We start from the raw sequence: 72,089 nt of genomic DNA on the forward strand, positions 1-72,089 counted from the left end.
TACAAATGATCTTCTAATTGCGTCGGACATAGGATTTGTCTCCATGGTTGTTTTGTTAGATCTTAGTGCTGCATTTGACACCGTTGACCATCACATCATATTACAGAGACTGGAACATTTAATTGGCATTAAAGGAACAACTCTAAGCTGGTTTAAGTCCTATATATCAGATCGATTTCAGTTTGTGCACATTAACGATAAATCCTCCATATACTCAAAAGTTAGTCACGGAGTTCCACAAGGCTTTGTGCTTGGACCAGTTCTATTCACTTTATATATGCTTCCTTTAGTTAATATTATTAGGAAACAATCCATAAATGTGACTCCATAAACTCGACAAAGACCCCAGAAACACATTATCTAATGTTATGGTTAGTTCAGATGGCATTGCCCTGGCCTCCGGCACCACGGTTGGGAATCTTGGACTTCGCTTTGATCAGATATGTCCTTTAACTCCCACATAAAACATACTTCAAGGACTGCCTTTTTTTCACCTATGCAACATTGTAAAAATGAGGCACATCCTGTCTAAAAATGATGCAGAAAAACTAGTCCATGCTTCTGTTACTTCTATGCTGGATTACTGCAATTCATTATTATCAAGGTGCCCCAACGAGTCTCTAAATACTCTCCAGCTGATCCAGAATGCTGCAGCGTGAGTACTGACAGGAACTAGGAAAAGAGATCATATTTCTACTGTGTTAGCTTCTCTGCATTGGCTCCCTGTAAAATCCAGAGCAGAATTTAAAATCTTCTTCCTCGCCTACAGAGCCCTTAATAGTCAGGCACCATCATATCTTAAAGAGCTCATAGTACCCTGTTACCCCAATAGAACACTGTGCCCCCTGAATGCAGGCTTACTTGTGGTTCCTAGAGTCTCCAAAGGTAGAATAGGACGCAGAGCCTTGGCTTATCAGGATCCTCTGCTCTGGAACCATCTTCCAGTTTGGGTCCTGGAGGCAGAAACCCTCTCTACGTGTAAGAATAGTCTTAAAACCTTCCTTTTTGATAAAGACTATAGTTATGTCTGGCTCAGTGTTGGCTTGAACCATCCCCTAGTCATGGTGCCTTAGGCCTAAACTGCCGGGGGATTTCCCATGATGCACCAAGCTCCTCTCTCCAACACTCTCCCTCTCCAACTGTGGACATTCATTGTGATCAATGCTCATTACTTGTGCTTTCTCGTCTCTCTCCTCTCTCCTCCTGTCGCTTTCTGCAGGTATTTCCGCCCCTGATGCTGCAGAGTCTGGATCTGACTGCAAACCACCCACCAGCCCCATGATCCTGCTCAACACCCACTGCCTCCATTATTATAATTATCATTATTATTGTTATATTTGGTCGTATTAGTATTATTATATTATTTTGATTAGTATTTTTATTATGTCTCATTATTATTATACATCTTTATGTGGTACCTGTATTGTGCTATGTTGTCTTTCCTCCCTCCTGCCCCCCCTTTCTCTTTCAATCCAGCTGGTCGAGGCAGATGGCCGCCAACCCTAAACCCAGGTTCTGTTCATGGTTTCTACCTGTTAGAAGGGAGTTTTTCTTTGCAACTGTAGCCAAGTGCCTGCTCATGGGTGAATGTTGGGTCTCTGTAAATGTAACTATAAAGAGTCCTGGTCTAGTCCTGCTCTACATGAAAAGTGCCCTGAGATAACCTCTGTTATGATTTGGCGCTATGTAAATAAAATTGAAGGAAATTGCGTTTGCAATGAGACATTTGCATTTTTTTCAGATGCTGGCCATATCAAAGTGCAACTGTAGAATTAATGGCCATATTTGAGTCTCTCTTCCCAAACTTTCCTTTCTCAATGAATTCCACAGACTTAGTACTGTTAATATTCAGTACAGCAGATATTACAGTGCATTTTATGTTTTGGCGGATGTCTTTGGTTGTTCCCTCTATCTTTGCTGTGTTCTCTCTTACCAGCTTATTTTCAACACAGGTTGAGGATTTTTCTTATGTTCAAATTTTCAAAACATTGGTCACTGCAACCCAAATGTAATGCAGGGCTGTTGTATTAGGGTAGTGACATGGAATATCTCTAAATAAACCTGGAACTATCTCAGCACGACTGGATAACGTAAGCGGGGGAAATTTGGGAATATAATTTCAGGTACCGTTAAAACATTAAGACAAATTAAAATGTAGAGATAAAGTCAATCTTTTCTGCCCACAGTACCCCTCCAAGCACACACACACACACACACACACACACACACACACACACACACACACACACAGACACACACAAACACAAAACCTGTTTCTCCAATCTCATCTCTCAGGGACTCATCTCCCTCCCCGTTTCAGCCTTTTATAGACTGGTTTTAAATTAACATCTGCTGCCACTCCATAGAAAAAATGAACCTGGAGGATTCATTTCAATTAGAATAGAAAAAAAGGGACAACTTAATTCATTTAGAGGGAGATGAACTCCGAAAACGAGGTTGCCCAGGCCACCTGTGACTAATCAGAGACAGAAGAACAACTCTGTTTAAAACATTTTTAAAAAAATCAAACATTAAGCATTAGTGTCATTTAATTTTATACTCTTCAACAATAGCATGAGATAATTTTACTCATTTATGGTGCTTGCTTGGAAAAAAAGAAGAAAAAGAAGGAGAAATCGAGATAACTCAATATATGGATACTCAAAAGCGCCTCCAGTCAGTAGAAATAACAATTAGACAAAAAAGAATTTTCCTCACTCGGCTGGCAGACATTTCCTTTCTGATGAAAAACCAGATAAAGACACAATGCAGACTGTCAATGCTGTTATACTGTAGGATTAAAAGATGAAAACCTCTTTTATCTCTTTCAGATGATATATTCATCTCTGTAGTGCTCAGATTTTATGCTTTGTGATAAAGCGTTGAATTCAGAGTTGTGCCACAAAATCACATTTGTACCTACCTCTCTCAAAACTTTAACAAAGACTACCTACACAGCTGCTCCGCATTTCTTTGCGGTAGACTTTTCTGGCAGTTTGATCGCAACACTTTGCGATTATTTGCGGCACACTGTGTAGCATCCCCTTCAGTAACGCCTGCTCTTGATCTCGGTGATTGATTGTGCTACTTTTGAAGTCACGTGGTACCTTGTTTTCGCTCCTTGTATCCAGAGGTAGTTTTTCTGGAACACCCTCTTTTATGCTGGTGGCGTTACACACATCGGCGAATGGAGGCGGCGGAGCGCAGCACGTTGCCCCTGAGCAGCTACACGGGAGCAGTCGGGAATTAAGAGCCTTGCCTAGAAGAGCCGGTTGATCATTTTTAATAACAGTATGTCAAATGACAACGTGAAAACGATGTGACAATATGAAAAGGATAACTTGCGGTGATTAAACCATGGATAATTATGGTTTGGTCACAGTAAGTGCTTCCATAAGGTTAGTGGACCTTCATCGTCACGGTTACCATAATAAACACGCGGTCGAGGCCGTGTGACAGTCCTGGCCGAGAGAAACCATGACGTCTATCGGTTTCCTGCGTTCTCCTGTGTCAAAGTCCTGTGTTCCGTCAACCCATCCATCCATCCACCCCAGCGTCACTCTTCACACATACTTCATGGGGAGCTACGCTAACTTCCACTATCACAGCGCAGATGGATGACCGAGACCACGTCTTCATCGCGGGTGTATTAATACAGTGTACATTCCCTTTCCTCTAATCTGCATAGGTGGGCGTCTACAAGCTCCATAAAGCCCCCAGGAAGACTTCGGCTCAGCTTTAAAGGGATGGCATTATATGCATTGCCTCTTCAGTACATACTATACATACACCAGCATAATCTGGATCTCTTGCGTGATACCTTCTCTGGCTCGGGCATTTCCGAAGCCTGTAAGCCCCATCACACCCTCACACATGCATACACATTCACAATTAGCCTCCCACGCGGTGCATTATTTGCTTATGTGTAACTCTTCTCAGATGTGTGTATTGACATACTTGGTGTAACATTAATCCTTTTGGCACACCTACGCTGTGCTCTTTGGGTGATTATTAGAGTGTCACATCGCATTTGGCTTCGGCGTCCAGGACTGATGAGGCGTTGAGGGATTACAAGCAGGAGCTGAAAATTCGGCACAAGCAAACATGATGTGATAGCAGGCACAAGCTCAGCCAGGTGAGTGAATACGAACAGAGATGCTGCACACACACACACACACACACACACTGTATATAGTATTAAGACAGTGACACATTTTTCATTGTGTTAGTTGTGTTGCGGCACAGTGGCATTTACCAGAGACAGTGACAACAAGGACAAATTGCTGACTTTCATCTTAAACCTTTGGTTCACCGTTGATGCATTTTGTGTCAAAAATCACATCCTTTTCCAAAACTCATGCATCAATCAGTGGGTGAAGGGAGCCAAGGAGTTGAGGTTTCATGTAAGCAACGTTAGCAAATTAACCGAGCTGCTTCTGTTCGCTTGTTTTTGTTTTCTTCCAAAATAAAGTTTGTTGTTAAATACGTTACCCAAATCGTTTTCAGTCATGTGAAGTCTTCAGTGTATCTATTGCCACACACACACACACACACATTTTGGCCCACCTCACTTCTGAAATGATTCTGGCGCCCTTGACTGTGATTCAGCATGTGACAGAACAAAACACACCATTGCTCCCTCATATCGTTACTTTTTAAACCCACTGCTGTTCTCAGAAGTACCACCGCTCCCTCTCGCACGTCAGGGGCCAAACGCCCCACAAGCATTGTGCCTCTTTCAGTGTTCCTGTCGGAATAAAGCGCAAACGAAAACATCTACGTAAAGACGACTAGAGTATGTCTGAGTGACAATAAGCCATTGTTTTAACAGATAGATGAACGCAGCAATGTTACATATTCTATATCTATAAAAAAGGGCTTCCATCATGTCTAGCACTATGCCGTATGCCTGTGAGTAAAGGGAGGGTAAAGGGAGAAATGCATCTGTATCTGATACGTTTACATCCACATCAGATGAACAATTTGGGTACTGTCGCCCTTTTCATACACCAGTCCTACAATTTTAGGGAACAAAGCAATTGGGCAAGTTGCAACACGCATGGTGTCAAATATCGGCAGACGCTTAGTATCTATGCTGGTATCGCTCTTAAGCATCTTTTTTTGGGCTTCCAGTCTGATTTGTTTTAAGCAGGTAACCACGGTGATTGTATTTTGGTCTCTGTGTGGTACTCTGTGCCGTAACAGATCCTGTGTAGACGCTGAAAGAGGACTGAAGCTGCCGGTGCTGCACCGACGACACGCTGCTTTCACTACAAAGCCTGCGTAGACACAGTGAAAGTCTTATCTTTTTTCCCCTAGAAATGACATTTTTTGTACAACTAAACTGCAAACAGCAAATACATTTTGTGGGGAACGTAATCCTTGGAGGGATTACGTTCGCAGGCATTGTGTTTTTGAATGAATGAGGCCGCACATTTATAAATGGCAGTAGATGTGCTAGGTGGTGGCTGGGGACGAATGGCAGGCGTACAGGGCACAGAACCTTCATATCATAGACCCGGGTTCACACCTATAGTTAGGCAGCAAAGGCACTTTGGTTAAGGTTAGGGAAAGATCATGGTTTTTGTTAAATGTTAGTAACATGTTTGGTCTTAAATCACTGTTGACCAATTTATTTGGGACTTGCCAAATACGACTATCGACGACATAATCCTCGTTACATTAACAGAAAAAAATAATCTGGTGTATTTGCTGTTGCAGTTTAGTCAACACGTCCTCCAACCTACATGACCGTAAAGGTCACTTGTCCCTTTTCTCAGATACAGTCCGTAGGAGTGCACCAGCAGCAAGGGGTATCGGAGGTCGCTGGAGGCCGCTTAACAATAAATCGTAACTACGGGTCGCTATAAGCCGCTTGAACAGGTGACCTATGGAGTCATGTTTTACAGGCGGGCAGTCTCGGTTTTGCTGTATATAAGCATCATTTCTCGGAGACAGGGTTGATTCAACATGCGGAACACATGAACAGTTGAACTAAGGTCCACTCTGACTTAAACAGTCAAGGAGGTGTACGCTCATTTGATTGCCATGTCCATGTCTGGGATTGCTGTCCCGCTGCTTGTCCTAACGTTGTAGTGACTGTGCATAAAAAGGGCTTCATGTTGTACACGGCTACCTTAATAATATGGACGTGAATAACTGCAAAGTTGAATGTTAGACCTTCGACCTCATTGTCACTGTAAGTAAACATACATAGTAGAACATGTACGTTAGGGTTCCCCAAAACAATTTAAAAACATAAATAAAAGTAAAAATAAAAGAACATATACATTTACACATAGACCCACACACGTACCAACAGACCAGACAGACCAAATGCCTCTATGGCCTTGATACTTCGAGGAGGAATGAAGGCATTTCCCCAAAAGTCTGTGAGATGTGTTTCGTCTTTGTCTTTTACACACACATACACACACACACACTCACACGCGGACTCCATTGAACTATAATTTTCTATTAAATCTTCCACACACACACATCCATTCCACACATGTATGACACACAAACACAAACACAAAGACAGCAGATGCCTGGAGACCTTTCATGGCCTTGTAATATCCGAGCAGGTTTCAGGGTGTTTGTGTGAAAGCTGTTACGATCTGTCTTCACCCAGGGCCTCTGGCAGGAACACCTTCCACACTATGTTCAGGTCCATCTGGAGGGTACGCACACATACGCTCATGGAGACACACACACACACACACACACACACACTCACACACTTCCCGTCAGACACGGTCACAATACTGATGTGAGTCTGAGTCACTCCTTTACCTTGAAGACTTTTAGCTGCCGTGCTGTTTCAGCGTAACTGAGCAGGTAGGAGTTCAGAGTGTGGCAATGAAACGAGGCTGCCGGGGGATACTGTGGGATCAAAAATAGGACAGGTTTTTTTTTTGTGGTTTTTTTTTAAGTCAAAACCAAGATTTAAAAGAGTGCAGTTGTCAGATCTTTTCATCTGACTTACATAATTAACCGTGTCTTGGAGCTGAAGGTGTTAGTTGGCAGTTATAACAACTGTCACTGGCAAATTTACTCAGCTGTAGCTAAGTCTGTATGTTGGCCAAACAACAAAAACAGAAAATCTTGGCTGATGAGTAACATTAGCTTCAGGCTGCTGAGGTGCAGTGCTGTTAAGTAATGCAAGTATAGACTACCATTAATCTGATATCATGATACATTTGGCCGTAAAGGGCACATTTTTTTTCCATAGAAAAACTCCCAATTCAAACCTGTGACTTGGCAACCCCCAAAACACACACATACCGTGAGCTTTGTGTTCAAATATACACCGATCGGGCATTACATTAAAACCACCTGCGTGATATTGTGTAGGGTCCCCCTCGTGCCGCCAAAACAGCTCTGCCATGTCGAGTCATGGACTCCACAAGACCTCTGAAGGAGTCCTTTGGCAGGCACCAAGACGGCGGCAGCAGATCTTTTAAGTCCTTTAAAGTGTGAGGTGGGGCCTCCACGGATCAGACTTGTTTTTCCAGCGCATCCCATGGATGCTTAGATCTGGGGAATTCGGAGGCCAAGTCAACACCTTGAACTCTTTTTCACGTTCCTAAAGCCATTCCTGAACACTCTTTGCAGTGTGGCAGGGCCAGGCCACCTTCTTCCAGTGCTCCATGGTCCAGTTCTGACGCTCACGTGGACAGGGGTCAGCTTAGGCACTCCGACCGTCCGTTTGCAGCTACACAGCCCGACACACAGCGAGCTGCGATGCACTGTGAGTTCTGACAGCTTTCTATCATAGACAGCATTGAACATTTGTGCTACAGTAGCTCTTCTGTAGCTTCTGTCAGCTCCCCAACTGCATCAATGAGCCTTGGGCGCCCTTGACCCCGTCACAAGTTGTCCTTCCTTGGACCACTCTTGGCAAGTACTGACCACTGCATTCTGAGAACACACAGCAAGAGTTGCCGTTTTGGAGAGGCTCTGAACCGGCTGTCTCGCCAGCACAATTTGGCCCTTGTCAAAGTAACTCAGATCCTTTCGCTTGTCCATTTTTCCTGCTTCCAGCACATCAACTTCAAGAACTGACTGTTCGCCTGCTGCCTAATATATCCCACCCCTTGACAGATGCCGCTGTAATGAGATAATCCATGTTATTCACTTCACCTGTCAGCGGTTTTAACATGGTGGCTGATCGGTGTTGATCATTTGGAAAGGAAAAAAGAACACTAAAGGGTGGGGAAGCAGGTTTGTGACCAGACATTCATGTTTGGACCTGCCGCGTTACTTTATATCGGCTCCAATTTTTTGCGAGAGTATGCTCTGTGTTGTCCAAAATGACAAACCAAGACCCAAACATTAATTCTGTTATGTGAAAATACAATTTAACTCAGCTTCAGTTTGGATTAATTGCTCAGCAATATCTGTCAACAAATATGAAAGATGTTCCCCACTGCTGTGTGTGTGTGTGTGTGTTCATTAGATATTAGACCTGGTTCAGAAGCCCTCTGCAGTTCAAAGAGGAAATTTAACGAATACAAAAAACGACAGGAGGGCTGTCAGTAATTGCGTGTTTATGTTTTATACAAAAGCACAGCATGTTGCAAATGTGTGTGAATGTGTTTGCCTGTGTAAATGGAACAGACTGCGTCAGAGGGACAATGACTTTTTGGTGTGTGTGTGTGCGTGTGTGTGGGAGAGAGACTGTGTGGGTTTGTGAAGTCGTAAAACAGCCCGACATGAAGCCAGCGTGTGTTCCCTCCCATATGTCAAAAGGTTTCATACAGCAATAATGGACACTGTTTGCCTTGTATTATCACCACTACCCTTAAGGCCTACACACACACAGACTCGGTGAATATAGTAATATGTTGCAGGCAGGCTGGTTGCCTACATGGTGTTTACCTCTTTGAGCAGAGGGGCCTGGAAGGCGACTGTTAGGGAGCAGAGGGGAGAGAAGTGCTGTAACGTAGTATGCGAAGAGAGAGACAAAAAGAAAAGCCCAAAAAAAGAGGGGGAAAATCAAAAAAGACAGGGAGACAAATACCATTTTCATCCGCTGATTAATTCTATTTGTGCATATCTTGTTGTTCGCTCAATCAGTGTTAAGGTGCTGTCAGAGATGTTCAACATATTCTGCACATGACAGAATCACAGGAATGACAGGGGTCACAGCCTTTGAGCTGATGGAAGGTTTTTTAATGTGAAATATCTGTGTAGTCAATGTTTGGTTTCATTGACTGTAGCTAAACAAAGTGAGTGAGTGTGTGAGACGGGTATTTCTGTTAAAAAAGAGACACATGGAACAAGAACTAAAATATGGTAAACTATTCTCATAACTCACGTTCATCCTGAAACTATAAAAGAGAGGGGGACTAAAATGGGATTTTGAAAAGAGACAGGGACATGAACAACCTACCCTCATATCTCCAGGGGAAAATGATGCCCCTGGCTGATATTAAATCAAGGTCTGGTTCTCTCTGCACTTGAGGTAAATAAAGGCCATTATCGGAGAATTTATGGTAAAAGGAAAATGGAGAAGAGGAGGATGGGAGGGGAGAAAGTAGAGAGAAGAAGGCAGAGATAGATAAAATTCTTATCTTTTTCTGCCATCACTAGTTCCGGGCAGTATCAGCTACATCTAATCACTATTCATACGAATATCATTGTTATCATCATCAAGCAGAGCTCAGAGTTTAATATGAAAGTTCTGACAGTGAAACGCATTTCAGAGCATGATGGCACACAGCTCCTAAAAGGACGAATGTGTTTTGTGGTGAGACTGTAAGATACACACCTGCCAGTCACAGCGGTAAATCTGCCTGGGAGAAACACTGAATACAGAAACCTGCTAGACTGATTTGTAGAGATACATTCTGAACTAGCATCTTTCTGAAAACGCGGCTGAATCAGTGCTCTTTGGTTATCAGGACCGACACACGGATTTCAACAGATTTATGCTCAGACACTTCGACTTATGCGGTACCTGCATTGTTCTATGTTCTCTTTCCTCCTGCTCTTTCTCTGTCTCTCCACCCCTCTGGTCTAGACCTGCTCTATATGAAAAGTGTCCTGAGATAACCTCTGTTATGATTTGATGCAATATAAATAAAACTGAACTGACTTGATTTGACTAGGAGATAAATCCGCCATTTACTGAGGCAGACTTCCTTTATCGGGATGTGGCATTGTTTTTGAGGTAGATTTTAATAGTTGTGCTCCAATATGAGATATCAGACACTTGGGAAAAAAAACTTTAGTATAATGACTGATAGGGGCAGCACTGCGATACTTTAAAATACTTTGTAAAAGGCCAGTTTTTCAACTGACAACACCTTTAGAGATGAGAGGGCAAAAGACAGTTAGAGATTTATATTGGTTCTGGCTATTCAGAGTTATAAACAAGCAGTAGTAATTTAAAATCAATTATATGACACAGAAGATGCTAATACAGAGACCTGAGAATATGTGTTCAGTTTTATTCATCCTTTTTAGGATGCTAGTGGCAGCGTTGTGATTGATTTTTTTTTAGAGACCTGAGAAGGGATTGTTACAGTAATCTAACGTGACAGCGAGTTGAGATTAGGACTGACTCTCAGACTTTCTTCATTTGCACCAAACACAGCTATTTCAGTTTTGTCTGTTTATCTGAAGCAAGTTCATCAACACATCCAATCCATAGAGAGTTTATGGGCATGTAGTCATTTAGTGACCTTTTTTGCATAATTTTATCTAATGGAAGCATGTAAGGGTTAAATAACAAAGGTCTGAGGATTGAGCCTTGAGGAACTCCACACATCACGTAGGCCCGCTTGGATGCATAGTTGCCATTTAAGACAAAATAATTCCTGTCCTGGAGCAAGGACTTTTGTAATTGTGTAACTGTGTCTCAAAGTCCAACCCAGTCTTCCAGTCTGTCTAGTAGTGCTGTATGGCATTAAGTATGCTTACACACAAAACACGCCAAAAAATCAAAGACATGACCCAACCTTAACCAGGGAAACGATCCTTTAAGAAAAACTTGTTGAAACACTTTAACCTATGCATACATTTTCCTGACAAAAGGTTCTCTTGTGGTCGTTCTGTGTCCCAGAATTAAAGGCAGAAGTAATGTAACATTTATATTGTTTTGCAAAACACATTAGAGAGCAGGTTAGGGTGGATAGTTTAGACTGTTTAGTTGCCTTAACCTAACCACACCAGAGCATAGAGATAACAAATCAGAAAACATACAAAAAAAAACTCCAAATGAAAATGCATGTGCACAGAAAATACATATGCAACATACACTGAGTCACTAACACACACACAAACACAAAAAAAGATAAAGATTCCCCTCATTGTATCAGAGAAATGACACGTTGGAGGAGACGGCGTGTTCACCGGTGTGTGTTTATGTTTGTCTTTCCTCATCCTTCCACCTATCCGTCTACGTATCTGTCCATCCTTTCATCCATCCTTCCATTTAATGATCTGTGAAGAACAGAAGTGTCAGGAGGAGCAGGAAGGAGGTAAAGAAGTAATGAAGGGTGTGTCATAAAATAAGGCTCCAGTTATATAAGGACCTGCTTCCTTACAGTATTTAAAAAATTTAACTCTGTGCTGAATTAATAAAACTACACTATGGTTAGAGAAAGTGGGATAAGAATGCAATTTAAAGTTCCATTCTTTTAAATTATATATTGGTGTTCACACTGTAAATAAAGTGCATTTTTTTACTGCGTCTTTCGTGTGAAATATATTTGCCCGATTGGTGTATACATTTTTGGCTTTAAGCACAAAAAATGTACCAAACTGATCAGTACAGCCACAACAGTCGTTTTATCTGAAGCACCTCAAGCTTTAAAATGACGATTGTTGAAAATAGAAAAAGAAAGAACAGTGAAACACAGACACACGCTTGGATCATTAACAGACATAGCATAGGTCATTACCTTCAGTGCTACAGAACGACATGGACAAACAGGCTCAGGGAAAAGGTTGATGGATGACATTAATGCAGAGCAGCTCTCACATCAAGCATTTGTAAATGCAAATGTTTGCTTTGTCCTGATGTGATCTCTGTCCTGGCAATATGCTAGTAAAATGTCTGCAGTGGGTTTGAGTCGGAAACAATTTAACAGTTTTTAACAGTTTAACAGTTCAAAATTCTGTTCAGCTATTATAAAATAAAACAAAGATATGTTAATATGGACAGTCGTATGCTAACTAAGACTAAATACTATTAAATATTTTTGTCAGAACATCTTTCATAACAAGTGGGTGGTGCTAGCATGAGATTATTCGTAGCATGAAGGAGTTATAAGTACTTTCGAGAACATTTTTTCCCTCGTTAATCTCTCAATGGAAAGTAGCTAAGGCCTGCTCGAAAAAGCCAAGCGGCCCATTAAGTCTACATGTTAACCAGCAGTTACTTCCAAGCATTCGGCTGGCCAATGGTGTAACTTCATCGCTCAGTTGGTCAGTCACAGAAATTTGTGTTTGTAAGAATAGTCTCGCTGTTGTGGTCCAGCCAAAAATATGGGGGAAAATATATGGGGTTAAAAGAAATTATGCCTCAGTCTTTGCAATGTCAAAGATGCAAAAAAGAGAGGACAAGGGTTCTGAGACCTTTTGGTAAAGCTGCTTTGTTGTATGGTTCGGTATTTATATGTAAGCACATTTAAAGCAGTAAAATAAAATTTAAAATTATTTATATCTTATTGACAAATATATTATACACGATGATTGTGATAAGCATAAATACATGATACATTTGGTTCCCAAATTTATGCTGAAGAATCTTCCTCTCTTTAAATATTGGAGATTAAAGTAATATCTCAGAAAATGCCGTTTCTACATTCATCCCACAAAAAACTACTCAGGAAAGAGCAGTTTTCTTACAGAAATTTTATCCATGTTAGGGTTGAATATCAGGAATCGGGTTCCCTGTATAACTGATGGATATTTTTGCTGAAATCTACTCCCATATTCCCAGGGAAAAATACATCTGGGAACCCAGAGTTTGTGTTTGTTTGTGTACCAGTTATCTGTAACAATGATGGCTTCACCAAATATCATTTAAACTGCTCTTCAACTGTGATGGATAGACACCAAAGTTTTTAGAGGCCTTTTTCCCCAAATACTTTTCTGTAAACGAAAACTATGCAGGCAGTTCAGCAGTGGCTTAATGGGAATATTTTTTGGTTTTTAAGCTCTGTCTGCCACTTTCCCTACTTTTCTGGATACTGGCAATGGTCACTGAAAACTGAGCACAAGATAGTGAGACAGAGACATGAAGTTGTGTGATTTTGCCATGGCTGCATAAGTATGAAGCTTGACATACATATATCCAAGTCATCAAATGTCACAATCTGCAAAAGTAACTTTAAATATTACTTTATTTATGTTATAATATTTAGTAATGTATCTGTCTATCATATTCTAGCTCAGAATTTATGTCTCCCGCTTTAAAGTTGACCTAATCAACAATTTTGTGCTAACAATGGGCTGAATCTCTAAATGTAAGTTGAAAGGGATCTCTCGCAGCCAGAAACCTAGACAGAATAATCGCCCGATATGTAGTTCTACTCAGCTAAGGAGCATTTTAGCAAATTTTCACTCATTGTTTTGGTTCAGTCCTAGCACTTTAATAAACCACATTTTCTGCCGCAGCAGCAGACATTTGGGAAAAGTCCGCATAAACCCCCTGTCAACCCTGTATCCTAGAAATTACATTTATATGCTCGGTAGTTTGCAACAAAAAATTGGTTTTGTAGGATGTTTCACTGTGAATATATTTCCTATTAATGTAATGAGGATATATTGCTCATTTCCATATTTGGCAAGTCACAAATACGTTTCCCCAACCTTAACCAAAGTGCTTCTGTTGCCTAAAACCAACCACAGACAGGACTGTGAATGTGAACTCTGGTCTCTGGTGGGACAGTCATGCATGTTGTACGCCTGCTATCCACTCCAATCCTGGTGACTCTTTTGCTGTTAATAAATGTAATGCTTCATTCATTAAAGTAATTAATTAATTAAATAAATAAATAAATAACTAAGACATTGTCTGTGAACATAATCTCGCCGGTGGCTACATTGCCACCACAACGTAACAGGGAAAGCAGTTTAGATGTGTATGAATATAATTTCTAGGAGACAGGACTGCCTCTGTACACTACCCACCCAGCACCTAATGACAGACAGCAGTTAGCAGCTAGATGAAGAAGAAAGTGGAATATTTAGCAGCTACAGTTTCCCATAATGAGTTGGTGGAGACCAAAACAGAGGTAGAAAGAGGGTGAATACTGGACTCACATTTGCCAGGTGGACACAAACAGGAGTCTAAATGAATGCCTATGTTGCTCCGTGCCTGTTCAATGCATAAATAGGCAACTGTTCGTTATATCATCTATGTTTACAACTTATTTTGCTGCCCTCAAGGCCAAAAAATAAACAAATAAATAAATCGACCCTGCTTTAACATTTTAGTATTATTTTAAGTTATTATTTTTAAGTATTATTGATTCAATTCAATTAAAAGACATGAAAGAGATGTGCCACTTACATGATGGCAAAGTTTTTTGTTTTTTTTCGGTGTCCTTTCAACAATCTAATAAAATAAGAGAAATAAATAAAAAGAAACAACAAATAATAACCTACAGTAAAACTACAAAAGTAAAAAAACTTTTGGAAAGATCTGATTACATCATTTAACAAATATGCAACACTTTCTAATTCATCGCAATTGCACACACAAAAAATGTCTCTTGCAGTCATTTAGTAGACAAATACAAGACCCTTCATGCGTCTCAACCCTGTTGAAATTGATAATGGGATGAGAAAATGGACAGAACTGAAGGAAATGGTTTAGGCATTCTGGCTGAATGCACCACTGATTCCTTCAGCTTGTCACTTTTCACTCCTTCCTCTTTAAGTCTTTTCTACACCCTCCTTCCTGCGTATGTTGTAAATCAATGTAGTCTCCACCTTTCCCCTGCTTTTAGCTTTGATTTCCACTCCATCTACCATTTCCATTTTCCTTTCTTCCCTCCTCTTTGCCATGTCGTCCTCCCCACCACATCCTGACTTATCCACACTGTTCGCTCCATTTCCTCTCTTCCATCTTCTTCCTATTTCAGCATATCCCTCCCTCTCCTCTCTTTTTACTTCCCCACAATCCCAATCCTGTGAGATGAATGAGTAACCTGGTTCCAATTCTCATCTTCAGGCCTCTTTCTGGGATGGCATTTAAACGAGTATGCAGACAGCAACTTTTGATTCCGCACAGCTATGACATATGATATCACACAGAAGTAGGTACCACACCTGCACAAAAACAAAAAATATTCCTTCAGAAAATGTTTCTGTGCAATCCCGCTGCGAAAAGAAACGATGAAAAAGAAAGTACTCCAACAGATTACTCGCCCTGCAACATTCAGGGCCTGGAAAAAGAGAGGCAGAGATTAAAAAAAAGCGGGGGGGCAGAATCGAAAATAAAAGAATAACATGTTGAATAACTTGTAAATATTAGAGTGTTCAGGCAATACATGGCATAATGCAAAGTCACTGTATGGACACCTACTGAAAGTGAGGGCTTAAACACAATAGAATCAATATAAAGTTTGATCTGGTAATATTCATGGGACCTCATAGATCATGTATGAAATGTGTTTAAATTTTTAGTAAATATTTATTTAAAGTCAGGCAAATTTTACTTTGATTATTTCACCAATGACTCAATTGTCATTTAATGTAAAACGGATGACATTATTAATTTAGAGACCCATTTCTGTCTTTTGATATACACTTACTGATTAGCAGCACAATACTTATACTAGGAAGGGCGTCTCTTTGCTCTGAAAACAGCCTCAAACTTTGGAGATTCTGGTCCATGTTGACTTGATCGCATCATCAAATCTGCAGATTTGTCAGCTGCACATTCAAGCTGCCAGTCTCCCATTCTACTACATCCCACAGTTGTTCTACTGGATCCAGATCTGGTGACCGGGGAGGCCACTGGAGTCCACTGAACTCATTGTTAAGTAAATGAAACCAGTTTGAGACGATTTTTGCTTTGTGACATGGAGCATTATCCTGCTGGAAGTAGCCATTAGATGATGGTAAACTGTGGCCATTAAGGGATGCACATAGTCAGCATCAACACTCAGACAGGCTGTGGCATTCAGACCATGATTGATTGGTATTAAGGGGGCCAAAAGTGGTCCAAGAAAACATTCCCCACACCATTACACCACCATGGAGGGCAGGATGGGTCCATGAATTCAAGCTGCTGACGCCAAATTCTGGCCATACCATCTACATGCCTCAGCAGAAATCCAGATTCTTCAGACCAGGCTACATTTTTCCAGTCTTCAACTGTCCAGTTTCTGTGAGTCTCTGCCCACTGCAGCCTCAGCTTTCTGTTCTTGGCTGACATGAGTGGAACCCGACGTGGTCTTCTGCTGCTGTAGCTCATCCGCCTCAAGGTTGGACGTCTTGTTCATTCTCAGATGCTTTTCTGCTCATCACAGTTGTAAAAAAAGTTGTGGCCTCTCTGTCAGCTTCAACCATCCCTGATCCCCTTCATGACCCGTATCTGCATGATTTTGTGCACTGCACCTCTGCCACATGATTGGCTGATTGGATAATTCCATGAATAGGCAGGTGTACAGATGTTCCTAGTAAAGTGCTCGTGAGTGTACAGTGGAGAAGGTCTTTTTAGCTACAGTAAAAGAAAGTATTTAATGAATTGAGCAGATACATCTGCAGTGAGACCAGGTTGTTGTTGACTGTCTTGCTAAAGGAAACACAGCTGTACACACATATGAGACAAATACACACTGAGAATCTTTTAGCAGTTGACATACATTTGAGGATCCCGCAGGAATTGCACTTGATATTCAGTTACTGTAGATTAAAATTCAGATCCATTTCATCCATTCGTGTCAGAAAGGCATGGTGGCCAAGTGGTAAGGCGTTGGTCTCGTAAACCAAAGATCATGGGTTCAATCCCCATCTATGCCTTTAAAATGTATTCGTCAGTAATGAAACTAAATGTGATCAAATTACCTCATTGGGTTTAAGGTATCAGTATGCTCTAGATATTCTGACCGTTCTCCTATGACTTCTCTCAGCAACAAGCTGTTGCTGCTCTCTGGTTTATTTTGGTTTTTCATCACCATTCTGAGTAAACTTTAGAGACTGTTGTGCATGGATAATTGATGCAAAAACTGATGCAAAAATAAGCAGGTGTACAGGTGTTCCTAATAAAGTGCTCATTGAGTGTATGTTCGAGAGGAGCGTCTTCTGGTCACCGTATAGTTACCTTATCTTCCCTTATTTCTGGTGAAAGGTGCAAAGAGCATTTAGTTTTTAAATGTGAATTGAACGTCAATGTTATATCACAGAGTTGACTTACCAGTGGTTTCCTTTGTTACTTTGGAAACCGTTTGAGTCATGTTAATTCCTTTCCCTTTTGAGTTGCATTTCTGCATTTTGAGTTTTTAAATTTTTAATTCATCATCTTCAATGGCCTTCATGGCTATTGCCCAGAACGAGATTTGCAAAATAATTAATAGTACAGTCCTGGACAAAATTATTTGAACCCCTGAATTTGAAATAGCTACAGAATAAGGAATACCTTCAGAAATAAATGCAAATGAACCGATCCTGTATAATCAGAATACTTTAATGAAATGTTGTTGAACGACAACAACAAATAAAAAGTGGAGACCATCTTGCGATGGTTTCACACCAGCTGACACCCGTCAACATATTGAAACCCAGGAGTAGTCAGTACTCATTAGACAAGAGAGCTGTCTGAGAGCATCAGAATTGCTATAATTCAAAAATATAACAGTTCCAAAGGCTGCAAGGCGACTGGCAAAGATTTTGAAATCACTTTTTCAACAGTTCCTGATTACACAGCAGTGGCATGGTGGCCAAGTGGTAAGGCATTGGTCTCGTAAACCAAAGATCATGGGTTCAATCCCCATCTATGCCTTTAAAATGTATTTGTCAGTAATGAGACTAAATGTGATCAAATTAGGTTTAAGGTATCAGTATGCTGTAGATAGTCTGACCTCCCTATGACTTCTCTCATCAACAAGCTGTTTCTGCTCTCTGGAAATTTTGGTTTTTGACACCATTCTGAGTAAACTTTACATACCGTTGTGCATGGATAATTGAACCCAAGGATAATTGAATTTCTTTAACTTTTCACAGCAGTGGCATGGTGGCCAAGTGGTAAGGCATTGGTCTCGTAAACCAAAGATCATGGGTTCAATCCCCATCCATGCCTTTATCTGTTTCCCTTAAATAATGACTGTAACAAAGTAAATATGATCAAATGACCTCATTTGGTTTAAGCTATCAGTATGCTTCAGATAAAATATTTGACACATCCTTGCATAGTCTTTAACATCTTGCTCGCACTGAAATTTGCTCTCTATTAAAAACTGTGGCCCTTTTTATTCAATTGAAAGCGGGGAGGGCATTTGTGCAGTGGGGGAGGGGGCACGGCAGGCTCCTCCAAAACCGTTTCATGCTAAAAAAGTTGGATCTGTTTCAACATTATCTGCACCTATGTCATCAGGCAAGGTGCTGTGTTGGCCAATCACGCAGGTGATTATAGGTGACGAAACAAAGCCCACAAGGAAAAGACCATTCTATCTACAGTAAAACTTGCTGGAGGGTCTCTCATGCCGTGGGGCTGCTATGCTGCCTCTGTTACTGGAGGCGCTGAGTGTATCCCAGGATTGATGATATCAGAAGTTTACCGAGGCATTTTAGAACGAAATGTGCTACCCAGTGTCAGAAAACTAGGTATGAGGAGAAGCAGAACAATGACCCAGAGCACACATCCACCAGCTCAAAAAAATGGTTGAAAAGGAAACGATGGACTGTTTTAAACTTGCCAACAGTGAGTCCTGACCTAAATCCCATTTAAAACCTATGGAGATGCAAAAAGGACTCCTGCAAATGTAAAAGAGATAGAACACATAGCAATGGAAGAGTGGCAGAAACTACCAGCAGCCAAGAAACTTTTTATATGTACTTGAAATTCAAGTACACAATTGGGGTGCCTGCATTTTTGACCAGGACTGTATTTGGATGGAAATCCTATAGTCAAACAAGCAGTATTCGTCTAAGGGATTGTTGAAGAGATATATACAGGGCAAAAAGAAGTAAAGGACAAGACAGCAAGACAAGGAGAGAAAAACTGAGAACATTCCTCTATGGCATTTTTCTTTTGTCAGCCCACGGTGAAGACAAATTGAGAAAGAGAGAGAGACAAATCATTCTCCCTAAGTGATGCTGCAGTGAAGCTTATTGAAGAGAGCTAGCAACAGTGAGAATGACACGCAGAGAGAATATTCTTCATAGTGTTTTTGCCACATAAACCCGCAGAGAGAGGAATTGAAAAGCAGGAGAGAGCTGTGGTAGGATTATCTCATTCCTCCTCCTCTCATCATCTTAGTGGGGCTGTTTGGACAGTCGGAAAGACCATACTGTGGCTGCAAGGTCATAGGTTAAACACACCAGTGTTTGAGTGCATCAGCAAACTCTTGTCCTGTAGAACTGTCCAAAGAGATTATTATTGTTATGTCTGGGTTCTAGGCATAAGCTTATCTTATTTTAGCTACAGGTTAAATTGTTGGATTAAGTCTGTACACAGGATCTATAGTTAGCTTCTTAATTTGTCATCAAGTCGCTGAGGGCCTCGGCATGGTAAAGGTACATGATGGAGATGCTGTCAGAGTTCATCAATGCCAAATGCAAATAAAATGGAGGGATTCCTCTGGGAACACTCCGAGGTTATCTTTGATTTCAACTCAAATAACCTTCAAAAATTCCTGAAATTACTTTCAAAAGAGCTATTTCGAGTTTTGGGGTTTTTTTTTTTGTAGTTTTGGTCATCATTTCTATCGTTCATGACAACAGTGGGGTTTTGGTTTTATTTAGGCCGAACTGCTTATAATAAATAAGTTGTCAATAAAATTTTGGCCGAGAAAAACAAGATGAAAACTCATAATATAGGTGTCGTAATATACAGAGTGAGGTGTCTGCATCAGGAGGAAGTTGGGGTGGATGGATGGGTCGACAAAACACAAGACTTTGACACCGGAGACCGTGTGAATCCGATGCTTACTAATTTTACTGGGACGACAAAGGTCCTCCAACCTTAGGGAAGCACTTATTTTAACCCAAACGACCATCTTTTCCTAAATCTAACCAAGTAGTTTTTGTGCCTGAACTTAACCACATACCTAACCTATCCACGACCGGGGCGCTGGTATGCTCCCACAGGTCGTATTATTGTTATTGTTGTTGTTATGTGCCAATGGGTCGTATCTCAGGGTAGAGACAACTTCATTGCCTCTAAACAGCGCTGTTTTACAAATAATGCTACACATTTGCCTGTTCCACTCAGAGTAAAGCCTTCTAGCGTGGAAGCGGGATTTATCCTCAATCAAATATTCAGAACGCAGGCAACCAGTGCCGTGTTAGTGCAGAGCGTTTTGTGCAAAATTTACATACCTGAAAGAGGGAGATAATTTAGAGTGATTGCAAAATGATGGTAGGAGGAGGAAGACAGAAAAATGCCCAGGCAAAGAGGAAGGAAGGAAGGTTACTAATACATGGAGGTCAAAACAGGAAGAGAAGTAGAGAAGTTATGTAGAGATAATGGGAGAGAAGGAGTAACTAACAGCAAGGGGCAAGAGAAAGCGAAGTAAAAAAAAAAAAAAAAGGACAAACTATGATTAGGCTATTAGAAGTGAGTCAGGTGGGGTAAGAGATACAGAAAAGGCTGCGGCAACGGCAGTAAGAAACAAATAGAAAGGAGTAGAGTTATTAGAGTGTGAGAGAGGGTGAAAAGTGAGTAAGAGAAGTGGAAATGGAGAAAAAGGAGGAATAAATAGATAGAGAGTAAAAGAAAGAGAGCGAGCGGCAGGAGAGCAGCTTCGCGTTAAGCTCCACGTTGATTTGACAGTTCTATTATGAAGAAGGATGAGTGGTGGAAAAGTGAAATTTGAGCAGATCACTCTTTTCTGTCTTCCTCTCCAGTTGTCCCTTGCACCTTTCTCTTTCCTCTTTGTCCTCTTACTCCATCTCCCCCCAGTCCTTCCCACCACTTAGCTCCCCTTTTCTCCCCATCTCCATCGCTCCCATGTGCCTGCCACCTAGATGAAAAAGGAGTGCTCTAATCTTTCACCCCTTCTGGATGATTACCATTTTATCTTTCAATTACCAATAATACCGCTCCTCTCTCTCTCCCCCTCTAGCTCTATTTTTATCTCACCCTTAGTTTCTCTCTGTCTTTTCTCTCCTTTACTCTTTCCTTCTTTCTCAGATCTGGTCCGTATGCTATTAAAACATTTTTTAGCATTTTATTTGACTTCTTTGCCGTTTTTTTAGGTGACAAAGAGATGAAAATGTCCGTGTGAAATTTGTGAAACCGAAGGAAACAAAACTGCCTTTCTTAATTTAGTTATTTTCGGAGTTCCATGCTGCACAATCAGCAAGGATTTGGTTTAAAAATGTGTAATTGTGGGCTAAATGTGGCTGAAAAGGTGAAGTTTTAGTTTAAGTTTAGGACTGTTCAGCGGGTCAACCCCCACTTGTTGCCCTTAAGTGTCGTCCCACAAAAAACCTTGAGCCAGACTACCACAATCTGTAACCTTCCATTTAACACCTACTGCTCATTTCTTCTCCTCTTCTCATCTCTAAAGACCAAATTCTCTCCTGTCTTCACCTCCTCTACTACCTCTGTCTCAATAACTCTTAAACCTTCTAAATCTCTGCTTTCTTTGTTCTGTCTCAGTAACTCTAAAGCTACCTCCCTTTTTTGGAAATCTTTTCTCTTTTCTGTCTCCAAGTAAGCCCAAAATCATGCCTCCTGCTTGATGTGTCTCACTGTTTGCGGTTTTTGGAACAGCACCTCAGACTTTACTTTTTGACCTCAGAATACAAGTTTTTACTTGAAGAAACTGCAAAGCTGTTTTATAACCTAACTCCTTATTCACAGCGAGAGCAGCTTGGTATATGGGTCATCCTGTTCTTCCCAGTAGCCCTGATTTCATAGTGGTCTGCGGTGTCAAACCTGCTAATTATGTATCTTTTCGTTTTTTTTGATATTGCCTTTGGACATAAAACAACTAAACACTTCAGACCACACCATCAACCCCAGTGATGCTTGCAACTATTCTCCAGACGTCATTTTGGGGATGTTTACTCCTGCAGTTTTAAACTTCCCATAACCAAGAAGCATTGAATGGTATGTAATCAAATCAGAATTGAACAGGTGCAGCATTGCTCACCAAACCAGGGGAGAACACATTTATTTTTGTCTTTCAGGTACTTTGTCAACTCACGCTGAGCTACCGTTTGTGGTCCAGTGCATTTTAGAGTTAAACGAACACTGACATCTACAGTACTTGGCAGATGTTCTTATGTTCTGAATTTCAACTGGAAATTTGTGCTCAGTATTTATGATAAAGGCAACAGATCAGGTGAAGACAGACGTTTCGTCAAATCACGTCATTGGTTCGGTGACCAGAAGTGCAAGAGGGGCAACAGGGAGTAAACCTGGATGACAGACTGAGCTCTAGCTTAAATATAGACAAAGAAATAATCATGCTGGCATTGACTTGGCTTTTTCTTTCTCTGCACTCCAGCAGAAAGTAATTTTCATTTGATTGAAGGTGCAACAGCTGGGGAGCTGCCTTTATGGTTTAAACATCATGAGTCATGTCACTGTGTCAAACAGTAAAACATCACCTCTTTAAACAGCCTGTTTGTTCAAATAACTTCAGTCCGTCAGACGCCTGACATTGATTCGCGCCTTCAGCAGGAACTGCCAGAAAATGCCTGTCCCGTTTTTCCCCTGACAAAATCTGACACTTCGCCTCCAAAGTGTGCCTCAGCGCAGGGATTTGTGAGAACATCTATGAAAGGAGACGCACCAGGTAGAGAAACGCAAGTATGGCCGCAGCATGAGCAGCTTGGTGCTCACAATGTAACGTGAGCAATGCGGGCCGGGTCACAGTTGCATTTCTGAGGCAAGTTTTTCGGACCAAAATCTATTTATTTCAGAAGCTTAAAATCCGAATCTAGATCCTTGATTCTTGTTTACCAGCCCACGTCGAACTGAAAAAAGAGGAAGACGAGATTGAAGGATTTTCATGCGGGTGGATAGAAAACCCTTGACATGTAATCATCTTTCATTTTGTCAGTATCAGTGTGGGCGTGGCTTCAATTTATGTGTCACTCCCTAGTTGAAAATGTAATATCGCCCAGAAGATTTTCCAAGAAAAATTTTTTTCTTTTTTTTTCCCCTTTAAAAAGTTTGTTTCCTAATTCTGTTTTCAACCCCGTCTCCTAAAAACTACATTTCTATACAACTTAACTGCAACGGCAAATGCGTTCTGTACAAAATGTAATTGCGACCCGATTGCGTTTTCTATTAACGTAATGAGGGTACGTGGTTCATTTACGTATTTGGTAAGTCGCAAATATATCGATATTTAACGTGTCAGTAAAATGTTCGTAGGCAACATATTTGTTTTCCACCCGAATATCCAATCTTGCACTGCAATATCCAGTGGTAGTGACTACAGCATTATTAGAGTTTTTATGGTTCTGTTCAGGCCCTCGCAGCACTTGGTTCAGGTTTCCTGTCTTTTATCCCCCTCCCCCTCTCACTCTCCTCACTCAGTCTTCCATCTTTCAGTCCCTCTTCCCTCCCTCCCTTTCTCTCTCCAAAGGCCTTTGGTTTCTCCAGTTGGTCTATTTTACCTCTAGGTGTCAGTCAGGTTCATAGATTAAACTGATTTATAGGCCGGCTTTTTCGCTCTCAGTCTACCACGCAACACACACACACACACACACACACACACACTTACTTCCCTCGACCTATGCCTCACCTCTCTTCACAGGCAAGTCGAGCTCCAATTACCTCCCAAACTATCTCGTCTCATCCAGACTTAGGGCCTGGATGAACAGGATCCCTGGTGTGTGTGTGTGTGTGTGTGTGTGTGTGTGTGCGCTACAGCACAGGCAGTCTGGGTGTGTATATTTATGTTGTGTTCTTGTGCTTCTACACTTATTAGGACCAAAAGTATTAAAATAAGAAAATGAAACACAGCTGGGCAGGGAGCACCGGGCCTACGCCGCAGAACAAAAGAGGAACACTTACAAGAACAATTTGAGGGAAATCTCTCAAAGTGATGGGAGTTTGGTGCATTTTACATCTGAAGCAGCCCCGTAACTCCACTGTTTTTCTCATTGGTCAAAGCTGAAGCATAGAATATAAAACATATCCAGGGAAGCCGTACTTTACTAGCTTTACTGCACTTTACTAACGTCTTCTAAAGAAAATGGATTAGTCACTGAACACTGACTCTGCTTGTTCTGTTCCTGCACAGTGCTCAATACACTGTCTCCTCCTCTAACGAAAAAGTCCCCAGGTTCTACAGAAACTCTTTAGTGGGCTTTTTTTTTTGAAGTCTAACACTGAGTTGCTTTTTTACCTATCATCTTGTTTGGCTTTTGAATTAAACATGACTCGTCCCTATCTCAATAATTAATGAGGGTTACATAAACCAGGGCACTCGGGGAAGAAGACTCAGTAGACAGTGGTTCAGCTGCTTGTCCACTGTTCAGGGTTTGGCACAGTTGTTCGGGCCCAGTGACACCCTCCCGTTCACTTGTTAGGTACCCTCTGTCACGTAATGCGTGATGCGTGTTTTTTTCTGACTTAGGGGCCAGAAACTTCTGAAAATATAAAGTTAACTGAAGAATAGGCCAAGGAGAGAGAGCAGGGTGCATACATATATCTCAGTTCATCCTTATTTAAGGAAAGCAGCAGGGGGAAGCAGCAAAAGTCTGGCTGAAACACTGAGGCGTTAAAGTAGGTTAACATACACTGTCTGTCAATTTAGGGGCCAGGTAAAGGTTTAGCCTTGAATTTCCAAGATTGCTGCCAGGCGAAGAGGGGGCACAACGGGCGGACTTGAAGTCACGAGGTGCCACCCCACCCAAAATCTATTTTGGGGATATTAAACACTCGCTATGCTTAAAATCTGGCTGTAAAAAATATTGTTTGCTTTTTCACAGTCCAGATAGGACACCGAATCGAAGTGCTGCTTGATCCTAGCGTCCTGATGAACATCAGTTTTCCAGTGTATATTAGTTTGGTTTACTTGTTCCACATCTTTGATTCTGCACACCTGAGGCAACATTCCTCTCCTAATCGTTACGGTCTGTGATTTCCGACGTGCCGAAAAAAAACGTGCAGAAAAAGGACGACGACAAACTTTTTCCCTCCGTGTATAAAACTTGAACGTGCTTCTCTGTGGTTTGGTGTGTGAAGGAAGTGGCAGCAGTTCTGAGAGCGCCATCGCCAACAACGCCCCGCGAACACACTTTATTACCATCATTTTAAGACACAGACGTGATGATGTATAATGATGTGGACGGTGTATAACACAGGCTGAGTTGCACTAATGATATGTTACGTGGATACTGATGGGGTGGGAAGGCACATTGCGGATCAGCACTGCACTATATGCTGCAGGTGCCTCCGTGCAGGAGGTGGAGTGTGTATGTCGGTGTGATTGTCTGCTTGTGCATACAGGTGGGTGTGATTCGCATGAGCGATGCGCTCGTACACACATTGCAGGTGTGTATTTTGGTTTGATTGCACACGCAACTGCGCGTGCGCGCGGATGATCCTGACATCCTTGTCTCTCGCCTAATGAGGTGTGAAGACGAATGCTGTTTCTCAAACGCTGCCAGGAAGATGACGATCACGATGATGATGATGACAGGAACTACTCCGTGTGTGAGATAGTGTGTGTGTGTGTGTGTGTGTGTATGTATGAGGATGGCTGAAGGGAGATGTGGCGAGCGTGTGTTGTGGATTCAAGAGGTAAGGTTCCACAGTTACCCATAAAGCATGTCTGATGAAGATTACCCTGCTGATAGCACCATCACAACCAACAACACTCAATCATTTAATAAATGGCAAATATTCTTGGATCCCATGTGTCCTTGTGCCTCAATAATGTAGAGGAAATTGAGTTATTTGATGAATTGATGAGAGGAAACCTCTGTGTAATTAATGGGTCTCAGGGAACAAATATGAAACTGGTTGCAATCCTTACTCTGATCCACAATTTAATGAAAAAAAAAAAAAAACCCACCGAGCATCATTCATCAAATACCATAATATTACATTTGTGTGAAACACATGTTTAATAGATACAACAGCACAGGGTGCTAAGCCTCAAATTAGACCTTGCAGTGTGGACCCAAACGCAGACTTTGGAGTTAGATGAAGGAAGATGATTTATTGAAAGGGCACCAGGGAATGGCGTCGGAACGAGCGGGGAGGTAGCTGGCTGAGGCAGAGGGCAGGAGGGCATTGAGGAATGGCACGACCAGCTGAGCAGGGCGGATGAGTCAAGAACGGCGTTGGCCGGCTGGAGGTAGCAGGTGGTGGCGGTGGGTTCGAGAGCAGGCAGGCAGGCAGACAGGCGAGTAACAATGCTGCAGGAGCGCAGGACAGAGAGATAACAGCTAGCTAAGTGTACGGCAAGAGGGGAAAAAAACTCGTTACGAACGCTAGAACACCAGAGAGGCCTAAAGCTTAAACTACCACCGGAGCTAAAACGAGCGAGTGAAGAGCCGGACTAGATATACACTGCAGGATGGTGAGCTTGATGGAAGGCAGGTGTGCGTAATCATCGAGGAGCCAGGAGCCCGGGGAGTCAGAGAAGAAGCGCCACGCCCACGCCACTCAAACGCACACAGAGACACGGAGAAGCGGGAGACATGTAGGAAGTCCCGTTAAGTTCAATTCAAATATTTACTGCCCTAAAGAACATCATAATGCACAACTTAAGGTCGGACAAGCAAACTGGCTTGATGCAGTGCAACATTATGGTTCATCATTAAAAAATAAGTCACCAATGAAGCTGCAGAGGCAACACAATCACATGTGCAAATGAAACTATGTCATTGCAGTGGGGATGAATCAGCTCATGGCACATCTGTTATTGAATTTAGAGTGTCTGAAAGAGCTCCTACGGCTCAAACTGCCCCTGTAAGGAGGTGACCGGGGCAGTGCGGCCTGACACTGGATCAAGAGTCTCGTTGTTGTAATGCATCATCAGGATCTCTACTGTCGTCTGCGAAACAAAACGGTGGCTGTAGGGAAATCTTTGACTGCTGTAGATTTAGACCTGTAAGACAAGGCAGGTAAGGCTTAGAGGGACTGTGCATGATGTTGTTTCAGTGTTACAGTTGGCAGCAGGCAAGCAAGATTAAAGCCCTGATCTCACTCCAGGGTGGAAAACGGTAGTGGACAGTTGCTAACTTGCGCTCGGACGGCAGACGTGCTTCTATTCGTGCCACGATCAGGGGTATGCGGCGCAAGCGGACACGTTCCACACACGAAAACACGACGCCGACTTCTGACGGAGAGAAGAAGAGCTCCTTCGTTCTTTGGCTGAACGACCAGAAAAAGTCCAGAAAAGAAAACAGCGTGTGAGACCAAGGATAAGAAATCTACAGTGCATCCATAGAGCGCAAAAACTAGTGTCCACGTTACTTCTCTGGCGCACGCAGTGTCGGCGAGCTTGTAGTGAAGACAGTCTGTGCAGACTCTAATTTTGGGCTGCACGTGGATGTCTGCACAGGGAGCTGCTCGGACCCATGCAGACTTGGGCCGATGATGAACTACTGTTCACGTGAACCTTCGTGGCCACGTGGACACTGAAATGAGCCGGCTAGCAGGCGACAGGTCAACAGTCAGGTATAAGACTCATGGACCTTTTGGATCAAATAGTCCAAAGAACTAAAAGAGGCCCAGGAACTAAACTCTGGAGCTAAATCGGTAACTAAAAGTCACTTGTGCGTATTATTTTGTTTTCCAACACATCTGAAAAACTGTGATTAGGTGAATTCACAGTCACGATGCAGAGTGCTGATACTGGACGATTCTCCAAATTGTGCGTCTCAAGGTCGGTGCCCCAAATCCCAAGGCCACGAGGGTCCCCCGTGGTTAAACCTGAGCAACCACAGCTCAGTGTTGAAGTTTTTGAACAAAAAGGAAAAACAAACTGCTGGTCTGCAACTGGACATGAACTCTGGTCCCCTGCATGCCAGTCAGATGCCTCCACACCCTTATATTCCATCTGGCCAGACAGAGGACGCGCTACTCCCTGGACTGGCACTGAATATCGGTATTGGATGCTAAATGATCCAACATGAACAACGTCTTCCCCAAAAGTTACTTGTCCATCTCAAAGTATCCGAAGGTCTATTTTTGAGAACAGGGACTGTGGCTCAGAAGTTATATTATGAACTACAGTAGGTTCCCACAGTCAAAATTCAGGTAAAATTTCAGAGTTGCTAGAATGGTTCCTGGAGAAGAAAGAGGGCTAGTGGGCGACAAGGCAACTAAAATTATATGAAAAATAACACCCACTGCCAGGTAAACAAGTTTTTATATTTATGAGTTATACATAATCTTCATGTTTATGTTTATATGTTTCTTTTGTATCATCTGGCAGCCATATTCAGCGCGGGGGCGATGCTGTACCATTATTTGTACCTCAGGTATTGAGGTATTGAGTCTTTCAGTTGCTCCAAAGAGAAGGAAAAAAACGTTTGGTGAGGCAGCTTTGACTTTTTACGCTCCAAGCTGTCGGAGCACCCTGCACAAGGATCTCAGAGCAGCTGAAAATGTTTATATCTCTAAACTTAAAAGCTACCTCTTTAGCCTGGCTTCTGATTACAATGTTTCATGCCCATTATTCATGGTATTTGATCACTTATTTTATTGTATTTATGTTTTCAGATATTGTCACTCCCTCTTATCAGTTTTCTTTGTTACTATCTTTAATGTATTTTACCGTTTTCTGTCCATTCTTAGGCATTTCACCGGTTTTGCTTTTTATTAAGACTTTCTGAAAAACAGCATCAAATAAAAAACCAGATCAATTCAGGTGAGGTCATTTATCTTTTGTATTCAACCTTGTGCAAAAGGTGCATTTAGGAGAAATAAGTGGAATGTCCCTGAACACTTAATATTGAATTTAGTGTATAAATATATCAAGTGTTATATAGGAGCCCATATTGAACCCGGGCAGTATCCAACAGTAGCCCACCGGGACAGTTTTGACCCTGACGCAGTCTGCCTTCCCACAATCAATTAGCCCACATTCTGTAAGTGAATCCCAACAAGGGTCCATGTGGGGCCTAAGGATCACTGCACACACTGCCCACAGGCCCCACTTGTAACTCAGCTTGGCCCCATTAACCTCCACATGGGCAGACACACATCAGCCATCCTGCATGGAGCCAGGGGACAAACATGGCCCATCAACCTCGCGTGCGTCTCCCAACGACATGCTGGCTTGGTGCCTGATTCCCTCTCGCCTCATTCATTCTCTCTCCCAGCCTTCCACTCCAACTTCTCTTTGTCCTGACAGCTCTTTTCCCTCCTCTTCCCTCTCTCTTCCTTCCTCCCTCGCTTCACCCTCTCCTTGCATCCTCTGTTATTTTCCCTCCTCTCTATTTTCCCTCCTCTGTCTCCTCTCCTCTCCGATCCACTCCACTTTTTTCTCTCTGCTCAAGTCACTTTAAAAACAAAAGACTGCTTATTTTTCCGAAGATCCTTGAGGCTTCGGTTTCAAGATCCCACAACAGACCTACAAAGCGAGAAGAAAAAGAGGCTGCAGAGTGTCTGCTCATGTGTCTGTAACTACCGCTCACTCAAAAGCTGCCCAGTGTGAGCATTGACCTGATCTGTTGTCTAGACAACTCTTTATATCTACAGTCATAAATCTCGAGGCAGTTACACATACACACACACAGGGATGATCACAAGTACACACACTGTGTCTAAGGATCAATGGCCAGGGCTGCTATGTATAATGTATAAAACAGTGGCAGCCAAAGTTTGTGCCTGAATAAATATTTTATTCCGTGTCCCTGTTTCAGTGAAAAAAAAAAAGTTTCAGCATTGCTCTGGAGGGATCATCTGAGATAGAGCAGAGTGAAGACCCCATTGCTGTGCGCTTGCTGCAGACGGTGACATTACGGCTGAAACAGTAGGGCCTTTATTATCGTACTAAGGCAACAAAAACATATCACCACTGGCCTACAAAACAATCTCACCACCAATGTCCATTTACTGGCTGTTCTGGAGCTTTTTACTGTATCGCACGCGTCCTCAGCCTCAGTGGAGAATTTGGGGGAAATGGGACCAGTATATGGAATTGAATATTTAAACCTGATATGCAACAAGTGGACAAAGCTGTTTGAATGTGTCGTCTAAATCTAAAGAAACTTGGAGGTGTAAATGTGGTTTCACTTTGAGACGTTTAATCAGGAGTCATCGTGAGTTCAGAGTCAAAATTCCCTTTTTCCTCGTTATGTCATCAAGGAACTCCCGTCCACTCTTCAGTACCTACACTACCCTTACAACCTGTTTCAATTTTTACGTCGTGGGGCTTTTTGTTGCTAACACATTTCAAATCCTGGATATCAAGGCTACACACACAGTACACTCTCCACTTGTTTTTGCTTGGGACTGCGAGTCTACATTTAGTGGTGTCATGGGGCCATCTAGTGGAGACCCTTTGCGCACGTTTGCCAAATCCAAACCTACAGTGAGGACCCAGACCACAAGGCCCTGGAAGAAAATCTTCTCAACCATCTTCTTACTATGGGCAACGGGGTCGTGCATGAACATAAAGTTTGATTTATTTCTATTTTTTTTTTGAGTTTTTTTTAGGGTTAAACACCCCTAATAAACATGTAATCATTAAAATGTATATAATTTATTTTTTAAATAATACAAATATTTATAATTTATAATAAATAAATACCTAAGGCTGTTTTTTTCTTCTGCAAACTTTGACTCCGTGCTCTCAGTAATTAATTTTAATGTTATAGAGACATACTTGTGATTTAAAACCACATGTTCAGGGGGTTTAATCTCTTAATGCCGTTTAAAAGTTTATTTGTGTCCATCACACATATTAAGACTGTTCCAGGTTTCACTCGGAAAAGTTAACCGAATCAAGTCAACCGGCTGAAACATGAACCATGCAGCCACAAATGTGTAGCACACTAGAAAGACATCACACAGAATACACCTTTTTCATCTATTACTCTACTTGTAAATAAAATTTCCAATTTTGGTGACTTTGAACTTTTCAGTGGACAATTCTCCCACTTCCTAAACTAAATAAAACTGTTGGCCTATTGGAACGGATTAAAAATATCTGAAAAAAAAAAAAGGACTTTTGGAGATGTATGGTTTTCACAGGACAACAGATGACATACTTGAAAAATCGGGATTGGGCCTTTGAAGTGTTTAAAACACTTGTTTTGCTGCAGGATTCAGGCTACATGGCAACTGAGTGGTAGCGGTGGTTTCACACTTTCCACTGGGAAATCACAGTATCTATCAGTCAGTCACTGTTAAAAGCAGATGGTGGCAGAAATGGAATATTCTTTCCAGAATTATGTTTTCATTAGTGTGTAATCACCTGAAACTGAGAATGGCAGTTCCGTGAGTTTCCACTGAGCCCCTCGTAGCGAGTGGTTCCTCTTCCACGGAGCCCGCCACGTTGCACCAGGCCAGACTCCGGCACCTGGAGGCCGCCGTAGGTTCTCCTGCACGCTTGGGAAGGGAGGGGTGAGGGGAGGGGTACTCAGTTGGCAGCAGTCTGCAACCTCACCGCTAGATGCCACTAAAGCCTGCACACTGGCCCTTCAGAGCGCATGGAAAGTCCCTACCTTCCACTTGTCATAAGAATCGCAGACTGTCGGATGCACTGGTGTTCCCCTTGACTCCCCTTGTTGTCTGATCATCTGACACAGGGTCAAACAAACGAGCAGAAACGCTCGCAATCAGTTGTGCAGTCAATGCATTTATCCAGTGCTACTGAGTTGAACTGGTGAATATCACATAGAATGTTGCAAAGTAGGATTTAGGAAGTGGTGAGTTTGCAAGGCTCATTATTTGGTTTAATTAAAAGCACGAAACACTGAAACATTTTTTTTTAACCGTGTTTTTATTCATTCATTTTATTTATTTTTACTTTGGCTGTGGTGGGGACGTTATGTGCTTTCTCTTGCAGCAGGAAACATAAGGCTCGAATGTGCAGTTAAGCAGAAAACTGGAAAAACAAACCAAAAGTGAAGAAGAAAAACCGTTATTTGTCTGTTAGAAACCAAAAAAGATGAGTCTTATCGGTTTGGTACACTAGCTTTGAGGATGGTGGCTGATAAATATCTCAAATGCAACGAATGTATAACACAGTTGTGATGCCGACATTCAAGATGACATATTTCAGACAATCGTGAGCCGATCTAAACAATCCATGAACACCTGTCGCTGTCATGAGAAAACCCTCACACCTACAGTCTTTTCAGGTTTTCCATCCCCATTCATACAAAGTGGATGTCATTACTAAAACTGAAAAAAAAAAAAAAACAGAAGTGTGCGTCAGTGAGAAGAGTATAACTGCTCAAATCCTGATGACGTTTAGAGGCGTGGTATCGTCTGACAGCAGGTTCTATAAAATACTCCATTTCCTGCGGAGGAATGAAATCTTTTTAAATGCCCACAGAGAGACACACAAGGATACAATCGTGACTAGCTGAACCGTTTCCGGCGGCTCATCTGTAGAGTTTCGTGAGTTTTTGATGTCGCTTTTTGGAACGAACGCACTTGCTACGAAAGGACGATGCTGCTTTACAACAAGATGGTAGTTCTTGAAAGTTGTTTCATTACATTTTCGCTCCTGGACGACACGTCGAATAAAGCCAATACATGAAAAAGAGAAGACAACAGGCAGCACAGTATGCTAACATTTCTGCAGAAGAAACGTTAAAGAGTCACATTCATTTTTTTTTTTTTCACTGACATGGAAAGAGCAGTTTGTTACAATCTAACTGAACTTCAATAGTCTCCCAGTGATGATCGAACACAACATGGGAAAAAGAGGTGAATCAGTGTTTACTGTTTATCCTCTTTAGGTCCAGGCCTAAAGGACAACCGGGATCCGGGTGTTTTGAACCTGGGCCTTATTTCCCATGTTTTTTGGGTGCATATGATTGATAGAGACAAACGCTATACCCGGTATAAACAGCTGCTATGGACAGCTTTCGCAATGTAATCACGTATGTCCACTAAAAGTGCTTGTTTTTGCCACTGACAGGTTCCGATTGTTATTATAGGTGTCTTTAACCATTATGGATAGGATCCCGACGGAGACAGACCTTTTTGCTGAAGCCACCGGACTCCATCGAGAAAAAAAAGTCACTTTACCTCACAGAACGCGGGCGTTGCTGGTCTCCCGCTGCCTCCAGCGGTCAGTTTGTTTGTGCTATCGTGTGACTTTCAGTCGTGGAAGAAGTAGTCGGATCCTTTACCCAAGTAAAAGCACCACAACGATAACATAAACCAATCAGCCAAAACATTAAAACCGGGTGACTGATTATAATGTTGTCGCTGATGGGTGAATAGCCTTCGGAACTTAAATCTGATAGATTCTAAATTGTGTTAGTATTCCAAAATGTAAGCTAATATTTTGCTTTTTTTAGCCACTGTATACTATGGATGTGTAGAAATCCTGCAAGATCTGATAAATAGAGAGTAACAGTAGTCCCGTTTTTTTTTTCTGGATTGTAGTTTAACTAAGAACCGAGGGGGAGCGCTGATGTCAGCCATCGCTGTAACCTAAATCTAAATGAAATTGGCACTGTTTGATTTTGAACTTTTATGATGTTAAACTTAAAAAAATCTTTTTGAATGTAACATTTTATTTCATTTTCTTCTGGTATTATTTATCACTGCACTGTTGGCACTTTTTCGTTTCATATCACTGTTGAAATCAGCTAAGCTAAACTGCCAATGGTTGAGTCGATGTTTGAGGCTACTGTAAGTGTCAACTCCGTCAAGTTTGGTTTTAAAGTTGGGCCAAGTTGTGACAAGTTCTGACCGTAGACTGAGCCCAGGTCTGTTCCGTACTCAGGACCGTCCGTCAATCAAAGTAATAGTTCTGAACAAAGACAGCGTGGATGCCTCCGTAGACGGGGGAGAAGTTGTAGATGAGACCTCGCTCTTCCTCCGCAAGACTGGAGAAATGGTGGCGGCTCTTCATGGCTGGAAGAGAGACAGAAAGGAAGGAAGGAGAGAAAAACAAAAAAGGGAGAAAAGACGAATGTGGTGGGGAAATTTAACTATGCAGGAACTGTTCTTTCCATCTTTTCTGAAAAATAATTTGGGCTTCGTACGAGGAGGACTTGTACGAGATTCCACTTGACCAGTGAGTTCCAGCCATTCGACGTTTCCACTAGGTGGGGCTATGGCCCTAGGTAGGAAGCTCTGTGTATCCTGGCTGCTCACTTTCGGCCGTGAGCGCGTAACCTGCAGTGTAGCAGAGAGCGCTGCTGGCTGGTGGTCTAACGTAAGTTTCAAAAAAAAATCTTCTGCCTGCCCTTAGCAGCTCTCTCTCACTCTCTATATCACCATCACCACACAGCACCCATTTTTTTTTTTTTTTTAGAGGCAGCATTAGGCATAATAACAACAATAATAACAATTGTTATTGTCATTATTGTTGTTCATTATGATGAATATGGTTTCCTTGTTAAATAACACTTAATTGGTTGAATGCAGACTACAAGCCCCCACTGCAGTGCATAGCCCCGCGCGTAAAGATAGTGGAGTGGGGAGAAGAACTGGGCGTCAGGCGCGCGGCTCATGGACCCGTCAGAATTGTCTCCCACAGCCCGACAGAGCCAGAAGGCCGCGCGGCCGCTTACGGCGGACATCACAGTTAACAGCGAAACTAAAGACTGTAGTTATCAAGTTGACAGGACAGAGGAAGGTCTCCTTGGGAAACAGACTTAAACTTTTAGCTTCTGACATACTTTTCCGACAGCTCTGATGGAGCTCAGGACGTATCAGGATGACGGCCGCCTCACTCCAAACAGTGTCCCTGTATGAGCCTGGACTGTGTGTGTGTGTGTGTATCAGCTGACCTTTTTGGATGTTTTCATACCGCTCGCTAGCTAAACTATGGCTGTAGCACTTCCCTATATCCCATCCAGAAGGCCGTTTAAATACTCAAGTCCTCCGGCTGGTCTGGTCCCAGATTTTTCCCTGTGAGCTTCTCCGAGTACGTCCTCCAGCTGAACGGACTTTTGAGCAGTGAATAAATACTACCCCTCAGCTAATTCATCACCTATCTTAGCCATTGTTGCTACTCGCTGGTCTGACAGCTAGAAACCTTTGCTGCGTTGCCAGGTTGGTTCAAATATATCATTATCAGCCAGAATATAATGTGAATATTGAAAAAATGTTTAAAAAGTGTTGCACTATGACAAACCAGGCCAAAATTCCGTCAACCCACCCAAGCTCATTTTTCAAGACATAATCCTTCCTAAAGCCCTTTTAACTGAGCAGAAAATCACCAAACCTGGCAACATTTCTTGGGCATGAAATTTTCCGCCCCAGATCCAGTTATTTTCGGCGCGCAGTGTCAACCACTTAGGGGCCGCCAGGAGAAGCCAAACATATTACACACGCGCCGCCGTTGGGCAGAGGAACGCACGCGGTTCGGCACACAGGCAGCGCCCTTAATGGGTTGCATGCCCCTGGGTATGAGTCGAACTAATCAGATCTTCATCGGCTCAACTTTCCATCAATCGTCAGTGAAGTCGACGGCGTAGCCTTTGCTGATATTTTGCTAGGAAACTTGCAAAAACAACAAATTTAAAAAAAAAAAAACCAACGGACAAGCAAAACCAAATAGAGCCGGTAACAACCGGACAGAGGTAATAAAGCGTAAAGAGGCACCACCTCTTACCTTCAGAAACAAAGAAGCTGGCAGCGTAGAAGCAGACTCTTACAGCAGAGGTGGTGTGAACCATGCCCGGCTTATCTATCCACTCAAAGGCGCTTTTCTCCGGATGCCACTGGACAGCATAAAATGGGTAACTGTAGGCTGACGAAAACCAGAAACACTGTCGGCAGGCAACTACTTCCTCGTGCACCGAAAAGGTCATTCTAGTCAGCATCTTTAGAAAGATTCTCATTTTAAGATAAAAGCACCGTGGCTATTGCCATCATCATTTCCTCTGTTTCATCGTCTCTGCAGCTCCCAACATCATCTAAATCCGAATAGTCAACATGAGTTAAGTTTAGTAAAAAAACAGTATGTTATTGTTGATCCGCTAAAAGCACAGTAACCAGCATTAATTTGGGTTCTGAACAATTTAAGAAAGTGGGAGTGATTTCTATCGGAGGATCACTGATGATCTCTTTCCTGTAGGACTGAATGAGGTGCCCAGTTATTATGTGATGGTGTCCGAGAAGAAACGGTACCTTCCATGGTGGAGATGAATTCTTTCTTCCCATCACTGTTGGTGGACAGGATCTTGTAAAACCTCCTCAGCTTGGCATTTCGGCTGTAGTTCTGTTGGTTCAAAGGCACGGATTTTATATTAATATAGTTGTAGCGCTTTGCTCCTTTTGCGTGGAACAAAGAATAAATACAAGGACTTAGAACTCTGAGCAAATTATCCGGCGTATCGTGATTTGATACCAAGGGGTGAGTTTAGACACTTTGGACATTTGTTTTTAGCAACAGCATATAGTGGAGCAGATTCCTTTGATTTATCCGCCATGAAGGAGTAGAAGGGACATTAGGAGGACGAGGCACTATCTAGCTTCGAGGCTTTTCACGACGGACAAACTTTTGGCAAAAAACCCATTAGTTTGCAATGTCAAAGGCACACATGGGGATTAAACCCTTTAATTTTTGGGTTACAAGAGAAATATGTTGCCGCTTAGATATCAAATCTGAGTGATATCCAGAAAGTCATACAGTAGAAGGTTTACAAGGTGAGGGTGTTCAGATGCTGTTTTTACAATTTGAAAAACACTGTCTTTGAAGCATAATGATGGTTTTACGTCAAAAAAAAAAAAAAAACAGAAGAGAACGAACAGAAGAGAAAGTAGAAGAAACAAGAAACGAGGAGCAGGAGGTACCTGTATGGACAGACTCCAGCTGTGGAAGTTGGACGTGATGTTTTCCTCGGCCAGAGACTGCAGCAGATCCTTGGGAAAACTCTGAAACAGACGGCTGGAGCGGGCAGCTGGAGGACGGACACAGATTTGTGGCGAGGAAGGAGCACGGTAGAGACGAGCAGATGGAGAGCACAGAAGAGAGGAAGTTACATATAAGGTTAAAGTTCATTTAAAAAGCTGTTTAATTTAATATGTTGTAATGTAGATTTTTTCCCACATCTGGAGCCAACCTAAAAGCCACTGAGCATGAGGGTCTGTCTCATTTGCATGGGATCCGCCCACATCCTTGCATACGTAGCACCGCGAGTGATGCTGCTGGGGGCTGAATACACCACCCCTACTGAAAACACCACATATCAGGAAGTTTTGCTCTTTAAGAATTTTCTCCAGCAGGATTCCTATAAAAGGAATCCCCCCTTGACTGTCTAAAAAACAAAAGGAACAAAAAAACTGCCAAGATCCACCAGCTAACAATGTTTGCTCTTGCAGAAAAATTTTCTAGGAAGATTTTAATTAAAAGAACCATATTGCTTATCAAAAAAAGAGATGAATTGGATTAGCATTATAATGGATTGGACAGTACATAACGTAATGCTGACAACAGACATTATACACAATTAACTAACTTAAAGAAAACAACGACTGACAAGTGATTCAGTCAAATATGTCCACATTGTGATGTGTCTTAGCTATGAAGATGGAAACGGTAAAACAGGACAACTATTGACAGTGAGACAAACTGTCTTAGGGCTGGAAAAAGCTCTAAATAGTGCAAGATATAGCACTGGTACAGGTGTGTTGCTACAGGTAGCACAGAGAATTAGAGTTAAAAAAATGTGTAAGACACCTTTTAGTAAGGAAGGCAGAACTATACTATATTTGTTGTTTTCTAAACAAATACGCAAACAAGCTATGCAACTATGTTAATAAATAACAATACATAAGGCCTTGGGGCTCATTTACGTGATGATGAGCAGAGCCAGCTCATTTGCATGGGCTCCACCCAGATGTGCCACTGGACACCATGACTGATGCTGGTGTGAGTGACACTCGGGTCACAGCTTGACCCCCAGATAACAGATACACATTCTTCACAGCTTATTATAAATTATATTTGTCAGTGATAATGTTCCTGGAGTAGTGAAATATCAAGGAATAAACAGCTTCATAATTTGTTCACTGAAGACACATTATTTTATATTTAGAACTATATTTATGACCACGTTATGGAATATTTTTTTTGGTTTTTTGTTGTTTTTTTTTAACTTCTTTTCCAGCAAATGTCATTAATTTTTATATTTTCACAGTGTGGAATTAAAATGGCGTTTGTTTCCCAAATCTAACCACAAACGGGGCTGGGCGGGCGAGCCCCAGTTTGATCCACCCCAACCACTTCCTTGAGATTTGTTGCTCTTAATAAATGCCGCACTCCGTCTAGTAAAAAACAAGACGATGCCTCTGAATGCAATCCTGCCAGCGACCGTGTTACCGCTACAACGTAAAACAATTTAGCTGTATATGAACGTAATTTCTAGGAGGTGAGGTTGCATCCTAACAACTAAATGAATGAGACCGTCCTAATTCCTAGTAAATAATGAGGCAAGTGATATTAATAATAGAGACATAATCTGCCACTGAATGCATATTTTAGATTTGAGTTGTAACCCTCAAGCACGATTCTGCAGCAAGAGAAGGACTGTAAGCTGACACACGTATCCAAGGTGAGAAAAGAGAAGAGCAGAAAAGAAAACAGGAGAAAAGAAAAGCTTCATGATGTGAGGCTGGTGAAGTAAAAGTGAGAAGAAAGGGGGGACGGGACAAGCAGACAAGGAGCTGAGGACAGGGACAGAAAAGAATACCTTGTGTGAGAGTGAGAGGGAGAGCCACAGCCTTGGTATCAGTGAGGGTGAGCAGGTTTTTGTTGGCTGTGAGGACGGACAGCTGCTGGAAGCCCTGGCAAGTCCCCCAGATAGGGAAGTAGTCCCCAGCGTTGTTGGCCTGCAGAGGATGAGAGAGTGAAGAGGGAGAAGGTACCGATGAGGGAGGTGGAATGGCATTCTTTAACCCCAAAATGATGATGATTAGTGATGGGGGTTTCATTTCTACGAGGACTTTCTACACAGAATGCTCCTTTTCACCTACGACCTAAGTGCTTCACTCTCATGCCGTTTCACACATTCCCACTAAAGCGGCGTTTCGTCTTCGTTAATTTGATCTAAAAACATTCTGAACGCATCATTTCGTGTAAAATATGATCTCAAGTCCAGGTGAGGCTAATATGAGGCTTTAGCCATCTGACTTAGACAAATCAAGTGGTTATCCGTCTTTCTACTTTGTATTAAAAAGACTGTATCTTCAGACTGGATCTTGTCCCCCATCGCTTACACCGGAAATGCACCTGGGTGGGATCGAATGACTGCCGGCGAGGAAGCGAGGAGCAATAACGGCAGTGTGAGTGTTGTATTACAGGAAGACAGACTTTGAAAAAGGTTTCTAAGGATCCTACGAAACCAGGCTTTGGCGGTAAAAATTACCCTCTAGACCATTTCAGTGTAATTCTGAGGTGTCACTTCATCCCCGGCAGTCAGCTGTACAAGTCAGACGTCTTACCCTCAGAGCCAGGTCGTAAAAGATCTTGGCGGCTCGACTGAACTGCGACGTCTGAAGATCTACGTCTCCTCCCGGCAGCAGCAGCCTGAGGAGAGACCGCGCTCCGTGTTAGACGTCAGCGAGACATCGGCTCCAGCTAAACAGTAGACGATATCACTTTCTGACAGCTTTCACGTGTGTCTAACATAGGACGAGTGCAACAAATGATCTCACATTTTACAGGACACGTTGAAATCAGAAGAAAGTAGCGGAGCAACCCCGTTTGCTATAAATTACATTTCATATACAACTAAACTGAAACAGCACAGACCGGATTCCGTTTTACATTAACATAAAGAGAATATCTTATTAATTTAAGAACGGGGCAGAGTCGGAAATACATTTCTAATGACCGCACCGGTAAAACGTTCACAGACAACATATTTTTATGTCGCCAAAATATCTGGTCTTACAGCACGATTTCGACATACAGTGACCACAGCATTATTCAACATTTTGATGGTTCTGTGTAAACACTTGGTTAAAGTTAGGGAAGATCCTGGTCTGGTTTAATACAGGATCTTTCCCCAACCAAAGTCTTCCTACAAAACATATTTGCTGTCGCAGTTTAGCTGCACAGGTAGTCAAAGCCCTAGACTATTAGAACACACTTCTGTGTCCCTATTTATGTATTACAGTGAACTTTCAGTTAACCTATACAGCCTCTGGCCGAACTGGAAAAATTCTGGTGATGTACAACAGCAGCTGTGAACTAAAGTATGTTGTACAATGCAAAACTTGTCTCAATAGAAAAATGCCACCCTCTTAACCGAAGTATCCGGTCCGCTAATCTCCATTGTCTTTGCTAGGACACCAGCTGACACATTATGCAGTACAAGCTAACACCTGCATCAGTAGAGGGAAGAACTCTCCTGTCTATATAAGTCTTGACCTGCTCAACCCTGCTGATTGGCTGAATTAGCCTTTCAACTGTGTCAATGTTAAACGTTTGCTGTTTGGAGCCTCTGACCAGATTTAGCAGCAACAACTGTATTGTAATTGACTCTTAATCGCTAAACTCATGCATACAAACCATTGCAATATTTAATTATCATTTTTTTTAAATCTATCCTAGTTTTTTTTTTTCATGTAGATATTGTATAAACATGTGCAATGAATACCTGTAGTACAATGTAAAGCAAGAGGCAGGTTGATGCAGTACTTGTTTTGTTTAAATATTAGGCCAATGGTAACAAAGGAAGGTCATTGTGTCATATAACTCTGTTTAACTCACCCATTTATTGAGTAGAATATCTTAGCATATTCTTCTTCTGTGCGATTGATTCTGGGGAACAAAAAAGGCAAAAAGGCAAAAAAAAAATGGTGAAACCCATTAACCATCAATGACAATCAAATACATTACGAATCACTGGATTAAAGCATCAGATGTCTACGCAAAGGGGGGCCTTCTGCATGGTGGCCAATGAGAACGTAGCCCGAATGAGTATGAATTTAGACATTACAGATCCGAATGAATGCAATCTCAACATTTAGAGGATACTGAGTCCGTGGGTAGGTTCAGGGTACTTCAGAAGAGGCGAGGCCAACAAGTCTTTGCTACCCACATAGGGCAACAAATCCACTTCTTGGGAGACCGGGGGAGTCTGCGCCTACGCCAGCAGCGTGCACACACAGATGAACTGATTTATCAGAAGGCTAAAGCATCCAGTCATGCTTTTTATGTCATTTCAAACACTTTATTTAAAGCTACCGTTGATTTCCTATCACCCAGATTTCAGTCAAAATCTTGTTAAATGTGTGGTTAAAATTACTACCAGCTATTATTTCAATATGAGGGACTGGCATCAGTGAACCCTCACTCGTGGAGGCAAGCTTTGCTGTTGGCAGGAGGGAGGCTGGTCTGTAAATGCACCTAAACCTGCTATAATCCTAAATATCCTTAAGGCACAACAGTGCTTCTTCTGTCAAACACATGGCCGACGAGTCTCATTGTTGAGTTCCGAAAAAAATGTGCTGATGTTAAAAACACAGGGAGCGGGTTTGACGCCCGCTTGGCCTGAGTGACGATCTCACGCTCACGTTGCAAGGAGTCTCCTGCGGTTATCTGAGTCACGGAGCCTCGGGTCTGTCGGTCCCTCCTCTTTCCCTGCAAGTCGAATATCTTATCGGGCGCTGGTGGTCCCGCCGGGTTACACAACGTCCCGTTTGATGGGTGACCTCCCTCTCATTTGTGTGGGGCTCCTCAGGCACCATGACTGATGCAGCCTGGGAGTCGGATGTGCATCACAATTCGACGGGGAAATGCAGCGTTCAGCTGAGTTTTGTCGTTGGCCATGAGTTCGATCGTGGTCTGAAAGCATGCGCTCTGTACATTTTTGGAAATATATTTTAACCGATGCATGTTTGTCAGTTACAAAGTGAAATGTAGATGTGATGGGATAGTACATGTAAAGCACTGCCTGTACATTTCAGACGGGAGCACGCAGATTGGTGCAAAGAGACAAACTTTTCCATCCTACCTCGTCTTCGGCAGAGTCAAAAGGGACAAAGAAATAAGGCAAATACTTTACATATACTGTAGTTTTATAAGTATGTACATGTATATGTACAGAATTTGCCTCGTGTCATTTTCCCTCCAAAGTTCGCACCTGATTCTGCTGCACATCGCCCTTTTCACCTGTTGTCTGTACAGTGTCCTGTGCTTTCGCTCCTTGTCCCAGCCAATTTAATCTTTTCCATCCAACACCAGCTTCTCCCTGATTGCTCTTAAACACAAATAAACGCAGTTCCTTATGAGCAGATACGCACAGTGGCCAGTAAATCAAAATGGACTGAATGAGTGGTCAAGTTTTCAAAGATTTATTGCAACATTTATTGCAGTGCCAGACGGCTTGGACTGTAGAGAGACACCATGTTTTTCGGTTTCACCTGTAGTGTATACTCTGCTGTGTTTATCAGAGCGAATAAATGAGTGATCATGCCGGGATTTCCATTTGTTTCAAACGTGAGGTTACTACTTATCAGAAAAGCCTTTCAATCGTGTTATTTGGAGTTAATGTACAGGGTTTTCTTCTTATCCCTTGAGAACTCACTTACTTAGCAGTCTCACCTTTCTATTCATGCTGGGAACCACTTTTTTTTTTTTAACGACACATGTTTTGTCAAAGCAAATGCCTCATTTCAATGAGGCCACAAAAGGAAAACCATTTGCTAGTTTACATGAGAATGCAGTTGAATTTTCCAGCCAGAGAAAAATGGATCCTCTGGCTCAGACTTTCTTTGCCCGTCTTTGCACCATTTAAAAACAACTCTGTTTTAGTTAGACATATAGCTAACGTCCATTTGTTATTTCCACTGCACTTAAAGTTAAAATCCATAAGTTTTTCACAAAATCCAACCCCATTTTTGATGCTGTTTATTGCTGGCATTTTTCTGCAATAGCCATTCAGTCTATTTACATTGAGTAATTCCCTCTCTATAGAGCAGTTTTTACTGGATTTCCTACCTAAACAAGAGGGATGAACAGGGAATGATGCATGCATGTAATCCAGCCTATTTTACCTCATCGATAACTGGCCCAACTGTTTACTCTTTGCTCTCTTGCCACAGTATCAGAGCTGTATCGGGTTACTGCTAATGCTTCACGTTGAAAGAAGTCAACTCGCGAACACGGGGTGACTTTTATTGTGAAGTGGCCACAGGAGAGGGGCGCCCCAGTAGCCTAGGGTTGAGGTGCATGCCACAGTAATGCAACATTACCACGGCTAGACTCCAGGCTGGGGGCCCTGCCCCTCTCTCCTTCCCCATGTTACCTCTACATCTCAACACGAATTGTCAAAAAAAGGCAAAATGCAAATGTCACTTTCAGCTCTTTTCATCAGTGGATCATTTTGAACTTCTGAATGGGAGTAATGGAACGAGAAGGCGCAGTCACAGTGAGCTGCGGGCAACAAGATGTCCACCTCCGGTCCCTCAGCACGGTAAACCAACTTTACTGTGCCCTGCTGTTGCGTGGAAAACTCCTCGTGCCGCGTGCAGCACGAAATCCCTTCACGTTTGCAAATATTATTGACCGACCTCTTCATTCAAATAGCAAATTTGTTTGGCTGCATAGGAAACAGATACACCAGCTGCTGTTCTGTTGTATTTCTGACAAAGCAGATGCTCAGCCAGTGTTTTGCTGTAGATTTAAAGTTGTTGCCACGGTAACAACGGGGGGGAAGGGTCACCAAATCTACCAGGACTGGAAAATCTTGAGGATTCAAACTTTAAATGACCGTAATGCCATGTGAGGCAGGTCCTAACTACATGTTGGAATCTGGGTACAGGGCACATACACATACACACAGAGAGAGGTGGGATTGTGGGCTTTGGGTGGTGGTGGGGGGGTCAACAGGGACGCTAAAGAGAAAAGTTGACCCTGGGCCCCCTAGAACAGGTTAATCCAGTCTGGTTCCCACACCTAAAAGGTAATATGGTCTGTAATCTAATAATCTAATTGCTGTACCTGATGGGTACAACCCTGGCCCCGGCCCCCTCCAGGTATTTGACATAGGAGGCCGCGATGTAAGACGAGCCCTGGGCGAACTGGTCTCCCGGAAGGTTTTCCTGCGCCAGCACACCTAGGGAGAACAGGAGCCAGGTAACATATCACAGATACACACGTGTTTTTCAAAGATGCATGCAGATTCAGAGTCAGATTTAAAAGTCAATTCATTGGGTCCCACTCGTCAGTTCTCAACAGTTTTTGGTACATTGGTACAGCGCGCACAGCTCAGCTGGTGCTCAAAAACTAGTTTCAGCACATAGTATCCAAGTAGCTTTGATGGCTAGAAAGTAGTCAGAGAATCACTATAACGCCACCAAACCTCAACAATGATCTAAAATTTTGTTAACCCTAAGAAAAAAAGGGAAGGAACTTTTATTCTGCATCAGAGCTCAGAGACAGAAACTCGTGGTACGCCATATTGGTTTTTTTCTTTCCGTTCCGGTACATTCAGTGTTTCATGAGCGAACATACTCAAAACTAAACCGGACGAGTATCCTTCGCCCCTTGGTTTTGTTTCGGGCACCCTGCTGCCAAAAAACCCCAAAAAACGGCAACACCGTAATGAGGTGTCACACAAAAAAAGTCCTTGGTATGAAAGTACGAGGTGATATTGATGCACTTCCTACTTTACTTTTGATCAAAACTCGAGCGTCGTGGTCTCAGTTTGGAAACCTCAACTGACTTCCGCCCACAACTGCAGCAGGCTTGCCCAAGACAGCAGAGTGTGCTGTCATAGTTCCCCCTCTCTGTCTCTCTCTCTCATTTCTGTTTTTCTTTATCAGAACAAACCAGAATCAAACTAAAAACTTTTTTGGGCCTCACAGGTCAAACGCGAGGCTCAGGCCCTGAAGTCCCGGAGCCAGCGGGAATTCACTGTCCCGCGCTGCAGGGCACCACAGCCCGAGGCCACTGTTCGCGGGATGGTTTTCCACCGGTGTCAGTGACCACCCAGGTGTCAAGGGTATGACGGGTACCATATGTCACCGTCCGTGATTCTTACGTGTTGTTTTTGTTTTCAAAGTAAACCGACAGTGTTACGAAACCTGGCGTGTAGGATATATTACAGCAGCCATACACAGCAAACATTTACAGACATATCACCCCGGCTATTGTGAGGCAAACATCATGGAAAGACAAATAAAGCCTATCTGAATCACCAGCAGCCTTTCAAACCAGCCATCCACCAACAGCCATCCACCAACACACGCACACACACACACACACTTTTTCTCGAACATTCTCGGTGAGAGTTACATAAGAGCTACCGTAACCCAACGTGTACCACCGGTCGCAAACAGCCATCCGCGCGGCCGGATCTTACCGACGATCGGCCGGTTATTGAGCCGCCGGCTTCTCCCCGCCGCGCACGGGAGCGGACCGCACCAGAGACAGGCGGCCAGCGCCGCGAACACCGCTGCAGCCGGCCGACACATCCAAAACACCATGCGGGGTTAAAACAAAACAACACAAAACCTCCGGAGATGATGGGAAGGGTTTCGCAGGTTGATGACGGAGATGGTGTTTTCTGAGCATAAAAATGAGAAAAGGCGGAAGAAATAAAGGGCCAATGGCACAAATTTACCACAACAACAAAAAAGAGAAAGAGAAAGAAAGATTGGAGCGAAGATGCTGCGTGACTGAAGGCTGACTCTCGCTCTCCTGCTGTCCTCCTCCGATCTCTGTCTTCACCTCCGTCCAGGCGTCTGTACCAGCGCATCAGGCCAGTCACGTGTGGAGCTCCCGTCCACAGACACACGTCAGCGTCGGGAGCCTCCTCCTCTCCTGTCCACTCACACCGGCCGGGTCGGGCCGCTACGCAGACGCACCTCCTCGGCCATGGCCCCCAGGCGCCAGGCCAGACAGTTTTCACTCGAGGTGGCTGGTGTAACCCCCGGACTCTCTGGTTAGACACCCTGTCACCGTCGATTCCTCAGTCCACTATGACACCGATCCGTTGCTGCCTGATTTTTTATTTATTTTTTTGGTCCATCCTGACTGTCCCCGGTGTGGAGCGTGATGGCTCGGGAAGCCATTCAGCCGAGGAAGATCCGGTCCTCTGTGCCTCCGTGAGAATGCTGCGTGTTGCAGCCTGTCACCTGTCACTGTTTCTCCCCAACATGGCAGGTCTCGTTTGGGCAAAGTGGTGCTGAAAGGAAGAAAAAAAAAAATGCATGTCTGCAGTGCTTCTGTAAACTTCAGAGCCTCTGTTGACCGGCACATTTGCCCTCGGAAAGCTCAGCTGCTCATTTACTTCATCTGATGCATTCACGGTAACCACATGTTGTATTACCAGAAACTTTCTTTTGCTTTTTGTTTTCCATCTCGGTCGCATCCCTGCGTGTCCCTCTTTAGTTTTACGAGGAAAAACTGAAAGTACACACTGCAGTGCACGTTTGAAAGCGAACGCACCGCTGAGTGTGCGTTCTCACTCCAGCACTTCACCCTGCACCGTCTCAGATCTCCCCTACTATCGATTTGTCCTCTGTGTAGCATCTTGTCCATTGGGCAGCGATGGGACAGAGAGAGCTGCATAGGGGCAAAGTGTGCAGGGAGAGAGAGAGAGAGAGAGACTGTAGGTATAAATGCGTGAGTTTGAGACAGAGTGCTACGGGGGAACGCCGCAGTAAGGAGAAGGTGTTTTAGAGTGGGTCGGCGTGTGCGTGTGTGTGCGTGTGTGTGTGTGCGTGTGTGTGTGTGCGTGTGTGTTAATTTGACGGAGTCAGCAGATCGCAACGTAATGACTGGAATCACACTACGGTGTGTCGCAGGGGGAAAGAAATTGCGCTGCACCTCTAATGGCCAAACACAAGAGGTCACACTCCTCCACCAAACAGCCCTTCCCGTTTCATACACAGCGTCTGCGTGAGGTTGTGTATGGTGCAAATGTGTGTGTGTGTGTGTGTGTGTGTGTGGCACAGTCCAAATCCCTTCATTACAGGAGTACAAGAATGTATCCAATAAATCAATAAAGCTGGATGTTTTTTCTTTTTTTAACAAAATATACCCCACCAGTGTAGTTCTGGTTCAGATTAGTAGTTAGTGTAGTGGATTAATCGGTTTTTGTCCAATCATATGTCCAATGCATTATTCTGATACATCAATGATATCTGATTTATTAATGTTTTATTTGAATCATTTTACCTACTCGGTGAATTAAATACCTATTTTTACGTTGGTCGTCGTTTGTGTGTTGGTTTTCGTTTTTTTTATGCGTCCAGCCCCCGGCTGAGGATTTTACCCGCCGTGGAACCAGCCTGAGGGAGCCGCTGGCTCCGGGTTCCGGTGGGGAGCCGGGGGCCTGCGGTGGTCTCCGCTGTTCAAAACAGCTGAAGTGTTCCAAGTTGATTGCTGCTTCAAAAAAAAAAAAAAAAAAAAAGAGGCATTTTCTCACAGGAAACAAGGCCAAAATAGCCATCTGTGGAAATTTTGAAAGAAAATTTAACAGGAAATGTAATAATTGTCACTTAATAGGGACTTCTCAAGCTGCACCCACATTTTCCCCATTTTTCATTGAGTTTCCTGAAATGAGTGAAACACCCTCTCTGCGTTGTAGCAGCTGGTAAACATCAGTCGGTCTGTGTGGATTGAAATAGCATTTCAACCTTATCGAAGTCTGCCGCAGGTAAGAAAGCTGATGTCGGCATATTTTTGATTAAACAAGACTAAGAGTCTAGAGCCAATGGTAGCAACTTCTTGACGCTGTGCTTTGATTCTCACAATGACACACACACGCACACGCAGACCTCAGGCAGGTCTAATGTTTGCCGTGTTCAAAAATCTTACTACAGCTTCATCTACCACAGCGGAGGTTGATGGGAATGTCAGCAGTTTTGCAGGTATTCAGTCATACACCCAAGTACTCCACCAATAAAGATTTCGAACTGCTGATGGCACTAGATGAAAGGCCAAGGGATCCCCCGAAGGCGTTACCATGCGAGCCGTGAGCGTACAAGATGTAGCGGCAGCCCATTCAGTAGTTGTTGTGATATTTCAGTCCAGACCAAAGCGGTGGACCAACCGACGGACCAACCAACGTTACCACCCCTAGAGCCGTGCCGCTAGGTTAGCATAGCCAGCACGGTGCGTGAATGTGAATCCAGTCTTTTGCTTCACAATAAACTACAGAAAGTTAACGACAGCATTTAAAGGGGGGGGGGGGGGGTAATAGTATCAGCTAGTGTGGGGTTAGCTAGCAGCAGCAGGAGATGAGTTCTGTCACCAAACAAACCAAATGACCATCACAGCAACAAGTGCAGTGATTAATGAAGTGGATGCTTCATCTGCATGACGGAAAGGAAAATGGACTTTGATGTCAATTACCGTGAAGAAGACACGCCCCCCCCCGTCTTTGCTCGCTGGTTCCTTCGCTGACGGTTAGCGTCCCTCTGTGTGTATTCAACTCCGTGCTGTGTTGCTGTTGACGTCACAGGTGTCAGAGAATTCGGAAAGCGTTCAGAAACCAAGTATGTGGACCTTGTGACGAATGAGTGAACCTTCAAGCTCAACCCACCCGTTCTTGTTTGTTAAGAAAAAAAGAAAAGAAAAAAAAAAATGGAGCTCCTGACGCTGACTCTGCACCCAACCAGCAGTGAATGCAGCTGCATCTGCTCTTCCTACGCCTCAGAGCAGTTCAGTTCGTGCTGGCGAACGCTGTCCTCGGTCTGCTGTCACCGAAAGAAGGAGAGCAGCCCGTTCTGCCCCCCCTCATCTGGGATGTCTCACTCATAATATACTCAGAAGCTCTGCAGACACTGAATTAGGGAGCACGTAGTAGACGAATGTGACAGTGGAGCCGGGCACAGTGGGAAAGAAGGTTTAAGGTATCACAAATCGGTAGTTTTTGTTCCGACGACACATCGAATGACTGTGCCCCATGAAAAGGACAATTTGCAGTGATGACACCACATAGACCCGTCACTGACCCTGCACCCCTGCAAGCCGGGCGAGCGTTCAGACCCAAACGGAGTGCTGTTCTCGTTTTTGGGCTAATCCAACTGGAACGTGAGCCTTCATATTTGAGTGGCCGCCGCTGCGTTTTGATGGTCGACTGGAAGGCCGAGAGGAAGGGAAGAGAGCTTCAGATAGAAGATCAGAACCGGCATACTTTCTCACCTTTTCACAGCTGGCACATTGCTACGTGGAGTGTCAGATTTTCACTTTTGAAAAGTTACCAAAATTGTCAGACATACAGTAGCCCCCAGTTTTCTGATGCTGTGAAGGAGTGGGGATTTCGGGCTGTGTGACAAGCAAGTTTTGTTTGAAGCGTACCGACACCTCCTTCTGTAGAACTTGTGATCACCATTTCTGTCTGTCAGAATCAAACCTTGTTTGCAAAACAAAGGAATTCCTGGTACACTCAAATTTCAGGAAGGTGGGAAAAAAAATTGAGCAGTCTGAAACTGTTGAGGTCATTTACCTTTGACGACCAAAGCCCTGGCAATAACCGGTTATTTCTTCTTGCCAAAGGTTACTTAAGTACAACGTTCTTTCCTCCAACACGGTGTGTTTGTTCCCAAACCGCGGTGATGTGGGCAGTACATGAAGTTGTCTGGCGGTAAGAAGTTCAAGGAAGCCAGACTTGCTGCTTTTTCTCTTCCTTCAACATGTTAGTTCTCGGGTATTTAAAACTTGCAGTACCCTAGTGACCCTAAATACAGAGACGAAAACGGACCATTTCTAAAACCAGTACAATACAAAATTACATTGCATGGCATTCATTTGGCAGAAGTGCATCTTATAAGAAGATCCTTCAACCGACCTAAATACAAGAGCTAGACGTCATGAAAACTTGTAAGCGCGGTTAAGTAAAGAATCATTTTTATACATTATCAAAGCCGCTCTACTAAACGCATCACATCGGCACATCGGCAACAACAAACATTCCTCCATTAAGGCAAGAATTTTTAGTGACAGGCCAAAACCTTTTCCCGCCTCTCCGACCTGTGTCGGCAGACGCATCATGTTGTAAACAGTTGAAGGTGGCGTTGTCCCAGTACAGGCCGCTTTCAGAGAGCTCAGCCCACTTTTCTAGCGACACTGAGAACTCAAACGGCACTCAAAACCAAGCACAAGGGCCGTCACATATGTTACAAGGTCAACGGCGCCCCACTCGCACTGCGTGGGAAGAGTCCAGGGCATTTGCTGCGGTGGCGGGTGTGAGACGCACTGGGTTTACACGCACCGTTCATTCGCTGTGCGCGCACGGTTTTCAGGTTGTGTGTAGCGTTTGCATATTTTCGCACTTTTGAGATGAATCGACAATGGGGTTTTTTTCCAACCCCGACGACCGTGAAGAGTCGATAAAAACAATGGGGCTAGGGGAACGGGTTTTGTCTGAAAAAAACAGAAGAATATGACGACAGCGATGTTGAAAATGGCCAAACTGTGTGGGAGGGTTGATGCACCCCAATAGCTTTGACAAAGCATGGAGTCCCAGTTTCAGAACAGCAACAGGTAAAAATGAAACAGCAGTTTAATAGGGACTCTAAGAGGTTTTGTTTTGTTTTGGGGTTTTTTTTTTTTTAAATAATTCATGTGATTCTGTCCAGACAGGAGAAAACACTCACTGGATTGGAAACAGAGAGACGGAGAGCGACAGAGAGAGAGAGAGAAGATGTCTGTGAAGTCTGTGAGGAGGTATTTATCCTCTGATCTCGCCAGAGAATAAATACCCGGTACTCCCCGCCAGTCAGTCAGAACCGAAGAAGCCTTTCGGATGAGAGGCGAAAAACGTCTCAGAGAACTTCAAGCAAGTCCAGATGCCTTCGCGTTGCACTCGCGGGGAGAGAGAGAGAGACAAGTTGAGTCCTCTTCGGTTTAGTGTAATCGCTGTTCCAACAAAACGCAATGCACGGAAGGAATACTAATAATATTCATCACACTACGGCAGCATGCCCGTGTTGTCAAGACCGAACTGCACTTCCTGTTTAAACACCAAAAATACACAGAGCTGCCAGAAATTTAGACGCTGCCGGGACTGTGTGGTCTGCACAGTAAACCAGACCCCACGAATTACATTCATGGTCCATCCGCACAGGTGTTTTTCGCACACTACGCGTGATCAGACCTCACCTCAGGACCGTGTGGGCACCTACAGACTGGCTGAGGGCCATCTCCCCGACACTCCTCCAGACTCTCGTTGCACTTGTTTGGGTTCGGACGACCTTCATGTCATCGTTGTTAGTACCTGAAGCCTGGCGACCTCCGATAATTGCTGAGCGCAGCTCCGCCTCACTGCAGCCCCGGCAGAGGTCCGGTTAGAACAACTCAAAACCCTTGTGCGTGCCCTCCCGCTTTTATTTCCCCACGAGAAGCTTTAAGGTTCCGAAAATCAGCCACACGTTTACACTGAGACACACATTCAAACTCAACGCTTCCTGTTTTTTTCTCAGCACCGTTCCATCAAAAGGAAATCCCCTGGTTCCAAAAATTCAACCGGACATACGTAACATTGTTGGGAACATTCGGATCTCCGCAGGTTCTGCTGAACCGCACTGCAGACGGCTGCTTGTTCAGGGCTGTAGACATAGGTTCGATGCAAGCCTATTTGTATAGCCGCAGTATATAAGCATACCTGTCCTAATAAATATGGAAATTACTGGTTAATTGTTGATTTTAAAATAAAATTAAAAAAAAAAAAACACCCAAATGTGTTTATTTAAATTGCATTGGAAATAAGAGAGAGGACAAGGCAGGAGAGAGCAGTGCAAGGGGGACAAGATAGTAAGGGACAAGGAGAAACCAAGTAAATTAGAGAAAATAAAGTAGGCTACAGACAACCACTGAGAGAGAGGGTGAAACGGGTGAAACAGAGGAAGGCAAATACAGAGAGACAGGGAGAAAGAATGAAAGAAGGAGAGGTGACTGGTCTCTGTTAGCAGGGTGAGAGAGAGAGGGAGAGAGAGAGAGGGAGAGAGAGAGACCATTGGTGCCGCAGCGGGACCGACTGTCACACTGTCACACGGACTGTCAGCGGGGTCGTTACCGGAGAGAGCAGCCGCTACTCGCCGTTTACCGACAGACACAGAGGAGGAAGAAGAGCAGGAGAGAAGAAGAAGAAGGAGCAGGGGGAATCGTTATATTTGCAGTGGCTGCTGTCGCCTGCGTGTCATCACCTCCACCTGACAGGATCTACTGCCCGTCATCATCTTCACTCCTCTTCATCACCCCTCCTCATCATCATCATCATCATCATCGTCACCCTCATCCTCCTCCTCATCTAGACCTCTTCTCCTCTTCCTCCTCTCCTTCATCACCATGCCGGGTTGGCGGAGGAACCTCACTTTCTGTCTGCAGCGGATGCACGAGGAAGGTAAGAGAGCGAGATAAATTGACGTGCACTTATGTTTGCGCTGGCGCGTGAGTGAGCGTGTGTGTGTGTGTGTGTGTGTGTGTGCGTGCGCGCCCGCGCGTGTGTCTCCGCGCGCGGACGGCGCGGGTCCCTCGCTGTTTAAATTGGGCTGAAATGTGAGCAGTTTGTTTGCGGACACAGTTTGAATCTTTGCGGTTTCTGCTTCATGCGTTAAAAGAGTTTTCTGGATCACTAGAAGTGTGTGAGCGCGCGCGCGCCTCGTTTTCTCATGTGCTCTCTGGGCTGATTGAAGCCTGCAGCACGTAGCGCTGTGTGTTGTTAGAAGTGTGTGAGCGCGCGCGCGCCTCGTTTTCGCATGTGCTCTCTGGGCTGATTGAGAAGCACCTGCAGCTTCGGTAATTGTGTTGTTGTTGTGTGTGTGTGTGTGTGTGTGTGTGGCGTATGAGTGTGCGTGGACACGCTTGGTCTGTTGGAGCCGCGCGCTGTGCGCACACGTGTCACCACGGGTTTGTTCCGCCGTTTCAGCAGAGATTGCGCGAGGCTACTGATGCTGGCAGGTCAGGGTGCGTGTGTGCACGCGCGCGCGACCGCGTGTGTGTGTGTGTGTGTGTGTGTGTGAGCGAGAGAGAGAGAGAGAGAGCGAGAGGCTGCTGGTCCTGCAGCATGAGCACAGGAGCAGGCAGACCGTGATGATGTTGGTCAGCTACAGTGTGCGCGTGCGTGCGTGATGGCGCGTATATGTGAATGTGCGCAGCTGAGAAAGTGTGTGTGTAACGGAGACAGAAAGGTGTTGACAGCGGGATGGACGAGAGAGTGAGTGAGAGAGAGAGGTTTCTCTCTACATTAATGCCTGATTCTCGACACTGTGTGTGTGTGTGTGTGTGTGTGTGTGCGTGTGTTTCTATGTTACCACAGAACTTTTATATTGGCATTTTGTCTGGTTCATTTATTCATTTATTTTTTGTTTTGTTTTTCTGGGACAAAACCCTTAAATTAATTGTGTGTTTTTAATGTTTTTGGTATTTAAAAAAAAACAAAAAAAACAAACAAAAATCCAGAAATGTATGTATTTGTTTAAAAAAGCATCAGAAAATAAAATGAAATAATGAACAAAATCTATGTAAAAACCTGGTTTACACAGTATTTTAAAAAATATAATCATTGACTGTTTAGTTTTCCTCATTTTAACCTGCTTAAATGGAATCTCTTGTGGATGTGCAGTGTATGTGTAAAGTCGGAGTGAAATCCAGTCAAAATCAAATGCCCCCTTCTAAAAAAAGAAAAGCATTGAATTATTACCCACTATATTTGCAGCGATAACAACAGGACATTTGGAGGTGCAGCATAGGGCCTGTTTTTGGACACCGCTGTCCACAGTGTGTACGTTTAATCTGGGGCCGTTTTTCATGGTTTGGGCTCGGCCCCTTCGCTCCAGTGACAACAGTGAGCTTTCAATTTTGCCACGGACGTTTCTGTGGAAGGCCCTTTTTTCTTTTTCAACGTGGCCATCCCCTGTGCACAAAGCCGGGTCCATAAACGAATGGATTTTCTCAGCTCGGCGTGGAAGAATTTACACGGAGCCCCGACTTCAACCCCGTCCGACAACTTTGGGATTAACTGGAATACCAGCTGCAAGCCAGGTCTTATCACTCAACATCAGTGGCTGACCTCACTAATGCTCTTGCGGCTGAATGGGAGCAAATCCCTGGAGCTCCAAGATCTTGTGGAAAGCCTTCTCAGAAGAGTGGCGGCTCTTAGGAATACCCAAGGCGTCGAGGGAGATTTTCAGCAGTCACACGGGGTCCAGTGTTCAGGTGCCCACGTTCTGGTCGCGCAGTGTATATAACACTTGCAGTGTCTGGTAACAGAGGATAAAAGCAGTATTGCGAATATAGCTGACGCCTTTATTGGACCAGTTAAAAAGAAATGTATCCCATCATTGTTACAGAAAGTTCGAGAGCGCCTCGTGTGTTCCGGCAGACCCTTTACCTCCTAACCCCGTGGGCCTGTTTATCCCCGGACTGAAAATCCGAACGTGTGTGTGAGGGAAGGAGACAGAGCGCACGGCTAAGTCAGAGTCGATGTGCGGGACGGATGCCAGAGCTCGCGAGTGCTGATGCAGGTGTCTGTGTTGGGTGCGAGGCTGTATTCACGGACGTGCGACCAAGCCGAAAAGGTTGCTTTGCTCAAGATGAGTGTGTGTGTGTGTGTGTGAGTGACAGAGAGAGAGAGAGAGAGAGAGATGGGGTGGCACAGAACAAGAATGATGTCTGTGAGAGAGAAGTGCTAGATACAGAGAGAGATTGTGCAAGAATGGTGTTTGCTCATGGTGTTTATGTATGTGAGTGAGAGATGCAGCCTCTAAATTAGTATGCTGGATACGGAGTGACCCTGCTGTCCAATGATAACTGCCTTATGGACCCATGAGTGGCTGTTTGAGGATGCTAATTGCACAAGTCCTTCATTTTTAATGGGGGACACTCCACAGAATGCGCTTGGTATAAAATCTGCGTGTAGGAGGTGAATGCATCCTCTCCTTTGTTTAGCGGCCGATGGCTGCCATTGAGGTAGGCGCTGAGCCCCCCCCCGGCTGTTCAGTGGCAGAAGGGCAAGTCGTTGCTCCGAGGTTGCGAGCGTGCAGAATGTGAACCTGCCGACGAAGTTGACCATCAGCAAACCCTCCCATAAAACATGAGTCGGGCCGTAGCCAAGAGACCGACTCAACCTCGATCTGCCCGCTGACGAGCGAAGAATTCATAAAACTGATCGTTTACTCACATTAACTGACAGATTTGCACAATAACAGTTAACTTTGCTTCGAGTGTTTGCAGCATGTGTGTAATGCAATTCCGGCACCAAGCAGCATGACATCGGTGCTCGATGGATTTATAAGCACCTTGGCCACCGCTATGTAACAGTTGTTTTGATCAAAACCTCTCATTCCCCTGTTGAAGGGCAGACATTGGATAAGCAAGTCAGTCAGTGTGTGTGTGTGTGTGTGTGTGTGTGTGTGTATGCCAGGGAGAATGGTTGTGCGTGCGGCACTCATCAATCTCACAGACGATGGGGGGGGGGATTTAAGGGTACAAATAATAATGGCCTCAGTAATCTGCATGAAAGATGGGGAAATAGAGGAGGAAGAGAGAATGAGAGAGGACAAAAAAGGCAAATGAAAAGAGAGACTGAGAGAGAGAGACCTGAGAGAGAAACAGGTAAAAAAGAGAGAGAGAAGCAGAAAGATAGAAGGCCCCGGTTTGGAGTCCTTATCAGTTGGAGGAGGAGATCCCATTAATCAGGAGACCCGAAGATCAAATAGCGTGCTGGTTATTGGCGCGCAAGCGAGCAGTGGTATGTGCGAGTGTGTAATAAACTGAGTGTGTGATTGAGCTCCAACCCCAGAAACCACTTTTAGTGAGGCTTAGTTGCGTTATCGCCGATGGCCGGGGGAGAGGAGGGAGAAGACAGGGCCAGGAGGAGAGGAGGAGGTCAGAGGAGGAGACAGGAAGAGATAAGGGGAGACAGGAGTCAGAGGGGCGGAAACATTTAACATCAGTGGACCATCAGTGTGTTTATATATGGGCATTAGGATACTTAGCATATGAGACTACTAGTGAGGAAGTGTCCACCAGCCTCGACGCTGGAGGAAGGCTACAACTACAAAAGCTACACCCAAGATTCATTGTCCTTAGGTGACCTGTATATTACAACATTCAATATGTAATTCACTTACTGGCTATTTATCCTTTATTATTCTGAGAAACGGACACCATAATAATCTCGTTCCAGTCTGCACTAATCCGCAACCCTAGCACCTGGTCACTCCTTTCCAAATGTTTCCTAAGTAAAGGAAAATAAAAGGACAGTCATTTTGAGTAACTGATGAAGCATTTGAGTAATTTATCAAGCAAACATGCCGCACAGCTTCCTCAAACGAGAGCGACTGCCGCTTTTCTCAGTTTTATATCATTAGAAACTGTCACGGCTGGGAATTGGAAGGGCTCAAACGCACGACTCGGAGATACAGACGAAAAGTTCAAAACCGCAAGCAGGCGGGGATAAACAGGAGGTGAAGTCGGCAACAGGCAGACGGGAGAGCCAGGCCAAACGAAGGCAAAGGAACGGGCAAAAGGCGAAGTCCAGAAGACAAGCGGGAGGTCAAAACAGGCGGGCAAAAACAGGCAGGTGAGGCTGGAGAGCTACAGCTGTGGGTGACATGATAGGCAGGGAGTTAGTGCGGGGCGGGTGGGAGTGGCAAGGTCTGAAATGACAAGAGAGGGATTCTTGGCAAAGGCAGGCAGAGAATAAATGCATAACGGAATGAATGAACTGTGATAGAAAAAGAATATGTATTAGCTTTAGACTGCTGTTGGACAAAACAAACAATCTGGAGATTCACTTTTCCCCAATTATGTACTATGATAAGTTCACGATTATACTTTAAGCTCAAATACTACAATGAATCAATTCTACAGCACCCCGGAGCCTCCCTGGCCACTGCTGTGAAGAAGACATCCTCCATACGTGTGTGGGACTGAGTTCTAGCATGTTCAGTGTTTCTTTTCTTTCTTTTTATTTTTTTTTCTACAACTTATCACTGCACCATAGTTACTGCATTGATCAATCCGATACAGAGTCTGACAGCTAACTGACTGAAGGAGCTGGACGAGTGCTAAAGGTCAACCTCTAATTCCAAGCTGTCTTTTCACATCACATCGAATTGATCCCCAGGACTCGTGGTTAACTTTTATCCTGTAGTTGTCCTGAACCTTTCAACCAGATATTCGAGTTACTCATTGTGTGTAATGGTGATCCAACTGAGAGTTTAAGTTTAATTCCCGTCCAGGCCCCAAACACTTAGTGTCACTCAACTAAAATTGTCTATGTGAACAAGGACCGAATACCTTGGTTGGTTGATATAACCGCCCCCACTTCTCCACACTATATCACTGGTGTTAGATGGACACGTCTCATATGTTTATATCAGTCATACCTCAGCATATGACAATCAATTTTCCGATGATATATCGATGCCTGAAAATGCCACATGCAGCAGTGGTAAAGGTCACGATTGATCCCCACAGCAGCCACTGAATGTCCATGCTGAAATGTTGTCGAGCGAGGCACAGAACTCGCAACTGCTCGCTGACGGTGAGGCGCTCACGATGGGAGCACCAACCGCAAGCCGGCGAAGAAAGTGACCCGGTTTTAAATGAAGGGATGAAACGCCGCAAAACAGGAAAAACGATGAAGCTATTTGAGGAGCTCAGAGTGGCTTTAAATACTATGTGTACGTATGCGCTTGTTCGTAAGAATCCGGATCTCAAATGCTGCAATGCGAGACACACACCAAATGTTCTCTGATATCTGATCAGGAGAGGATTTGAATGTGAGACCGCTCTGTGTTATAGTGATCCTCAAAAGGAAGAGAGTGTGTATCCGTCTGATTCTCGAGAATCTGTTGTCGATGGAAGATTCTCAAGCATCTGATAGTAGACAGAGGGTGTGTTGAGGGAATTTGTTTGTAAAAGAGTCAAGGTAGCTTATTGTCATTCCGCAGTGTACTTGTGCAAAGGAGAAGGAAATGGTATTCCTGGTGCTCCGATACCGAAGTGCAGACAACATAATATCTGTGGACGTGTTTTCCTGCGGAGAACATGGCGCTGAACTGGCGGCACTGCCTTGGGTGTTGTACACCCTTCAGCTTGTGCATTTGGCCAGTACGCATAAGGTTCAAACCAGTTGGACTTTAAAACTGCTGACCTTTCGCAGGGTATGCAGGGTACGCACTTGACCAAGAAGCCTAAAAACTTACAAACCCCCCTCTGATTTCCAGAGGAAACACTGTGCAGTGTGGTGGCTTTCCTTCAGCAGACTTGTATCGCTTCCTGTTTTTGAGCTACACAGTGACGTGTCTGCTCTGAGCTGAGCTCCCTGCACTGACTCTGCCCCGAACCAGAGGAGAGTGCAGCTCAGGCCGCCTGTCATCTGTAGGTGGCCTAAGGCGCATGGTTTCATCATGTTCTTCCCGGCATTTGGAGAACGTCCTGTGTTCATGCATTTCCTGAATGTTTTGCACGGGACGAAACACGAGGAATTATTCAAAAGCGTAAATGTGTAATTAGCTATCAATATGGGAGAGACAGGCAGTTTCATTTAAAGGCACAGCAAAGGGGATGAAGGTAAGGGAATAAGATAAAATGCGTTTGTTTCAGTGGGACGTTTTGTAGAGAATTTTGAATGAAATCTCCTTTCAGTGTCCCAGTGAGAATCAGCTCCTTAAGCCCTAACCCTGCCAGTGTTACTACCTGAGTTTACCCGAAGAATCTACAGATTACTTCAAAGGTCTAAATTACCCAGTTGAACGACGGATAGTTTGTTTGTCAGTGCCTTCACCAAACACACATGTTCCCCGTCCCTAAAAAATGTATGAGCGTGTTCTGATCCGCCACCTCTATGGTAACGGTCTGGTTAAGTTTAGGCAACTTAAACTACTTAGTTTGGGGGGGGGAAGGGTGTCATGGGGAAGGGAAAGAAGGGGCAGAATGCAAACCACAGTCACGCATTTTTTGACTCAACAATCCACGCGGACCACCTCCTGAAGAGTGTTGCGACCGCGTAACTGTGTGGTCGCTGTTTTTCGATGGCCACAAAATGATGGTTGTCAGGAAAACGCAAACACAGGTCGTTTTCAAGTGTTGCTCTTGTAATGTAGACGTGTCATTCAGTGAACTCGGTGGGAAAACGAAGAACGATCAAAGCAAAGGATTAGCTGTCCTGACTTTAAGGCCCCAGTATGGGCTCAACCTCCAAGTGGGTCCTCCACTTGTCATAATGCAACTTTCGTTAGGCCCTTGCTGCCTGGCAGACACCCACGACTGGTCTGTAACAGATGCTTTCCAGTTAAAAGTTTGTGGTCGACGTAACCCTGATGCAATCACCGAGGTCTTTTTTTTTCTTTTCACAATCTTCTGTATTTCACAGGTTGAGTAATAATCCCTACGATGAGTAAAATGATCTTCATGTAGATCGTCAGTAAGACTCATTACTGTAAAAAGTAAATAAAGAGAAATAAATTAAAAACATAATTCAAGCTTATATGAAGTATGATTAGAAAATTTGTGACTTTGGCAGCTCCTAGTGGTCAAAAATGCCCCTACACACAGGGGCACAGTAAATATGTATTTATTGCCATGCTAAAAATTTGTCACCAGTCTGCAACACAGCAACACAATTACCATTTCCACCAATGCCATTCAGATAATTTGACAGATTTCACAGTGTTCTTCCTCGCTACCACGACAGAATGTCGCTCTGTAGGTTAAGGATTTGCTTGATCTGTGAGGTTCAAGGGTTAGAAAACAAATGTAAGTGATGGGAAATGTTTCAGTGTCAAATGTTACACGGTGCAACGTATTGTGAGTCCCGCTCTTATTTGTAGCCAGTTTATCTTTAAATTGTAATCTTGTTAATGTGTTTCTTTTTTTTTTTTTTTTTTTTTTGGAGCCTGGAAGAAAGGCTGTTACCTTGGTATTTTGTGATGAGAAAACATTCAGAAATGTCCTCATTAAAATAGCAGTGGCAAACTGTGCGTGTGTGTGTGTGTGTGTGTGTGTGTGTGTGTGTGTGTGTGTGTGTGTGTGTGTGTGATGCGTGTAGAAGGCATGTAGCCGTAGGTTAGCAGTGGGCGAGAGCGGTAACGCTGTTTCAGTCATAATAGGATCTGACGATGACTCATGCACAGCAAAAACAACAAACGCTCTTCTCTTCCCTCCTCTCATCATCTCTTCCTCTTTACCGTCTCATCTCAGTCTCCCTTTTCTTCTTTCTTTTCCGAGTCTCCTTTGATTCCTTTCTTTTCTTTTTCTGTCTTCTCTCTTTTATCGTCTTTCCACCTCCTCGTTTCTTTTTTCTTATCTCATCATGCATCATTCCCCCTCGCATCTTATCTGTTTGCCTCCAGTTGCTTTACTTTGCTTTTTTGTCTCTTCTTTTTTTTCCCGTCTTGTTTCCTGTCTTCTTCCTGTCTCCTTGCTTCTTCCCACATTTCTGCTGCCTTCTTCTCCTGTGGCAGCTTATTTTGCCTGCCTCGTACTTAATTTCCTCCTCTCCATTTTTACTACCTCTCTTTTAATCCTTTACTTTTTGATTCTTTTCTATTCTATTTCTTTCTTATCACTGTATAATAACTCTCCTGCCCACAGTAGATATCGGCTGTTTCGCCACTTTATGTATATTACCGGCCAAATTCATTGTGGGAATTAGGAAGAATGTCCAGATGATGCCTCATCCCCTGCCAAAGTATCTGATGGAGGGAGCAAATTTATCAAACGTTAATCCGGGGACATATAATGATAAATCCAACAATCGGTAAACTATGGCTTCTGAATTATCCTATCGAATCCGAAGATATTACTCTGAACAAAAAAGAAGATAATTCTGCTTTCTCTCCATAAAACATGCATTTGATGCCGCTCAGTGCATTGTAAATACAGCACTGTGAATTTAAAAGTTTCACCAACAAAGTTTGCACGTAGCTTCAGCCACGCAACTGGACGCTCACACACGACATACTCTACTCCAGTGGACTATTAGCAGCAGGGCGGTGGACTTAAGATGTCATACCCTGTTCCCTTTTTTTCACCTCCATGCCCGCTGCTACGCTGCTAAGATGGAAACTCTTTTGCGGTCTTGCTGCTGCTGCCATTGTTAACAGCTGCTACCTTTTGGTATAGCCCATCATCAGCCCCAACTCCGGGTCTAACCTGGGCAGAGTTTCTGTCAATCCCCAACCTCTGATGTGCTGACCATGGTCCATGTTTAAGAGGGTGGACAAAGTCACAGCTCAGAACCCCAACGCCAACTCTATACGTATACTGCCTTCGCGTACCTGCCTTACTCCATTCCACTTGAGCTGACTGACTGAAAACGAGGATTATTTCTTACTTACTTTCTTTCTTTCTTCCTGTCATTGGCATCCGAAATGGATGACATTTGTCTGTTTGTATCGCTTAGCCCGATAATCCCACAGGATTGCCATTTCCCTTCACTTGATTCGTTTAGTCTGACATCGTGTCCCATTTCCTGTTTGAAATGATTGGTTTTGGCCCGACCAATCGGTGGTGAGTGACAGTTTTCAGTCTTCGAGGGGAGCTGCGGCGGAGGCAGTTATCTTAACTTTAGCTCGAAGGCTCATTATTGAGCATCCGACCATTTTGACCTCATGTCCTGGCCCTCATCAGCAAACGGAATCAACATTTTCATGACAGCTGAAGGAATTAAGAGCTGTTGCAATATATCTATTTGTCGAATTACAGCAAACTGCACATTGTTGATATCATCTACTTTTTTTTGACCATTTTCAGTTTTGTGACCATTTTCTAGCTGTGCAGAAAGACGATGTTCCTTTTAATAATCCCTGCAACAGTTCTCAGATTGGCTGACTGTTTGGTCAGCTAGGGGGGAAACAGCCGTCAATGAGCTGACACTATGCACACTATGCCACAGACATGTGGCCATTGATTCAGAGGTCTGGAACCAGGCTTTTGGTCAGTCTATTTGTGTCATCCATTCCTACCTTTTACACAGGCATTAATTAAAAACAAGTAAGACATTGCAATGGTTTCATCTAACCCAGAGACAAGCACCATCTAATATAATCACGTCTCTTTCCTCTAGCATCATTAGGGACAGTTTTATAAAGATGAGTCAATCGCTTGCTTTTAAACATGTCTGCTTCGTAATGTAGTGAATAACAAACTGTACAGACTGACCGCTGCTTACCTGCATCTTTTAAAGTGGTGGCAAGCATCAGAATTGTTATATGTACAGGACAGACCACAGCAGATTGTTTTTCCACCTTGTGGCCCCACACATACAGTACGTGTACATGCTCGGTTGATGTAACAGTGGAACTGGCCCACTGGCTTTCTCTCTGCCTCGTTGTTGATTAAAGTCTGTTGTGCTTGTCCTGGGCTGATTGCTTTCTGAGGCACTCCTCTGTGTGGCTGAGCTGCACACCTCAAAGCCTTTTTGTAGAAACAGCAACTGCAATTTCGTTGATTTGTTTCATGATCCTTGGGCCCTTGAAACCTATTTGAGTCACGTCGTTAAATCTCACAAACACACTGGCGTCTGCAAGTTTTCTTTTCTTTATTACCAGAAAAAAATTTACTTTTTGCAGAGGTAAATGGTTTCCTTCGCCAAACTGAGATTAGCCATGTCCCCACGGACGAGAGATTTATGGGCCTCAGAATGAAATTTTTCTCAGCGCGGCACCGTCAGTGGCGGCGTTTTAAAGCGGCGTAAAGCATTGTTCCATGAAGACTCCTCATCGAGGGGCCTGGTTTTATCGTGTTCTCTCCATTGATTTTACAGGTATTTCCAGTCTTTCGATGGTGCAGGCTGAGGCCTGTAGAAGTCCCAGGTTTACCCTATCACCAAGGTCATCGATTTTACAATCTCACAAGTTCATTTCTTCTCCGCTGATTTTTTTGTCCTTCTCATTTTGGGCTTTTTACCTCTTTTCACATCACCATCGGCCTTAATTTTGCCCCTTTGTCTTCTATGGGATTTGATGGATATGTAGTAAAGAGTGACAGAGAAAAGGGAGGGATGACTTTCTTCATTCTTGTCTTCTGTGTCATTGTTTTGCCAGCTTGCTTCATCCATTCTTTCTGCTGCATATGCACAACAAACACCCAATGCTCTTTGTCCTCATCTCCCTCCCTTTCACACAAACACGCACATTCAATCTACTGCTCTCCAACAACCCATATATCTGTCTGCTTTTCAGTCTATCTGCATCTCTGATGTCATTATCTGCTAGAAGAGGCAATTATTTATCTTGAGCAGTGTGCTTCATCTGCACTTCCGTTCGTTCGTCCTCACTGCGTACTAAATTTAAATTGCTGCATGCCCTCCCACACCGCCAACCGCTACCCTGCTATAGCCTATTGTACCCACTCTATCTTATAGCAGTATCCTGCTACATCCACACTGCTTTTCTGCAGTGCCCTCTAAAACACCTCCCTGCCTTGTTGGACTTGGCTCTGATCCTCCGCTGTTGTTTCACATGCTGCTTCTAATTATCAGATAAACCTTTTATTTAGTTGTACGTTTCAAATTGTTCAAATCTGCTATACGCTCTCCTCTGCTCTGCTGAACCCTGATATACCCACCCACTGTTCCCCCATATCCTTGTAACAGCAAATGCCATGCTTACTGAATTGAAGGGTGTTTAATGCATGTTGTTTGACGAGTTACTCGCTCTTAATTGATGGTTGTTGTCGGCTGCTGATTTAATGATGCTGATGGTAAGGAATGGTTAATGGAAGTAGTTGATTCTAATGGTTTTATGAATGAGAAATCATCTATCAAAGTATACAAACGTTAGAATGTCCCGTTAAAACAATTTCAAAAGTGACCAAGTCACTTGTAACTCAGGTCAATGTTTGATACTTCCAAGTGGGTCAAGTGGTCTGTCACTGACCCAGGGATTTCTCTAACACTCTCATTGACCCGGCCTCTAGTTTTCGACTACATAAAGACTGTTCTCATGCTCTGCCCTGGTAATTCCCTCCATAGCCTCAGGTATTGCACAGCTGTATCCTGCTATACCTCTTTTAACTGTCCTGCCATACCCCTCGACACAGTGCTTGCCTCTGATGTCCCGCTATCGTCCTGTAACCCCCTCTGCTATTCTCCTATACTTTGCATCACCTAATTACTGCTTGGCTACACCTGATATACCCCTCCGTACTGTTCTGCCATACCATTTAACCCTTGCATACCCTCCTGCCTCGCAACCCAGTCCCTGGACAAATAGCTTATATCAGATGATTTCGCAAAAACCCTGGAATCACTTGAGTTGATATACGATGTTTTAGAACATTTGAGGTCAGCGTGTTTAAAAATGACCTATTACAATACAAGCACATGGTGTCACGACACCGGTAGTGCTGGTAAAATTATTTGTTTTTAGATTTCATGGTTACCATTCACTGTCCAGCACAGTCTCAACAAAAGAGAGCCTCTCCATCAGCAACACATCACTGTCGTGCATTCCTATCTCTGTTCACTCTCTGGCGTCTGCTCTCTGACCGACTAACATTAGGTAGGACCCAACTTCTTGACATCTGGCAACCAGTCGATGGCAAATGACGACCTGTAAGAGAGACACTTGGCAGCCACAGTACAGTAAGGTATGTACGTTGAGCAGCCAAAACACTGGTTAGAGTTACAGAGACAATTCAGGTCTGAGATGGGAGGCAGACCTCGATGTCTGGTATCAAAGTTGGATGCACCAAATGCTACCGGAACCTCTGCATCTGCATGTTGGGCCTCACTACATTATTAAATAATGAAAAAGTCAACGCTGAAATTTCACAAAAGAGGACATGTTTGCTTTTTAAGTATTTAACCAAAGCAGTGATCTTTCCCTAACAGTAACCAAAGTGTTGCAGTAGCCAAAACCTAACCACGTGCCGAGCTCAGGATCTGAACCCCGGACTTAAGAGTCTAAATCCACTGTCAACAACGGCAAAACTCAAAGTATGAACATCAGGCAACCAGTCAATGACACTGGTTACTTCTGCTCCAGGTAAAGCTTCTTAAACAAACAACTATCTGTTCAGACTTAGTAATGACTGTCAGCCTTCACAGACTGATCTGAAAAGTGATCCATGACACAGTTTATAACACAGTTTGTAAAAGAAATGTTTGCTGAATGAGAATGTGTGAAGACCTATTTATTGGAACATATCCCTGCCACTCCTTTGCTATACCCTCTCCATTGCACCTCAAAATCCTGCTGCAGATTCCACTACATAAGCCAGCGCTCAACAATATCACAGAGGATAAGAGAGTTTTGTGTGTGTGTGTGTGTGTGTGTGGGGGGCGCTGGTAGTGAGGTAAAGGTAGGGGTGAGTCGAGTGCCAGAGAGGGCCAGGGACAGATGGGAAAAAGGAATGAGTTCAAGATGAGAGAGAGAGAAAGAAATTCGTAAAAGAGCGAGTGTGAGAAGGGAAAGGGAAAAAAAAGATAATTGAATCTTAAAATGCCCTTTTATCGATCCCTGGCAGAGTGATATAGCTGCATTTCGGTGCGTCAAGAAGCAGAATTGCATCAGCTTTCTTCTCCCTTGATAAAGACAAGTAAACAACAGCATCAGGAACTATGAAATATAAGAAAACACAGCAGGAAACAGAGGGGCAGAGAAAGATATCAAAAGCCGGAAGATGGAGGGAACTGGTGCTCAGTCTCCCTCAGCAGCTACAGTCGAGGTGCCTACGAGCAGGGAATTTAACCCCGAACCTCCACCGGAGCTGGTAATGGCCCCCAGTGAAGGAGCAGAAGAGTGTAACAGCAGCTTGCTTTAGTGAAGACTTGATTTGACCGGTGAGACGTCGGTATGCTCCGAACCACAGTCCCCGCGCGATAGACCCCGATGAGACCCCTTTCCCCCCACGGCTCTCTGACGCCGGAACTGAGCAGGCCATTTCGGACGATTTCTGTAACTTTCCGAAACCAACAGTTCAACAGTCAAGCCCACTTCACCAAGTCTGGCGCTTTTCATGTGTGCAACCAAACGCAACACCACCCAGGCCTTTGAAGAAAAACGGTCTGAAATTGTGTGCCATTGTGCCCATATTTCAACGGTTATCGAATCTTTCCCCTCTCTTTTAAGGCAGGCTTTTCACCTCGATTTTGAGTTTGGCCATTTGGAAGAACTATTCATTCTTTTTTCCTTCTAACATTCTCGTCTGACACATCTTATGAATTAGCTCTTTTCGAGCATACCCTAAGCTCAAATTTGCCAGGACTTCCAATTCGTTGTGTTATTTTCCTCCCAGACCCGTCTCCTTCTCTCCTCCACTCCATTCATTCATGAATAGCAGTCATAACGCCTCGGGAAAACTCTTCCTTTAATTTGTGTCACCGATGTCTGTTCATTTCCACTCTCATTAACTTTTTATGACCCACTTCTAAATTTCACTTTGGGTTCAGTCTAAAGAACATACTTACAGTATGCAGCCATTCAGAACTCCACCCACAACAGACCCGGTCCTCCATGTAGAATTTTATTACATTGGTCATAGGACACGTATATGTTGGCTTGCAGTGAGTCACAAACAGTTTATTAAATGTTTACAGATGTACAAATAAATTCATAGGCATTTTTAAACTCTTTAGAAAAGGGTTTAAACAACTAACTAACTAAATATCATTATATACAACTATCAACTCTATCAAAGCCAGAAAGAAATTAAGGTAGAAATTACGTTTATATACAGTTAATCTGCCACAGCAAAACTATGTTCTGCACGAAATCTAATTGCGACCAGATTAAGTTTTCTATTATTGTAATGAGGATAAATGGTCAATTTACATATTTGCAAATAGGTCGATACCGAATGTTTCAGTAAACAGATCACAGGCAACATGTTTGTTTTCTGCCAAAATATCCAAACTCGCAGTACAATATCCACCTGTAGTGACTACAGCATTATTAAACTTTTTAATGTTAGGTTTAGACACTCGTAGCACTTGGTCGAGGTTCGGGAAAGATCCCGGTCTGGTTTGATACAGAAAAAGTTCACAATGTGTTTATTTATATTTAAGCAAAACCACAATCTTCCCTGAACCTTAACCAAAGTGCTTTTGTTGCCTAAAACCTTCAAATGGGAGTTTGGGGTAAAGTTTTACCATTTTTTTAAATAACAAATTGGGTAAAATACATGAGCTACTTTGGCCTTTTTAAACAGATACATACAAGGTCCACTGAAATCTGTGATTGTTATTGAAACAGTCACATTTCCAACGAGACATAACCTCAGCCTTTTGTCCTTTAGTTGTGAAGGTTCATTAGAGAAAACAGCAAGAGGACGAAGCAGTACTCAGTGAACTTTGTCGAGATCAGCAGAAGCTTTTAACAGAAGAATTACATCAGCCTGTTTCCTTCTAATAAAGACGGGAAAAACAACAGTAACTCTGCGAGGAATATGATCCAACGGAAAACAAAAAGACGGAGAGGAGAAGATATTTACGCCGACAGTGAACTTTCCAAATATCACAAAAATAAAATCTGACTCAGGTGATTTTTGAGGATGATAAATCAGCTCCCCGGCTGTTAGAAAACATGCATCCACAAGACAAATGGGAAGCCTCTGAAGAACGCATTACTACCGGGAATGATGAATTTGCATCCAGATAATGTTGGCCAGAACTCACACTTTCATCCGGGAAGAAAACACGTTTACTAGGTGTGATTCTAACATCTCAACTAAGGGCCATGCAACCACAGGGCAGGCAGATACCTACCAGCTGACGTCACAGTTTGGCCACTGGCACTTTAGAATTCTTGCACAACTAAATTGAACAATTCATCAAATGCATATTACGATCACATGCATTTTTTATTTCAGGCAAGCTTATTTATTTGTTATTTATTTCAACCAATAAAATATTGATAATTTTTTCATTAAAAAACTCAGCTTCCTCGTGGAATAAATCTCGCTGTGTCTGAGTGTTGATTCTGTCCGTCTTCAGTCTGCAGAGCCCACAGTCTGCAGCCAGGATGTGTGGATTAGCTTTTTGTATCCTTAAATGTCCTTACACTGCGTTGAAACTTTGTTTATTTCATTGGCTGCAAAATAGCACTCTCACCGTGTGTGTGTGTGTGTGTGTGTGTGTGTGTGTGACTGTTTTGGATGAGAGAGTGTGAGATGAGAGTCTGAATGTGTGTCTCTGTTGCTCCGTGATTACGTGTGTGTGTGTGTGTGTGTGTGTGTGTGTGTGTGGCCCCTTCTGCTCTGCAGTTTTAGCTGGCTGACCTACAGACAGACAGGGCAACTCCACAGAGAGTTATGCCTTATGGCCTTTTCGGCAACACTGTGCGTGTGTGTACATGTGTTTGTGTGTGCATGCGTGTGCGAACCCGTGTTTATTTATGACAGAGCGGATGTGCGTCGGATGGTGAACGCGCAGTCCACGCGCGTGACTTTGTCGTGTGTGACATCTTTGTTCTTGCCGGTTTGCGCGTGTTCGTGTCTGCCTTTCTTTGTGTGTGTGTGTGTGTGTGTGTGTGCCTGCCCCTGAGCCTGTGTATCTGCGTGTGCGCTGTGTGCGACCCACTCATCGTTCACTATGTGTTTCTTTATCTGCTGGTGAACTTAACATGTATTTCGCGTCGGCTTTTTACGGCTGTGGTTTTGGCCCCGTTGTTGCTGCACGTCTCAGTAATGTACACCGGACCAAGCCCTGGCTTCACATGAAAACAAACCCTTTATCGGATACCACTCTTTGCTGCATAAAAAGGCCCATTTCATTCTAAGGCACGGTATTTTCTGCATAACATTTGGCATCGCCATCTGCTCGTCCAAATAGAATCAAACCACGTGCAGTTAGGTTCCTCATTTGTCTTCCCCTGCGCAAATGCCCATCGAGGAGATCGGTTATTAGGGCCGCGTGTACTGACTTGCGTGTACACTTTGTGTAGTGAGTGGCCCGGTGGCTGCGGATTCCGCCGTCTCATGCCACGGTCTCGAATTCAATCCCTGCAACAGCTCACGTGTTGTGCAGAAATGTCACTGTGGATTAACCCCCCACAAACAAGAGCAAAAAATGAGTGGCTGTAAGCTCCAAATGTACTGAGCGTGATATTTTCACTCACCAGGTGCCGTGGAATTTATGATAATGACATGAAAATGCATCCGGTCCCCTATTCCATTACGGCATTTAATCTAAAACATGGTAATTTTCTAAAATTCTACATCAGACATTGCCCGTTTTTTCCACCAGACTGGAATCCATGCTGGCACGGATGCAGGTGCTGCCTGTGTTCCCGCAGATGCTGCCGCCGGCTGGATCCCGTCGCCAGCACTGAGCTCTGTGTTGCTGCCTTTGCTGATGGAGCCGCACGGCCCCGCTTCCAGTTGGATCCCGTTTCAGCCGGTGTTGTTCTGCAGTTGCAACATCAGAGAGTTTTGTCAGAAAGTTTTCCCCTCTCATGAGACTGTGATCTTTACCTTCTCTTGCTTGTATTTTTGCATTGTACCACTGTGCTTTATTCCTTTATTGTTTTTCTCTCTTGTCATTTGTCCACTGGCAACGATGAAGAAACTATTATCTCTCGTGGGGTGGCGGGTGGGGGAGAGGGGCTGGCGTAAATACAAATGTGTATCAGGATGAATATCGGGCTTATGTAAAGAATATGAACTGAAAAAATGTCAAGAAAGTAGAGAGAACTTATTAAAGTGCCCAATTTATCAGATGTTAAAGCTTTTTCGTCATTCATTTAGAAGGTGGCGAAGACTGCAGAATGTTTATGGACTTTCTTTCGGCCACCGTGTTCCAACAAATCACGAAAAGGTGTTTTAGGGTCTGCTCACAGTTTTTCGGTGGGGAAAAGTTGTTTCTGTGTGCATACGATGGAAGCAATGCTTGGTGCGGGCTTGATCGTCCCCGGTTCCGTCTCAGTATTTACCGTGCATTAACCAGTGACTCAATCATGACGAAAAACTGTGAGAAAGTGAGAGGGAGTTTTCAGAGTAAAGCAGCGGCTTTGTCCTGTTCAAGTTTGCACTGGTCCTGGGCCTGAATTTGTCAGGCTGAGCCTGTCTAGGGTAGAAATTTCAGGTCTGTGCAGGATTATAAAGCTGGATTTATAGTTTTGCATTAAGTGTAGCTATGGAGCCTACACATATAGTTGCTCTGTGTCTACATAATAACTTGCAGCTACTCAAAAGTGCGATTACACATCAGGGGCACTGGAGCTATGGAGGTTACACATGGAAAACGCAACAGCCGTGATCGGTCGGCTGCTTGTCTTTTCTCCTACAAGTTTCCGATGCTGGTGCAGATTGTTGGTAGTGAAGAAAACATTAAGCAGGTAACTGAAGGAAATGAAATGAAATGAAAAAAGCCTCAGCACCGATCTGCTTTTCAGTAACACGCATCTAGCGAAGCCACGTCTACCGCAGCCGTTCTGCTCACTGTGATTCCCGCTCTCTTTCACGGTCAATGAAGGAACAGGGCAGATGCGTTTCGGTAGTCTCCTGCTGTCCCAGTGAAGAGACAGGGTGAATCTTGCCGCTGTTGCTCTCTACCACAAAGCAGTGGCGTGTGGTGACCGTTACAGATGGGCAGGCAGAGCCAAAGAAGCAACCACAGAAAAGAAAGGAAGATAATTCGTAGAATTTAAGAATTACAGATGATAAGAAAAACTCTCTTGCGATGAAATCACACCAGCTGCGATGCCTGTCAACACACTGACGTTCCCATGAGAACTCAGTAGTCATTGCTGCATCATTACACGGGTACTAAGTACTCATGGGTCGGACCAGGCCTACCTTTAAACTCAGCCCTCGTTGTGATCTCAACACCTGTAAAAGTTTTGCGACTGAATCTTCCACAGTTGTGACATTAAAACGAAAAACCGACACACAGTATAAACACCTGCCCAAACAACTCACAACCACCAACTGCGGTAGTTTCCCGCTACAGTAGGTGTCTCCACGAACACATTTTGCCATGATGACACGCACACACACACACACACACACACACACACACACACACACACACACACACACACACACAAGGTGAAAACAACACCAGCCACACTGTTGGGGCTGGTAAAAATGCATAAAAATGAATGCAACACACGCTCAGACTAAGAAAACTACTATGCAGTTTGTCAGCAGCAGGTTGATCAAAGAGCTTATTTATTCAAATGTCAGTGTATTTGTTTTAATCAAAAGTCTATAAAAGGAAGCCTCCGTTGTGGATGCTGGCTGTTGTTGGGTTGTCTTAACTGCTTATGCAGATTTTAGGCAGTTCCCTAATTAGGTTTCAGTTAATTGAACACCCACATGCGGCTTATAAGTGAATTATAGGCTAAACTGATCGTGGGCTATGAAAAGGAGTAACACAAACACTTTAGTGCACACATACAGACACATACAACACCGCCCCCCCCCCAGCACGTCTCATTGCCTGCCTCTCCTCGGCTCTCATGCCTGCTGCCAAACTAATAACTTCCACGGTTCTGAATGTGAAATGAGGTTGTGTGTATGTATTTACTTCTTTCTTTTTTAGTAAAACAGTGGATGCGCAAGTGACCTACTTTTTTTTTTTTTTTTTTTTTTGACTGGCAAATCTACGACCAAACATTTGCGAAACATAATCGCTAGGAGTCTTATAACAGTGCAATTACTTACATATCGACCGACTGGAAATTAGACGTGACAATACACTGGTCCTGCGCTCAGTTAAATGCCTACATGGGGCATTTTTTAAATCACACCGTATGATTGCCAGATTAAAACCTGATGGCTTGGTTGAGATGACTCAAAGTCGGCCTTAAACAATCTGCACTGTTGGTGCTTTTATTGAACAAGGGTGAGACATTCTGTAAACACGTTCTGAGCAGTATTAACACGCAGCGATTTTTACATCTGCCTTTATTTCCTCTCACCATCTGCCGGTCGCTAAACTCTGCCAGTTTTAGTTCTTCCTGTTTTGTGCCATGAATT

General features: G+C 43.6%; 1 protein-coding gene and 4 non-coding genes across 6 annotated transcripts; 4 read left to right on the forward strand and 1 right to left on the reverse strand.

Annotated features, from left to right (window-relative positions):
- Nucleotides 1-16,917: 16,917 nt before the first annotated feature.
- On the forward strand, nt 16,918-16,989 carry trnat-cgu. Its single transcript has one exon. It is a non-coding gene; the product is annotated as a tRNA-Thr (tRNA).
- A 907-nt stretch (nt 16,990-17,896) lies between these two features.
- Nucleotides 17,897-17,968, forward strand: trnat-cgu. The gene has a single exon. It is a non-coding gene; the product is annotated as a tRNA-Thr (tRNA).
- A 225-nt stretch (nt 17,969-18,193) lies between these two features.
- On the forward strand, nt 18,194-18,265 carry trnat-cgu. The gene has a single exon. It is a non-coding gene; the product is annotated as a tRNA-Thr (tRNA).
- A 13,848-nt stretch (nt 18,266-32,113) lies between these two features.
- On the reverse strand, nt 32,114-45,924 carry zgc:171566. Of its 2 annotated transcripts, XM_040115668.1 has the most exons (10): nt 45,568-45,924; nt 44,205-44,319; nt 40,971-41,021; nt 39,698-39,782; nt 38,947-39,085; nt 37,049-37,155; nt 36,383-36,473; nt 35,865-36,002; nt 33,993-34,156; nt 32,114-32,165 (listed from the first exon to the last, which is right to left on the reverse strand). In XM_040115668.1, the coding sequence occupies exons 1-9, from the start codon at nt 45,689-45,691 to the stop codon at nt 34,035-34,037; spliced, it is 972 nt and encodes a 323-aa protein (XP_039971602.1). In that variant the 5' UTR covers nt 45,692-45,924; the 3' UTR covers nt 32,114-32,165; nt 33,993-34,034. The 2 variants fall into 2 exon arrangements, with proteins under 2 accessions (XP_039971602.1, XP_039971601.1); XM_040115667.1 differs by lacking the exon at nt 32,114-32,165 and having other exon boundaries at nt 32,617-34,156.
- LOC120783510 lies at nt 37,449-37,503 on the forward strand. The gene has a single exon (XR_005706344.1). It is a non-coding gene; the product is annotated as a U7 small nuclear RNA (small nuclear RNA).
- Nucleotides 45,925-72,089: the final 26,165 nt, after the last annotated feature.

The sequence above is a fragment of the Xiphias gladius genome, chromosome 21 (genome assembly GCF_016859285.1).
Source record: "Xiphias gladius isolate SHS-SW01 ecotype Sanya breed wild chromosome 21, ASM1685928v1, whole genome shotgun sequence".
In the NCBI taxonomy this organism is placed as follows: Eukaryota; Metazoa; Chordata; class Actinopteri; order Istiophoriformes; family Xiphiidae; genus Xiphias; species Xiphias gladius.

What these genes read in the sequence shown, in the direction of transcription:
- zgc:171566 (XM_040115668.1), bottom strand. Translation starts at nt 45,691, where the DNA reads ATGGTGTTTTGGATGTGTCGGCCGGCTGCAGCGGTGTTCGCGGCGCTG. An exon ending in ATATTCTACTCAATAAATGG is followed by an intron (nt 39,783 to 40,970) that starts GTGAGTTAAACA and finishes GTCTCTCCTCAG; the next exon opens with GCTGCTGCTGCCGGGAGGAG. An exon ending in GCTGGAGTCTGTCCATACAG is followed by an intron (nt 36,474 to 37,048) that starts GTACCTCCTGCT and finishes TTGAACCAACAG; the next exon opens with AACTACAGCCGAAATGCCAA.